We start from the raw sequence: 72089 nt of genomic DNA, 5'->3' as shown, positions 1-72089 counted from the left end.
CCTCAAGGCTAAATGAAACGGTTAAAGATGTATTTATTGATTTCTAAAGAAATATTACCAAGGCACTGGATAATAACTCACCACTCTCATGACTGAAAGGGTCTTGGCTCTCTCTAAAGAGGAGACAGAACTCCAGAATACACAATGATGTTAAAACTATTGCATGTTGTGTTGTGTGTGAAACAATACCCGAATCGGGGAGGGCAGAGAAAAATCATTCGTGCAGACATTTAACTTGAACCGATTCTATTCTTTATCTTTTCTTTTATTGTTGTTCTCTTATTTATTTCTTGTAATGCAAAAATTGTAATTAATTACTTTGAACTCCAGTGTGGGGCTGTAATCACAACCCATCAACTTAGGTTGACATACAATGCATTTACGCACTGAAAGCTTTCTAAAAATACATGCAGGATGGGGATATAGAAACTTGTATACATAGGAAAACCACCACGCCCCCGTTGGGGAATTTGAATTTTTTTCTCAAATAAGAGGAACATGTGCAATGACACATGTTTTTTTCTTTTTAGTTGACAATTGTCTCCCTTTTCTGTAGATCCTAATGGTGAAATAATGGATCCTGCCAACCATTATGAGCTTCAACCCATCTGGGGACCCATAACTTTTATTGTGGTCCATTATCTGGCCATTAGAGGCCACAAGTGTCCTCAGCACAATTGTGTAACATTTTGCTGAGGAAAAGGTGTGGAAACTGTGGAGGCAGCAGGTTTTTCTAGTATCTAAACCATGGAAACTCCAAAACCTCCTATATTGAGACCATTCATTTTCCTTATGCTGAAATTTTTATAGTGTATGCCTCTTGGATAAAGTTTCCTTATCTAGCCCTGCCAGGAAACCAAATATTCCACCCAGTACTGGTGTGAAACATCCTTGCTTTCTTTTCCTAGGAGTGAGCAGTCCTGATTCTAAGACGGTGTGTTATAGCTATTTAGCTTAGAAAACCAATATGCTCTGACCGTAGAGAATATTTACTCCACCTATCATACTATAGGTGAAGAAGTGACAAAGGGGATGCCTGGGGATTCTCAAGAGCGGCACCAACTTCACACGGTCTGCGTAAAATAGTCTGCCTACCGCAATGGTAAGAGGAACACAAGCCACAGGAAGTGAAGCCTCCTGTCTGTGTGAGTTTCCTTACCGAAAGAAAACAAGTACATCATTTTCGCTACTGCTCCCTTTGTTAGCTACTGGCCAGCTCTTTGGTACATCCACTGATCACCAACGTCATCATTACTTTCTATTTGTGTCACCCTTTTGATCACAGACCGCACACTCCGATGAACTTACAAACAAGCGTAGTTCAAGATGTTGCGTGCGTTTGTTGCCAAGTGTGGCCCATCCTTCATCCAGAGGGCAGGGAGGCCAGACGTTGTCTTTCCTGGGCCTAATATAGAGTGTGTGGAGCTCAGGATGGGGCCAGGGCTTCATAAGGAATATAATAAATGCTTCCCACTTGCCTCAGCGGCCACCTCTCGACCCGCTCATGATTTTGAAAAGCTTTATGGCTGGGTATCTCCACCTCCATTCTTACATCAGACTCCACATCTTGCATTAGCAGAAGCATAGGTGGGAAATCTTTAGGTTAGGCCCATCCCCACAGCATCCCGACCTGAGGGCAAAGAGACCATTACTGAGACTACTCTAATGGTTTTCTCCTGATGTCTGTGAGTCTAAAAGTCAGGAACCTTAATTAAGAAAGGCCAACGGATCACTTCACAGTATTCCCCAAAGTGGGTAATTTGTGTGTTTATTGCCAAACACCGTCTAGACAGCAATGGCTGCTCAACAATATTTAATCAACAGTGTTTATTAGGCACTTATTATGTGCTGTACACTGTGTTAAATAAGACGTTTGAAAACTCCTACTCTCAACATGTCTTCTTCTCGTGAAGAAAAGCAGAAAAAAGTACAAATAATCAGACAAGAAAATATCAAACAATCGCTGTGAAGAGACTAGAAATATTGCAGTCATGGACGGCCAACATATATTAGGTGGTTAGGAGATGCTAACATTTATCCTAAGAAGCAAGTTGTCATGAAAGATCTGGGAGTGAACATTTCCTGGAAGGAAGTTGGAGCAAAGAATACAGGACTGCACAAGTTTAGTGCCTCACGGGATGGAGAGAAAAGCAGTGTGAGCAGAAAGGAAGCGACCAGCCACAGAGACTCAGGAGGAGCAAGTAGTGAAGTGAGAAGACTAGCAGGTGGGGTGGTGCCAGAAGAGGTCAGCCAGGAAGGGGGCGGGGGGGGGGGGGCCAAAATGGTTTGTGTTTTTATTACAACTGAGTATAACCCAAAACATTAAAAGTTTTCAAGCAAGGTTGAGATTTTTTTGTAATTATTTGATAAGAAGAGTAGTCGAGCCATCTCATGGGGGATGACTTATGTGGCGGGGTGTGGAGGTAACAGGGGCATGAGGAGGATGAAGAAGATGTGGTATACATATATACAATGGAATATTACTTGGCCATAAAAGAATGGAATCTTGCCATTTGCAACAACTTGGATGGACCTAGAGAGTATTGTGCTAAGTGAGATAAGTTAGTCAGAGAAAGACATATTCCATATGATTTCACTCATATGTGAAATTTAAGAAACAGAACAACAAACAAAGGAAAAAAAGAAACAAAAAAAATCAGACTCTTAAATACAGAGAACAGACTGGTGGTTAGCAGAGGGGAGGTAGGTGGGGGGATGGGGGAAATAAGAGAAGGGGGTTAAGAGTTCACGTATTGTGATGAGCATCGACTAATGTACAGAACTGTTGAATCACTATATTGTAAACATGAACCTAATATAACACCCTATGTTCATTATACTTGAATTAAAAATAATGATCTACAAAAAAAATAAAATGAGTGGCATAAGAAGCCAGTTAGGGGAACATTGCAATATTCCAGACACTACTAAACTCATACTGGTTTGAACTAGGGCAGAAATGATAAAGATGCAAAGAAATGTAGGGATTCAGGACATACTTTAGCTGCAGAACTGAAAGGACTTGACAAAGTTTTAGAAGTGGGTGTGGCAAAAGAAACAATAAATTAAGTATGATGCGTCTCTAACGACTTGGTAAGCAGTTCACTGAATGAGGGGAAGCTTGGGGGTGTAAATCACGTGCTCTTTAGGGCCATGTGAAGTCTGAGTTGCCTCTTAGACATTCTTGTGAATATGTCAAGTAATAATATGGATATATTATATGGATATATATATATATATATATGGAGGGAGAATAGGACTTAAAAAAGATTTGGGTTTTAAAAATATATATACAGAGTGACAGAGAGAGAGAGAGAGAGAGAGAGAGAGAGATTCCAGGGACAAATCCTTGCTCTTTCCAACTTTTAGAGTAGAAAGGACCAGAAAAGGAAGCTTAGAAGGAGGAACTGATGGAGTAGGAAGAGAACTAGGCATGCGTGGTATCATGGTAGATGAGAAACAGGAGGTCTCCACATGGGTTTCAAGCACATTTTTCTTTAATTTTTAAAAAAATTTTTTAATGTTTATTTATTTTTGAGAGAGATAGAGAGCAAGCAGGGGAGGGACAGAGAGGGAGACAGAATCTAAAGCAGGCTCCAGGCTCTGAGACATCATCACAGAGCCCAACGCCAGGCTCGAACCCCCAAATTATGAGATCACGACCTGAGCCAAAGTTGGACGCTTAACCAACTAAGCCACCCAGGCACCCCTAAAGCACATTTGCCTGCAAATAAGACAGATCATTTATGTGCCCTGCTGATCTACGCATAGAATTCTATGATTTTGTATATTATTCCTAGATGCTTTGGTAAACACATTGAAAAATCCATTCATTTTTAAAAATTATTTATATTCAGGATAGTTAGCATAAAATGTAGTCTGGGCTTCAGGAGTAGAACCCAGTGATTCATCTCTTAATGTATGACATCCAGTGCTCATCCCTGAAAGTGCCCTCCTTAATGTCCGTCACCTATATCGCACATCCACCCACCCACCCACCACACTTCCAGCAACTCCCAGTTTGCTCTCTGCATTTAAGGGTCTCTTGGGTCACCTGGGTGGCTCAGTCAGTTCAGCATCTGGCTTCGGCTCAGGTCACGATCTTGCAGTCTGTGAGTTCAAGGACCACATCGGGCTCTGTGCTGAAAACTCAGAGCCTGGAGCCTGCTTTGGATTCTGTGTCTCCCTCTCTCTCTGTCCCTCCCCCGCTCATGCTCTGTCTCTCTCCCTCTCAAAAATAAATAAACATTAAAAAAACATTTTTCAGAGTCTCTTATGGTTTGCCTCCCTCTCTGTTTTTATTTTTCCTTCCCTTCCCCTATGTTCATCTTTTGAGTTTCTCAAATTCCACATATGAGTGAAATCATATATCTTTCGTTTTCTGATTGACTCATTTCTCTTAGCATAATACCCTCCAGTTCCATCCATGTTGTTGCGAATGGCAAGACTTTTTTCTTTTTCCTCACCAAGTAGTATTCCATTGTGTATGTAAACCACATCTTCTTTATCCATTCATCAGTTGATGGACATTTGGACTCTTCCCATAATTTGGCTATTGTTGAAAGTACTGCTATAAACATTGGGGTGCATGTGCTCCTTTGAATCAGCATTTTTGTATCCTTTGGATAAATTCATAATAGTGCAATTGCTGGGTCATAAGATAGTTCTATTTTTAATTTTTGTAAAGGAACCTCCATACAAACTCATTCATTTTAAGTAGCATACACCTGGGCTGGCTACCTTTTCTTCTTCAGTAAATGTTGAATTAAAAAGCCTTTTGGTTTTTTTTGTTTTTTTTTTAATGTTTTTTCAACGTTTTTTTTAATTTATTTTTGGGACAGAGAGAGACAGAGCATGAATGGGGGAGGGGCAGAGAGAGAGGGAGACACAGAATCAGAAACAGGCTCCAGGCTCCGAGCCATCAGCCCAGAGCCTGACGCGGGGCTCGAACTCACGGACCGCGAGATCGTGACCTGGCTGAAGTCGGACACTTAACCGACTGCGCCACCCAGGCGCCCCTTAAAAAGCCTTTTGAATAACAGCCTTCCAAAACGGCATGTTTCCTTTATCACAAGCCATTGAAGTCTGGGGGTAGAGGCACATGTGTTGTAGCTATGAGCCATTTCTTCACTTTGGACTCAGTTGTCCTAACACCAGTCACAAGCCATGCGTTCAAATCTGTTACATAAATGCATGTGCCACCTACTAGAATTCCAACACCATTACAGCAATTATGTTTGGTGAGAGCATTATTAAGAAAAGGAATGCCTTGATGCCTTGGGTTCTATATAACTACACATACAAAAAGTTTTACTCGCATATTTGGTGATCCCTTTCTACGGTTCTCTGCAATTCTTGCCTGTGCTGTATATTATTACCACTTAATGCTAAACGGTACGCTGGAACATCAAGTCCTCTCATATTTTAATGTCATATGTATTAAACTGGATTACTCACAACCACCACGGTGACTTTTCTAAAGCACAAACTCCATTATGATTATGTTCTCATAATTTAAATCTTGGGGCGCCTGGGTGGCGCAGTCGGTTGAGCGTCCGACTTCAGCCAGGTCACGATCTCGCGGTCCGGGAGTTCGAGCCCCGTGTCAGGCTCTGGGCTGATGGCTCAGAGCCTGGAGCCTGTTTCCGATTCTGTGTCTCCCTCTCTCTCTGCCCCTCCCCCGTTCGTGCTCTGTCTCTCTCTGTCCCAAAAATAAATAAACGTTGAAAAAAAAATTAAAAAAAAAAAAATCTCCTCACTGTCTTTTCACGGCCTATGGGACCAAGCCCAACCCTCCTATGTGTTTTATAAAGTCCTTCCCTACTTGGCCTTTGGCTAGTGTTCTAGTCTTTTCTAAGACCAGAAAACCTAATATCCTATGTCCTAGTTCTGAATATCCTATGTTGCTACTTGTGACTACTTAAAGATGCAGGTGCTTCACTTTGTTTCATACCACAATGCCTTTGCTCCACTCCACCCCATCCGCTTGGAATGTCTTTCACTTTCCTGCAGCATCCCCCACCCCAGACAATCCCCAATTTTGTACTTTTTACTCTGTGAGCTATTACTTCTACCTTATTTCTCTCTGTCTTCTCAGAATCTTGAATAGTTTTCTGGCCCATGATACACATTTCAATATATACATGATATTAAATGAACTGAAAGGGCACCTGGCTGGCTCAGTTGGTAGAGCACACGACTTTTGATCTCGGGGTTGTGAGGTTCGAGCCTCACATTGGGTGGAGAGATTACTTAAAAATAAAATGTTTCATGGGTGCCTGGGATGCTCAGCTGGTTAAGTGTCTTACTTCGGCTCAGGTCACGATCTCACCATTGGTGAATCTGAGCCCTGCATCAGGTTCTCTGCACCGATGTTACAGACCCTGCTTGGGATTCTCTCTCTCTCCCCCTCTCTCTCTGCCTCTTCTGTTCTCTCTCTCTCTCACTCAAAATAAATAAACTTAAAATTTTTTTAATTAAAAAATCTTTCAAAAAAAATTTTTTTAATTTATAAAATAAAATAAAATGAACTGAATCTCAAGGTCACGTCCTCCATGAAGCTTTGGCTAAACCTCTTTTCTACTGAAATGAAACCAACCGGCCCATCTCCGTGTCTTTACCACACCCCATTCATTAGCCAGCAGGCTATCTCTAATACTTAATCACACTGCTGTCTTCTCTATCAGTCTATAAATTCTTTTAAGGATTCTGTTTTATGCTGTATCTCCTGTGTCTAGGTTAGTGCCTGGAATAAAGTATCATGACACAAAGTTAGAATCTGGCAGCGGCATTGGTATCAGATGCAAGGATTGCAAAAGAGAACTTTCAGCTGCCCATAACAATATGACTTAAAATATGCCAGCAAGGACCACCTTTATATTATCTTTTCTACTTGGCGTAACAGCATAAAATAAAAAAAAAAAAAGAGGCGATAGCAATAATGTATTCACTCAGCCAAGTTTATTGATCACTTTTTCTGTATAAGATCTGACCTCTGAATCCAAAGAGATTACAGTTCAAAGAGTAGGACGTGTACACAAACCATCACTATACAAGGAATCCTATAAATACTCTATAAGGGCTAGAAAAGTTCAGAAGAAGTAAATAAAAAGGGTTTCGCCCTGGTTGGACCACAGAAAGCTCAGAACAAAGGTGGCTTCTGAGCGTGATTTAGAAAGGACAGTGAAAGTTTTAAAGACGATAACAAAATGTGGAAAGCATTTCAGAAGGAAAAACACAATCACTAGCAATGACGTGGGGGAGGAAATTGGAACTTGAAAAGCAGAAAACAGTCACCAATAGCACTGGCATGGTTTTGAACCAGGGATCAAGCATAAATCACTTACGTTTAAACATAAACCCCAACTCCATGCGTGCAGGTTTTAGGTCAATAAGTCTCGATAGAGCTAATAATACATCTCTTGAGAAGGTTCCCCTGGTGATTCTGAGGCCAATTACTGGCAAAGGGCGTGAAAGTCCAGTAGGGGCTACAATTTTGGAGAGGGAGTGGCCAGTGGGGATAGGAGTCAACTCTTAAAGATTTAGAATTTTAAACTGGGAACCATCATTCCTCCAGAAAGTTAAAATCTAAGTAGATTTAGAGAGATTGGACACTCAAGACAAACATTGGGTTAAGTACCAATGAGACACTTTGGGTTAAGTACCAATGAGAGATACAGACTAGGAATGTTAAAGAATTCAGACACGAACTGATTTCGTTAGGGAAGACCTGACGAGCAGGTCATGACTGAGCCTTGAAACATTAAATCTGGGATGGCACGTGTCCGAGCATGACTGACAGCTCCTTCTCAGCCTATACTGGACATATTTAGGCAGGACAGTCTTTCCCACTGAACCCAGACTGAACCTCAGAATCCTTCTCAACACAGCACTAACCCACTCCTTTTGATCGGAGTGGACCTGCAAGCTGAAATTCTTTGCCATTCCTGATATTAGTCAGCAGGAAAAAAAGTCAAATGCCTTTCAGGCCGCGGTAAAAAACCGTGAGACAGAGTAGAGGCAATCAAGTTCACAGCATGTTTTTAGGCTCGAAAATAGCAATCACATAGGAGAGAAATAAGAGAAAAAAAATAGAATGGTAGACACAGGCCAGATTCTTAAGGGCTCAAATATTTTTATGCTGATTTCTGATTACTAGAGTGCCAGTATCCAATTGCATATTAGTATAATGTTCTATTTGCACACTCATGTCTATTCTTTATTTACTAGACTATACTTGAAGTTGTATGTGAAAAAGAAAAAGAAATGTACTCTCTTCTTTAGCCTTCAGCCTCTTATTTCTGTGTTCTATGTCTTCCTACAATGATGCCACTCACCCATGCAATGTCTCTAGATATTTTTTTCCCTTCCCTGAAGCCCTATTCCCACACGGTTGAAAACTTCTCTGGCCAAAGGTAAGAGCAAACTCTCACTAAAATGTAAATGACTGATATGATTGAAAGCATGAGCATTCTCCCTGTTTCAAGGGCACTGGACTTTTTCAGCAGAGAACCAGAGACTTTAAACAGAGTTTCTCAACCATGGTGCTATTACATTTTGAACCAGGTCAGTCTTTGGAAGTTTGTCCCACACATTGGAGGACATTTATCAGCATCCTTGGCCCCCTCTGCCCATCAGATTTCAGTAGCAACCCTCAATCATGACAATCAAAAATGGCTCCAGGCATTATCAGATATCCCCAGGGGGGACAAAATTATTGCTAGTTGAGAGTGTCTGAGCTAAATAAATAAATCTCGTAATATGAAATTCCTTCCAGATGAATACTCCCGAAAGCTCTTTACTAGGCAACTAATAAAGGTGACCCTGACTAGATAGACCAACAAGTCTTACTGGCTGTCAAACTAGCAATAGCCACGGAAGCTTTAAAAACCCAATGGTTTCTTTTTGAAAGGGTTTCTTGGTATCAATTCAAATAGAAACAAACGTATATCGACATTTATACTGACATCCCATGCATTATCATTGGGTTAACGTCTGGGAAGACAAGTTTTGCAAAACATTTTGGTAAAAGACACTTTGTATAAATAAAGACAAATAGAGGGTTTCAGGCAAAACATGAGGATCTTGTCAGTATCTCCCGTGAGCCATAAGTGGTCTGACATTCTGATCTGACAAAGATGAGGCTAATACCAAATATATTTCAACATGTGTTGGGAAGTATTTCCCATGCTTTTGAACATCAGACAATCAATATATTGGCTGCCTCTCAAGAAGTGCAAATATATATACTAAAAAATTGGTTTTTGTTCTAATTCCTACTATTCTCTTTTTATATTTTTAACATCATAATGCACATTCCCAATGGATAATTAGTAGAGTGAGACATATGTCAGAGAAAATCACAATTTCTCTGGTGGCACTAGGATTGCATGTTGGTGAATGCCAAAACTGCTTTACATCAGACATCTCTGAAAAGTAACAACCTCAACCAGCCTAAAGTAGTTTTTGCCTCTTAGCTACACTTACTTAGCAGTTATCTTAATTCTACCTCATGCTATAATAGAACTATTCAACAGCCTTTGATGAACATATACAAGTCATTTTTTATAAGTTAGTCTATATAATAATGAGTGTTCCATAACATCTCTTGACTAGTGGATATAATGTACCTTAAACTCACAGTTTTCTAATCACACCAAACTAATAAGAATTATAACAGATTTCAACTCTTAAGCTAAGGATTTGGATTTTAAAGTGACAGCCATTGTTCCTCCAGAAGCTTAAAATCTAGTTAAAGATGTCAGACTATCAGAAAAACATTGGCACACTTTGGGGTAAGTACCAAATGAAATACATATAGACTATGTATGCTAAAGAAATTTTAATTATGCCTTAGAAAGGACTAAGTATCATGGGTTAAGTATTCTTAGTAAGGGCTAAGATTATAGATTAGAGAAAAACTTGACTACTATGCAAACTTCATCAACAAACGGCATTCCATAGTGGTTAAAAGTCTTAACTCTACGGCTATAGAGCCTGGGTTCAAACCCTACATCCACCCTTACTAGCTGTGTGATTTGAGGCATATTGCTTAAACTCTCTGGGCCTCCATTTTCTTTCTGGCACAATAAGTATAAAAAGATTTTTTTTTGGAAGGCTTATGGAGAGGATACAAGGGTTAAATAAATCAGTCCATGCAATGTGCTTAGAACAATGGCTGGCACATAGTAAGTACGACGTGAGTGTTTGCTGCTTTCATTAAAAAGAAAACAGTGCAAGGTGCCTGAGAGGCAGACTAGTAGAATGGTTAGGAATGCTCATCTTGGATGTGATCTGAGTCAGAACACTTGCCCGCTGTGCGACTTTGGACAAGTCATATGACCTTCCTGAGCCTCAGTTTCCTCATCTACATAATGGGGATAATGATTGTTCCTCCTTCTTCCGGTTATTTGAGAAATAAACATCCTAGTGCACATTAAGTGCGTGGCCTTCTGCCTGTCACAGTACTGAATAAATGTTACAAATGAGTGTTTGCACGTGTATTAGAAATAGAAGGGGAAGAAAGAGTACAAACATTTGTCACTAGGACAAACAGTTACGTAGTGGTAGTGCCTCCTTTGTGCTAGGCAGTTGCAGATACAAAGGTGAACGAGACATTGTCACTGGCCTCAGGGGGCCTAGGCTCTGATGGGAGCTCCCAAAGTTCTAATCAAGTTGTCTGAAATTTGAGACAGACCATAATTTTCACAAGTGTATTCTGTTAATTTATAAAGAGCTCTATAATATCTAATCTCATGATACTATATAATCTGTCTAGGGTTGTCCTTTGACTTCTGGAGCTTCTTTTCACTCATCTGTTCATTTATTCCTGCGAGTGATATTTATCGAATATCTGCTCTGGGCCAGTGATGGTGCTGGATTGGGACATACAACAGTGACTAGAACAAGCATAGCCTTGAAACAGGGAAATTAAGATACTGGGGAATCATGATGGAATGAATGCATGCAGGCATACTAAGAGAGTATTGGAAGGAAAGGAGAACATTCGCAGTAGGAATGAGTTTGATTCGCATCCATTCACAGTAATATATTAAAGAAGGGAGAATGCGGAAAACACTGTGTACATCCTTGATAACTTTAGAAACAACACAGTCATTGTTGGGATGCTTTGTTAAAGTATGGCAATTCTAGAATGAAGCCACGTAAAGAGCATTCAGTCATGACTGCAAATGTATCATGTGGGAGTCTGAATGGTTGAATTCTTGTCCTCTGATAAGAAAACCAGACCAGGAGTCATGATACCTGACTTCTGATCCCGACTCTACCATTAATTATCTGTGTGACCTCGGACAGGCTCACAGCCTCTGTATATATCTTTGTTTCTGCATTCTTCACATGGGGACAATGACACTGGTACATACTGTTTCACAGGGCTGTAATAAAGGCTCAAGGTAGGGGATATATAGAACTGTCTTTAAAACATAGCACAAATGAAAGGCACCAAGACATTTTAATTAAAAAAAAAAAATCATAATAAGGGATCCGCTAAGAGAAGGCAGAGATATTATTACTTTAAAGACAAATAATTTCTCTAAATTCCGCTAAAAGCCACATGTTGGTTCTTCATGGTCTAAATAATACTTTAGTTGGTGATTGTTCTGTGCACTGTGGGGAGGTCAGCACTGACGAGCACCTTGCAGGCCAGGTAGGGCTTGCGTTCTCTTTAATGCAGACAGCAGCCGTGGAGGTGCGAGGCCGGCTTTCATGGCGCCCGGCAATACGAGCCATCTCCTTTTTCCTCTCTTCTCTGAATGTTGAATGATCTGCGATGAAAAACTAACAAGCGCCTGTCAAATCTGAAGCCTCAGCTTTTCTGACAGAAGGTCCACTGGACTTTCTTATCAAGAGAGCCTTTATAAGGAAACTGGAACTCTCTCTCTCAGAAAGGAAACAGAGCTCATCAGAATCTCTGGACCCTTGACTTAGAGGGCATGCTGTCTCCGATGAAGGTCTTTTGATCATGGGGCTTTTTTATTCAGATTTGACTTCACATTATGGCTAATCAATACCTCGCAACTGTCCAAGCCCCCAGTCAGACGCACGTCTCTCCATCAGGCGGGGAGGCCTCCTAATTGAGGAAAAGTCAGAGACCTAGGTACCAAGCCCTCGGGCCATAGTCCGGAGCCTGCTCTCTCCTTTCATAGCATTCTAGGGATGGTGGAAATAAAACTTAGAGACATGACAGGCACGGCTAAGAAGGATCAATTCCTGTCACTTGCCACCAGTGTTTACTGCTTCCCCAGGTCTTCAGAGGGTGTTTTCCTTTCATAGCTTAGGGGAACTTAACCTTTTAAAAATGGGAAGGTGGTTTCTTCATGAATTTTAAATTATTTTTTCTCATATGTCTACCATTGTCGATTAGATTAAAATGATGATTTGCTTTCTTCCCCCCAAATATCGAATTTTGTTGAGTCATAGTTGGGGGAAATATAAATTGGAGTGCCAGTATTCGCAGTGACGCATTGAAGGGGCCACATTAGTGACAGCTTGGGTAATAACGCATCTAAGACAATTAGCACGTTCTCATGACCCCAGTGTTGAACAGGAAGTGGAGATAAATTTCTATTCTCACATTTGTCACTGATATTAGGCAAGCTCCTTACTTACCTAAAATTTATTAACGGAGGTAAAATACCTTGGTGCAAATGTAAAATATATGGCCATTATCTCCACTTATTTCTTCCTATCTAAATACTATATACATAAATATCTACAGAAGTAAAGATTTTTTTTCATTTCTCAATTGCTCGAGTATCCTTCAAACGTGACCAATTTCTCTGTAATTAAACCATAGGACAATACACTTTTGAGAACATTATAAGACATTTACATAAAAATTCCTAGATCATCAATAAAAAGTCTATGATTTTATTGCATTTGTTCATGACCAGTAAACATGTTTTTTAATACTAAACTTCTTGGTTTATGACAGCCTTAGACATACCTAAAGGTGTCTTCCCTTCAACCCCAAAACTACCACTGCCAAGGAGTGAAACATTTAGTCATTCAGCCAACCAGTATGTGGTAAAGTTTCACCTGACCCGGGTTAGCTATTTCCCATTCCCTCTGCCATAAGCTTGCATCCATATGAAATTGACTAAATTGGGAGGGGGGAGTATTGGGTAGATACGGGTCTCATTCCTTAATATTATCCTGAAAAGAAATTTTTACTCAAACTAACAACTTGCCTTTTAAAAGACAAGTTGAAGTTGAGGCTGAATGAAATTAACTAGAATGTTTAAGGAATTAAATATGTATACTTGGGGGTTCAGTGATTAAATAAAGTTATGCTTCCCCCTCAAGATTTTTACCTATGAGATCTCTCTAAACTATGCCACATATTCTTGCCTTACTTAGGACAGTTTGCTGAATGGACTCTATTTTTCTTTGATGAATGATGAAAGACTTCAAAGTCCTTTGGGCTTGGGAATCATTATTTTTAACCTCAGCTCTTCCTGAACAAAAATGTGCGCATAAAGTTCTGGAAAATCTAGTAGTATGGCTATCAATCCCCAGGACATATTCTGGAAGTTGTTTTGTTGTTTTATTAAACCTCTGTTATTCATTTAATTTCTTTCCACTTGCCTCTTTTCTCCTAGGCTGAATGCAAAAAAAAAAAAAAAAAAAAAAAGTGAGTTGAGTGAAGTCTCTGGTTAACTAGGTACTCATCAATCTAGATTTTTCTTATGCTGTGTCGACATTTTAAACAACATTGGTATGAGCTGAGCAATTTTTATAAGTTGAAAAAATATATAGAACCAAACTAACTTCAAAGAAACCTGACTGTATGTTGAACAAAACACCTTCTGGGGAATGAAAAGCTCAGCAGCATAAGAGAGCTGACCTGTGTGCCCCGGTCCAATGATTCATAGAATATACCCATACTTAATAAAAACCCTTCTTCTTCAAGTCCTGGAATAGGTCATTGCCTTCTCTGGGCTTACAAAAAAATCTGTATATTTTAACTCAGGTACCCATCATTACTCTGTTACAGAACCATCTACGTGTTCCTTCTGAAATTGTTGTATTGCTGAAAAGAGTTCAAGGCTTTTGGTAATGAAGTATTATCTCAATATGGTAATGTGATTTTGATATCTAGTCTGTAGTGTGATTTTGATATTTCGTCTCCCACTTAGCTCTAGAATTTGGAAGACTGCATTGTATTTGGGGGCTCTAATTATACCTGTCTATCTTTCCAATAAGATTCCATTAATTACATTCCATTCTTTCCACTTTGATATCTCATTAAAATCTTATAAATGATCATGCAGTGACCTTGAAGGCTATGCATAATACATGAAAGTAAACCTGCAGTAAAATGTATTCTTTCACTCCTGACTGCCTACATCCCATGCTTCTTTTCTTCTCCCAAGCGACTCCAGTTGGGAGAGTTTTGCTAACTGAGCCAAGGTATGCAGGGATGCGCACATCTCCCAGCTCCAGTATCTTTCTTAGTCATGACAGCTGCAATATGTTAATGGCTTCTGTTTGGATGTGATGGCCCGGTTACTACTTAGGGCACTATGCTAATTAACATAGGATGGCAACAACAGGTGCAAATGTCATTTTACATCAACATCATGCACATGCAAAGCTAGCTAGCAGCCCAGAAGCAAGCCAAGCAAATGTTAACTTGAGTCAGCAGCCTTGCAATCTCTGAACAGATCTTCTTTAATGCCCGTGATTAAAGGATTCACTGTTGCTTTTTTTCCCTGCAAGAATGGTATTTCTGAATATATGAGGATGTCTTTATAAGCTTTTAAAAGTTATGATTCAACAAAACGCACTTCTACAGCAGATCAAGTAAAATGCATAAGGTCTGTATTTATGGCTTCCTTACTGAATAAAAGTTCTACTGAGCCACGTTTATTGCACTAAGCTCCTTACGAAAGGGACACTGTTTTGCATAGAGTAAAATCCTATCATTTGGCATGGGGTGATTTTCCCAGTGGAATGAATGCATTTTGTTTTATTTATTTGTACATTTATTTGGAGATTGGTTCTTTTAGATCGTATTTTTCTTACATTTTAATGTAATGAAATTGAAGAAAAGTAGAAACAGAAATTTCTCTTAGTTAAGGCACTGTAATTTGAGATCTTTTGTAATGTAATTTGTAATGTGAGATCTTTTGTTACCCCACAAAAGGGGAAACTCATAGACACTGACATCTTAAATAAGTAACAAATAATCATTCATTCTCTAAGACATAATTTATCATAATTTATACCAAATGATTAATTTAATTTTAATAAGGATATTTAAGGATCATTAAGTGACTGTACAAATTATCCCCAAAAAGGAGTTTTGCTAGTTTAGTTTTCTTTAACAATTTGAGTTCTGTGAGATTTATATTTATGAAACAATCCAAGAACATTGGAGATAAAAAAAAAAAAGAAAAAAAGGATGAAGAAATCCTGATGAAAACACACACACACCTTATGGATTGAATTCGCTCCTTTGGTCCACTACTCACTAGCTGCTTGGCCACGTCGCTTTCTCTCTGAGCCTCAGTTTCCTTATCTGTAAACTGGGGATGTTAAAGACATTTCAGGTGCTAGGGGATGGCAATTCGGATTCTGAGTTGAATTCAATTCAGAAAAATGTGCATTTTGTTTGCATCCCTGCCATAATGTTACTGAGTATCCTGTAATTATCTTTACATGTCAATGGCACATATGCTTTAGAGCTCTCCAAGGCTGTACCTATGTCAGATTTACCTTTTTATTTCCAATACCTCGCACAGCGCTGGACCATAATAGTTTTCAAAAAATACACGGTGCATGGATTTGTAAATAATCTACCAGTAGTTCTCAAATCTTTTTATCCCAGAACCCAAAGGGCTTTTGTCTATATTGATATTTATAGTATTGGAAATTAAAACTGAGAATTTTTTCAAACATTACTTTATTAAGCCATTTAAAACAATAATAACCCCATTATATGGTAACGTAAGTGAATATTTTTATTTTTAAAGACTGTATTTTCTAAAGCAAAAGAAAAATTATGTGAGAGGGTAGCATTTTAAAATTTTTTCAAATCTTCTTAACATCTGTCTTAATGGAAGAAAGCTAGATTCTCATGTCTGCTTCCTCAGACATATTGCCTTGGTTACATCACAAATATTTGGGGAAATTTATAAAGCAGAACCCAGAAAACTTAGCCATGTACTGGGAATTTATATAAATGTGTTCTTGAGTATCTCAGATGCATTTTGAGGAGCCCAAAAGGACAAATAAAAGCATGTGATATAAATCATGAGCTATATCATAGAGCAGAGAGCATTAAATCCCAGAGCCTTCATGACTCCAAAAATTTCTTATAAAAAATTATCAATTAAAATCTCCAGAAGCACTATTACACAGTACTTGAGAATATGGAGCTTGTCTTTGAATGCAACGGGGTTCAAATCCTTTATTTGTCACTGTGTGACTCAGATAACATCTCTCAGCTTTGTTTCTGTCTTTGGGATAACAGAGAGGGTAATTTCTGCCTCAAAGCATTACCATGGCAATTAAATAAGATCACACAAGTGAAGTATTTAGCACAGCGCCTGGGATAGAGTAGACCTTGATGAATGTTAATGATTGGCAGCTGGAGGAGGAGAAGGTGGGACCAAAGAGGATATCCGTTCATTGATAAACCTTCGGAACACATTATAACCCTGTGAAGCCCCGATCGCTCCTCTGAAAAAGTTCAGTCCAAACACACAAAGAATATCTAAACACACGTGGAGTCCCATTGTTGACTTGTGTCTTTCAAAAGCCGTTGAAGACAATTCCCTTCATAATCACCCAACTAAACTCACAACTCTTATTTTTCCTAGCCAGGTTTTTGCCCTTCAAACCTTTGTAAACCTGTAATATCCCAACTACCACTTTAACACAACGCCGCCACCCACCCAGCCTCGGACTCCCTCACCACTGTTTCTGATCCACTAACTTTTCTCTTCCTCTAGGTTCTTTCCCTCAACCTCCAACCTCTCATATCTGCTCCTTTCCCGCCCATGGTCTGCTTTGGCTTCCAACCTCCAGAAGCCGCTCTGGCCAAGACAGAGCTCTGTGGAAGGGGGCGTGAGGAGAGGGCCAAGAGGGGGAGACAAACAGGGAGTGGGATTGGAATGAATGGAGAAGAGACAATGGATCTGTGAACACTCCTATGTTCATCATTTTACAGTGTCCCAACTTCACTCCACAAATATCTAATGCATGGCCCCTATATGTCCATTGCTCTGTTCAATGCTGGAACAAAATGGACACAGTCCCATTACTCAAGGAACTGAGTGTCGTGGGAGATAAACTGGAAATGTGAGAACCCAGTGAGCCCTCTCTGCCATGGATGTAAATGCTGTTCTGAGCTCTTTGTTTGTTTGCTTTATTTCAAGTTCCTGGATTAAAGAAAAGTTTATGGACACTAATATTTTCAATTATCCCTTTTTTAAAGTTTATTTATTTATTCTGAGAGACAGAGACAGCGTGAATAGGGGAGGGGCACAGAGAGAAAGAGAGAGAGAGAGAGAGAGAGGCAGAGAGAGGATCCCAGGCAGGCTCTGTGTCATCAGCGCAGAGCCAGATGTGGAGCTCAAACCCATGAACCGTGAGATCATGATGGGATCTGCAATCAAGAGTTGGATGCTTAACTGACTGGACCACCCAGGCACCCAATTATCCCTTTATTTGACACCCTGAAGATATTTATACCTTAAGGCACCGCACTCCCTAAGACTTGGGTTGACAGAGAAGTATGTCTTCCTTTCGTTAAGTGGGAGAAGGTTGATGGTGAACAGAGAAGTGAATGAGAACTGGTGTGACCTTGGAGCACAGAGCTAATTCTAACGGGAATAGGTGAGGCGAAGAACCTGGAATCAGGTGAGTTTTATTTTTATAGTAAATGTGGGACTAGCAGACGAGACTGATGAACGGTAAGCAGACTGGAGAATGCCAATGGAGCACACTTGGTGAAGAGTTTATGAATGAATATTTGGCCCAAAACTCAGACTAAATTATCCCTTCACATTGCTACTTTAAACAACACAGGAGAGGGGTGCCCGGGTGGCTCGGTTGGTTACTCGTGGGACTCTTGGTTTCAGCTCAGGTCATGATCTCACAGTTCCATGTGTTCCACCCAGCATGGGAGCCTGCTTAGGGTTCTCTCTCCTTCTCTCTTTGCCCTCCCACACGCACACTGTCTCTGTCTTCTCAAAAATAAATAAATAAACGTAAAAAATAAAATAAAATAAAAGGGGTGCCTGGGTGGCTCAGTCAGTTAAGTGTCTGACTTCAGCTCAGGTCATGATCTCCTGGTTTGTGGGTTCAAGCCCCACATCGGGCTCTGTGCTGACAGCTCAGAGCCTGGAGCCTGTTTCAGATTCTGTGTCTCCCTTTCTCTCTGCCCCTCCCCTGCTCACACTCTGTCTCTGTCTCTCTCAAAAGTAAATAAACATTAAGAAAAAATTTTTTAATGAAGTGAAAACAATAAGGCAAGATAACGTTTTTGAAATACTTTCTGATATTTTTTTCATAGTCTGTCAATCTTGTCTCCTTGTGAGTTCCCACTCACAAGGGTGGCCCTTGTGAAGTGGCCTCTCCCACTTTAGAGGAAACCATCAGTCTAAAATAAAGGAGTGGTCCCTCACTGTCAAGTTTCCAACTAGATTTTTTTCCCCTAAGGCTATAGCCTTAAAAGTCAGATTTTGTTGGGGGGGGGGGGGGGGACGTGGGTTTTCTAAATTCCAACAGCTTTAGCCCTACAAATGTAAAACAAAGCTGGGGAGCTGGAGGCTGGAGCATGGGGCCAAGGTACAGCTTTAGACCCACGTCCGGACTCCCTGTTGGCGGGGACCTCAGCCGGCCCTGTGGGGAGAAGCACCTGCACGTGGCCTCTCCGTGTGGCCCGTGTTCCTTTACGACAACGACAGAGGGAAATCGAAGTTTGACCACATTGGAAGGAAGGGAAAGGAGAAGAGGAGAATAAAACGCTCTTAGATGCTGCCTGCGTCCTCAAGAAGAAACCGAGTCCTAGCGTCACACGGCGCCCCTCCGTCCTCCCCCACTTGCCTCGGTTCCCCCAAGACCGCCCCGTCGCTTCGTGGAGAGGTCAAGAGAGGCTCTGCCCCTCCGAGGCTGTTTCCTCACCTGTGAAGTGCACGAAAAAAACTCACTCAAGTCATGGGGTCATTGTGAGGACTACGTTAGTTGGGCGAAGGGCTTAAAACAGGGCCCGGCCCGTGGTAAACGCTCCACACACGTCAGCTACCGCTGTCATCGGTTCTTGTACCGGCGTGCAGCTGTGGTGTGCCATCAGCCTCCGTTAGAAGGGAGAGAGACTGCATGTGGAGTTGGGACGGACGCTAGCACGTTAGAGGATACCTTCCATTTCTTCCTTCAAGTGCATATTAATTGAGCATCCAGGAGGGCGGGGCCCTGACCAGGTGTATCTTTGGTGACCGCAGAGATCCCGCTGGATCTGCCTCTCGCAGAAGGACGCCCCTGTGGCCCCGGGGAGCAGGGTGGACGGCTCGCAGCGCCCAGTGCCTGCGGGTGTGATCCACCCGGAGTGCTCCAAGCCCCGCCTCCCTCCCCAGCCCCTCCCACGCGGGACGCTGGGCGGCTCAGACTAGAAAGGAAGCTCCTTTCTATGAACATTTTGTTGCTGTGGAGGTGTATTCAGAGAAAATCATGAGTCGGGGGCACCTGGTGGCTCACTGGGTTAAACGCCCAACTTCGGCTCAGATCATGATCTCCCGGTTTGTGAGTTCAAGCCCCCGGTCAGGCTCTGTGCTGACAGCTCAGAGCCTGGAGCCTGCTTCGGATTCTGAGGCTCCCTCTCTCTCTTCCCATCCCCTGCTTGTTCTCTCTCTCTCTCTCTTAAAAATAAATAAACATGAAAGAAAATAGTGAGTCAAGTAGGCACTGAGGATATTGAAGGAAGAAGATAAATTTTAAGCCTTTTTAAAAAAAAGGACTTTACATTACAAGCGGAAATCATCCAAGATTGGTTCTAAAAATTACCATTTGGAAGCAGAAGCTTTAACATACAGAGCTGGATCGGTGCCTTGATACACCTTCTACTGATTCCCCCCTTGTATGATTCTTAAGTCCATGTGCTTGGAAAGTTGCAGTAACTCTTACTACTGTTGCAGTTTTACTGGGTCACATAATTTTACCTAATCCATTTCTCACTTGAGCATCATATAAATAATATGCATAAGGTCTCAGAACCCTGCAGTCATCCCTGTGCTCATTCCTCCTACCCTTTAAGGACCAAGTATGGTGCCAGCCACCCACCAGGGATATCCCCATAAATAAGAGACTCTACCCCACTCCTGCTGTAGTTTCTGATCTTACAGTGGGGGGTGGGGGGACGTTTGGGTCCAAAGCTGTACTCTGGAGCAGGGGCCAATGAAGGGCGGGGTCAGGAAAACTTACAAGAAGTGACATTTTAAGCAGAGACCCTAAAATGGAAAAGACATCAAGTTTTACCTCTCCCCATTTTAAAAAGGAAGAAGTTAGGGTTGTGTCTTACCTAAGATCTCTTGGCTAGTATATCTGGCTAGAATCTTTATGCTCAATTTATTCTGCATTTGACTTTAATTTTTTTTATGGGAGCGTGTATCCTGCCGAGTGACAGAAACATAATCTGAATTCATTCCGATCCTGCCCTTTCTGCTCCCCACCACTGTCCCTCTGCCTCCCACCCCTACCTCCCACCCACACATCGCTCATCCCCCCTTGCTTTCCCCAGAACTGTGTAAGTTCTAAGAAGCTTCAGTATGTCATAATGCTGAGAAGTATGGTGGGGGAACAGGGGAGGAGAGGCTTGTTCTTGTCATCAACTGGTTGTGCTTCTGTCCTGACATGCTTGTCTAGACTTGCAGACAGATCTCCCTTCTGCTTTTACATTGTGCTGTGCGTGAAGGATTCCGGGGCCGTGAAATCTCTTTGCTCTCCAGACATAGGAGCTAAAGTCTCATCTGATCTCAGATTCTCCAAACCTATTCTGGGATTTCCAACACCTCCTGTTTCCCTTAGTGAACTTGCCAGGGACATAGCATGGATAGGAAATGACCCTAGCCTCTGAGCTTTCTGAAGTTCCCCTCTAACTAGCTTACCTGCTGGAGTCCCAAGGGAGTTTTCCTGTTCTCCTCAAACCAAAAACTTATCACTTAACACATATTTCTTGCCTTTTTGTTTTCTGTTCTCCTACCCTTTGACTGTAGGATGCCTACTTGTCTAAATGGGACTAAGCATAGGACTAATTTTCAGGAGGAAAAGTTTATGAATATTTCAAACTACAATAGCCCCTCTACTGATTATCAAATTGAAAGATATATTTCAGGATTTTCTTTCTGTATCATGAAGGTGCAATGTTAATCACAGGAGCAGTGCCAGAGCTCAGAGGAGTTAAGTTTGTGCCCTCCTTCCACCGCAGATATTGCCTCTTAAACAAGAAGAACTGTAGAAACTTAGGACCAGATATCCGGTGACCCATACAGGAGGATGTGTAATTAGATTCGCCAAGTCGGGGATGCTTCTGTAAACAGCAGTGTGGCAATCGTGACAGAAGTGATGCCTTCGATGCAGAATGCAAGATGTGCTTGTAGCAAACAGTCACCTGTGCTCTTGTCTCTGCCGTGTGATCTCTCCCACACTTGCCCAATTTAAAAGCAAAAGGGGGATTTGATTGGAACTAACACAGGCAATAATTCTCTGTTCATATAATAGAAATATATCATGGGCTTTTCTTTTTAGTAGTTATAAAAGTAACTATGGAAATGGTTGTGCAAATTTATTTTTTTGACTATCATTTAGATTGTGAACAATCAAGAAAGGGACTCATTTCAGACCATGTTATCTAGTAACCAAGAATCCACCTGTTCCCAGTACCATTGTCTACAGTGTCCACTCACTTCTACAGCTTTCCCCCCAGAGGTGAAATTCAATGTGTAATATAAAAATTCGTATAGTGCTGAGACAGCACAGAATCTACCTGAGATCCGCTACAAACGTTTCAGTACAAAAGGACGGGCCACATGAGGCCAGAACCTACCATAACTGTCCTGTGTTCAGCCTCCAGGTGAAACAAGCCTCGTGTATACCTATAAACACATTGGAATTAGCAGGAATGGAGGGGCTAATGTTGAGAAATGTTTTCTGAATGCACTTTCTTTCTCTACCTTACACTTTAGTTTTGCACTCCAAACTATTCCTCTTAGAATTTATTTTTTTCCCACTAAATATATGTACAATATCCCGGACAGTTATTACTACATTTTTCTGTTGAGTTTCTCTAGCCGTGGATCATCATTACCATCATTATCATTGGGAGCTGTCACTTCCAAAATAATTTGTGAAGAGATCCTTTTGGCTCTTTGTCACTATGGCTTGTGGGGAGAAATAGAAAGTTGGTGTTTGTTGCACGTAAAAGTAACTTTTCCCATCATCAGGCATGTGCATGATAAGGGGCAAAACGTAAACCACTTCGACTTCACACGATCGTGGACCACGTGACTTCGCATAAGCACACCAGCCCGCCTTGTAAGGGGCTGTGGGCTAGGATGAGAGAAAAGAAGGGGAAGAGAAAGGCAGAGAATGAAAACAGAATGGGGGTGGCACCACCCATGCCCACGTGGACTGACAAAACGTCTTCTGGCCGACTTGGCTCTCTGTGCAACTTATCCCCCGGTGTGATCGATTTACTAATGCTATCATTTCAAAACAGACTTTGGCGTATACTTTTTCTAGCTACAGTTAATTTGTAAACTGAGAGTATTGTCCTTGAAATAATTAACCAGTGACTTTCTCTCTGAAACAGTATTCAGTATCACTGGGTTTTAGAACTAGATAGCCCAACGTCTCAACCCAAATGGACCTTGCAATATCTCAAGTACCTTGTTAATTCTTCTGGGTGCTATTTCTGTTGAATTAACCCTAAGTTCAGGAGCTTAACGCAAGCACTTTATTATGCTAACGGATTCCCTGGGTTAGTAATTTAGACAAGGCACCATGGGAATGGCTTCTCTCTGCTCTTTGAAGACTTGGTTCCCAGCTAGAAGGTTCAAAGGCTGGGGCTGAATCCATAGCGAGGACTGATGTCATATGGAGGTATGTTTATTTGCATGACTGGTGATTGATGCTGGTTGTCAGCTTTGGCCCCATCAGGGGCTGTTGGTGGCAGCACCAACACCTGACCTCTCCTGGTGGCCTAGGCTTCTTCATAGTGTGGAGCTTCAGGGTGTTGGCTGCTACCTGATGGATCAGCGGTCCAAAAGTGAGTGTCCCAGCCAGCAAGGCAGAGTTGTGCTGTCTTTGATTACTGAGCCTCAGAAATCGCAGTGTCGTTTGAACCACATTCTACAGGTTATAAGCAAATCACAAGTTTGCCCAGAGCCGAGAAAGGGAGAATTTGATTCCGTGTTTTGGGGAGGTAAGAGAAAGGTTGTAGAAGAGCATGCAGGACAGGAGGTCATGTTGCAGCTGTGCAGCGGCACACCCCTGCCAAGCCCCAGACACCTGCCTCAACCGCAGCATCCTCAGCTATAGGGAAATCGTGTAGCCCCGGGCGTGCGTGCATATAGCTGGGGCCCCTGCAGCTGCCTGTGGGTCCGGAACTTTGGGAAATGCAGTTTGCCCCATAGATTCAAACAACAACTGACCATGAGGGGGAACTTCATTTGAATTATTATTCATCATGATATATAAGAATTCCAGTTGATCAATCTACTTTTTCACTTCTCAGTTGGTTATTTGGCCTCCCAAAGACCCAGGAAAACATCCCTTTTCCCCTTGGTGCGATGTGAATATTCTTTTTCCTTAAAAAGAATTCACAAGCTGAACAGTGACGAGAGACCATGTAATAAGTAGAAATTCCTAAATGATGCTCCAGAATAACTTGACTAAGAAAATTATGTTGTGGAAATAAAAACTGAAAAAAGTATTTTAGGATTTTGTGTCTGTGTCATGAAAAAGAGAGCTGGACTTGAGAGTCTGTAAACAGGGCAGCTTTAAGAGATTCTAGAATAGTGAGGAGCATCCAAAGTCATCTCTTAAGCCACAGCTGGAAGATTTCAGACTGAAAGAAACCATTAGATTTCTCAAGGTATAGATACAGGTCAGCACATCTATGAGACTTACACATCAGTATATTGCATTAGTAAAATGGTAAATCGATTCCTTAAAATATTAGGATATACAGGTCCTCTGAGAGGTAGCCTGGTTGTGTGTGATTACCAACCTTGCTCGTTTTTGTAATCTTTTGCTTTTCAGACATTATTTGGCAATATAGCCCTGAATGTGTGAGCTCCCCCTCTTGTTTCTCATAATAATACAACCTTTTAAGCAATCGCTTAAAAGAAAATTGAAAGATTTATCCTACAGTTCAAACCCTAACCTATCAGTGAATACGTTCACAGCCAAGAGTTAGCTTCTATCAGATCCTAGTAAAATGTCCTTGGAAGGGTTTTACAACTCCAGACCCTAACTATATGGTTTTGCACGAAGACATATTTAGCTAATGGAATTATAGCCTCAGCTTACGTATTGTGCTTGCTAAGTGAGCTTTCTCAGAAATTCACGCAGCATGTACAGGGCTCTTAACTCCAAAAAGTCAAACCCTGGCTGGCTGGGCCCACGAACACTGAGCGCATATTATTTTCATGCACTTCCATTTGCGTGTGCAAATACCCATATTTGCTCATGGAAATTGCACAGGCAAGCAGATGATAATTTAGAAAAAGGACAACCCTATTCAGCATGCACCAATGCACGAAGGAACACATGCTTTCAGTGTCTGAAGATTGCCCAATCCTTGGGCAGTTCATGAAGAAAAAAAATTAATATTCTTGTATGCATGGCAGGTGAACTGACAAATAATGAGGATGCACTTAAAGGAGACTGCTAGAAGTTAGCATTATTTCACAGTAATTTTATTCTCGCTTTGTTTATATAATCCACTACCATTTTTCAGCCTTGGGAAAAAACAAAAAATGAGGCTGAGTACAAGAAGTAACTGGTCTATTTCCTCCTCTATAATTCCCAGTGTCAGTTTTCACAGTTATCTTTGCTGTTTCTGCCTCCTGTAAATACATGGATGTGAATAGCTCTCTTTTTTGCTCAATTAAAATATATTTTGTAACGTGAAAATCAGCTTATCTCGCTTTGGCTACCTTAATTACCTTTGTTAATTCTCCTGGCTTCCCCCCCCCCCCACCCTCATATTTCACAATCGCCTTCCTGATCAAAATGGCGACCCATTTTCTCATCGTAGCACTCATAATCCTAACTTCTTACAGAGTAGAATGAATGGAAATGGGCTTCGAGACTAAAATATTGAGTCATGGCAATATTATTGCATGCTGCCTTTGAGAGCGTGTGTTTCTTCAGAAGCCACACTTGTAGCACGTAGAGCCAATTTGGAGACATAACCCAAGTATCACTGCTTTCTTCCTCCAGTGGCTCAGACTGCTGCAAAGTCCTCCTCCTCCTCGTATTTCAGGGGGCCAATAGTTGGTTCACACAAGTGTAGTTACCCACCATGCGGTACCTGCTGGCTTGGCCATCATGCGACTGCCTCTATCGTGCGCCGCTCTCCACTTGCCCGGCATCATGCCTCCCGCACACCACCCCTCTCTGGACACGGCTGACCCCACATACCCCACAGCCTCCTACCACTGCTAACGCACCTGATCCTATGAGGACCCAATGTTGTTGGCAGTTAGCTTTTGAAGTGGATGAGAATGTGTCTCTCTCTTTGTGTATCACCGTATGTCAGATGGCTGCAACCAAAACAGTATGCTTGTGCCCCAGGAGTCTTCACATGGCCGAACGGCTCTTTCAGTTTGCACTTACAGACACTGCTCACGGGTCACTGGAAGCCTCAGACACGAGTCCAACTGGGGGAGGGGGGAAGAATGTGCTGGGCTGATAGACACCGCCACCCGAGAAATCCCCAGAATCTCCCTTCCCCTCATAAGTCTGAGGTGTTGTTATTGAATGAAGTGTCTCATGCCTGGCTCCCTCTCTGCCTTGGATGGATTGTCCAGTAATCCCTCCCACAAAACAACTTTCAGTGGGCCTCCCCATCAATCCACCTGATAGGCTCACACATCTTTGGATCTCACAATCGACACAACTTGGGCTAAGACCCCTGCCACATTTCACATTCATTTCTATCTGTTCTTCTGTCTGAATTGATTACTTAGCCCCTTGGTTCTCAGAAAGGTGAGGTCAATATTGGCATGAAAATTCCTGGTGCGAGGGGGTTGTCATTTAGCGAGTCATTAAAGATCACTTTTTAGTCAAAAGGAAAAGAGTGAGGAAGAAAGAAAGGGGGAGCAACAGAGAGAGAGAAAGAAACTGGGGGCCAGAATAAGTGACTATAACAACCGACTGCTAGAGCCAGTGTTACCTGTCATCCCCCTGGGAGGGGAGTTACTGCATCAGATCCACGAGTTACTTCAGAGGAAGGGGCAAAGAGATAACCCGTCTGAACATCAACTGAGCTTGGAAAGGGCTTTAGATTACCCTGTTGTCAAAATATAATTTCGTAATCTGAGTCACTGTTTTTAATCTGATTAGATAAGGCTAAGGGGACATCACTTATTTAAAAGGAAATGGATACGAGAAGGAGGAACATACTTAAAAAGTTGGAGAAAGAAAGGGAGGGAAAGAGAAAGAGCATGATTCCCCTAAGTAAGTTTGTAGATCAAAGAATAGTAGTAAAAAGTGTCATAGTTTTGATTTGTTACCAAGGCACAAAAATTGTACCGTGAATCGGGCAACCATTAGACTGGGCAAATTATCATAGATCATAAGAGAGAATGGAAATAAAAGATGGAGTCCATGAGGTATTTCTGAAACCAACCTAAGTTGCTTCATGCAAATTTTTGCTTTCTTCATGGAGGTAACTCACTTATGTGAAAAATAAATCATAATTTTTACTATGAGAACAACTATAAATCCTAACTTACTAATATGTTAATGAATCCTTTCTTAATTTTTCCTCACGTTTATTTTTTGAGAAAGAGAGAGAGAGAGAGAGCATGAATAGGGGAGGGGCAGAGAGAGAGGGGGACACAGAATCTGAAGTAGGCTCCAGGCTTTCAGCACAGAGCTTGACGCGGGGCTTGAACTCATGGACCCTGAGATCACGACCTGAGCCGCAGTCGGATGCTTAACTGACTGAGCCACCCAGGCGCCCCAATTAATGAGCCATTTCGAAGTGATGTCCAGGTTCTTTCTATTTTTCCAAAATGAAGGTTTATTAAAACAAGGGAGAAGCTGAAGATTACCTCTTTAAAATATGTTTAACTAGTCTATGGATACCTATCTGGGTATCAGCCATTTCAAATTTCTACTAATTGAATCCATGGTTATTTTCATGGCTGAGAGTAATTTGTGTGAATTTGTGTGTGTGTGTGTGTGTGTGTGTGTGTGTGTGTGTGTGTGTGGTTTTATAAAGTCTCTATCTTATTTCTAATATTAAGACTTGAGCTAAAACAAGAAACACATGACTAATGAATATCCATGCGCAACTGGAAAGCTTATTTCATATATAAGAATGTTTTCTAACTAGACTTTCTTTTCTTTTAAAAGTTGCTAATTGGGGGGGGGGGGGGGGGGAGGCTGTATCATTTCCTAATCGTACATCCATCAAATTCATGATAACATAGCATTTTAAATACTTATTATAAATCTTACATCTTAACATACATTACACTTGGGCAATCATAAATGTGGGTGTTCCACTTCTGATAAGAAAATTTTAAAAACTGTCACATTTTTAACCATGCTGGATCATGTTAATATGTTGAAGGATAGTGAATAACTGTTTTCAAATTTCTCACTCTTCACAACTTCGTGTGGCTCCTCACCTTTCAGATTTATCTTGCTCATTCTTTGTTAATTAAAAATGTTAAAAATCAATCGTCAAAGCTGTTCTGTAGTTAATAGGCTACCATATAGCAGCTTAATGTCCAATTACCGTGTGTGAGTAACCCCGGCCTCTGTCAACTAGTAACCATTTACAAATTTAACAGGTTAATTTGTTCATATTACAATATAATCTTTATTTCAATTCACCTGAAGCATGTTCGGCATGGGCCAGAGGTTGACAGTCTAGATGAGCATCAGTGACAAGACTAACTTTGGCCAAGCTGTGGAATCTGAGGTTAGGACTGTGTCCCTTTTGCAGTTTATTTTCCCTACCTGCATAGTGGGGTCGCAGAGAATCACAATCTTGATTCATTATAAAATTGAGTACGATAAGGACCTGTCCCACTTTTAGTTCGCCTTCTAAAAAGCCACAAAACGCTAGACTGTCTGTACTTGAAGCGGGCCACTTCCCGTGCATTGGCCAGAGCAGCCAATAGCCTGTGTTCCTTAACACAGCACTAACATATAACAGCTGCTAACTGAGGGGTGCTTGGGTGGCTCAGTGAGTCAAGCGGTGGACTCTTCATTTCGCCTCATGTCATGATCTCACACTTCTGGGTGGGTGAGGTCAGGCTGTATGTGGACAGCACAGAGCCTGCTTGAGATTCTCTCTCTCTCTCTCTCTCTCTCTCTCTCTCTTTCTTCCTCTCTGCCCCTCCTCTTTCTCTCTTGAGTTCTCTCTCTCTCTCTTTCTCCCGCAAAAATAAATAAACATTTAAAAATAAATAAATAAATAAATAAAATAAGAGATAGCAGCTGCTAATCTAATATTGAATGCGAAAATGAATGAAAGTGTTCTGCACCAAGGCCAAACCACTTATTCATGAAATCTAGTCCAGATTCATCTAATCAACCCCTCCCCCTTCTTTTTCCTGAATGACTTGTTTGTTTTGTTTTTCTGGTGTTTTGTTTTTTGTTTTTTGTGGGTTTTTTTTTTTTGGTTTTTTGTTTTGGAAGGGATCTGGGCACATGCTAATATTGACTCTGAAAATAACATGTTATTACTTTATTACCTTTATTATTTTTCCAGACAGCTTTCTAAAGCAATTTCTTCTCCTCATTATGTTTTTTCCAACAGCCCCCTTTCCAGGGCCCTTGGCTAAGCTGTCAATTCTCGCCGTACTACCTTTAGCCAGAAGACCAAACACTGTGCTATTTCCTCCCACATGCTAACGAAATCCTTCTTCAAAAGGAACATGCTCTGCCTTTCCATGTATCCCCCGAGTTTCATGTGTGTAACAATCTCATGTTCAAAATACTGGTTACTTAAATTCTCTTTGAACAGGGAAATACTTAAAAATATAATTAAATCATTTTAGTAATCCACTTAGCACTCTCTGAACCTTTTCTTGTAATATAAGAAAAATCACATGAAAAACATTTTAAAATTATAAAACATTACATTTAATCTTCTTTACTGATCTATAAGTGTCATCAATCAGAATATTTCATTTTTAATTATTTTTGAATATTTTGTCATGTAAGTTAGATTATCTCTCTTTCAAAGTGAATGTGAAAATAACACACCTTTTTTTTTCTCCCCAAGAATTCTCCAGCAATCATTACAAATCCAGAAGAAAAAGCATGGTTCTGACTAGAAGGGGTTCTTTGCTCCCCATAATATTGCTTGCCTTACAATTACCCAACGCTGCTTAATCAGCTTAGTATCTATTTTAGAGTCAAGAACATCACACCTAGTTCACCAGTCACATTAAAAGAATGATTCTTAACATATCTGCTTTAGCGTAATTTATGCTAAATTATTTTTGAGAAAATATTAATATTCCATAAGCACGAAGAAACTTGTCCTTTTCTCCACCCACTCCCCAAAAGACACACTCTCATATGTACCCCAGACTTGGCCTATAAGCTTATCACACACCCTCTGAAGCTCATCCTTGAACCATAGATTTAAAATTCTTGCTTTAATTCAGAGGGTGATAACACACAAAACAATAGTACAAAACTTGTGACAAGTGAGCTATGATATGGGGATTTCTAGAAACTTCTGTTGCTTGACTGAATTGACTCATGCTTTCAATAAAAACTGACTAAGCCACTCCAATAGACCAGGAATACGTAATACTGAATAGTGAATAGAGCAGGAAATGTAATACTGAGCAAAATAATCCACTACTTTCAAGGAGTTTACACTCTAAGTAAAAAAAGATAAGGAATAAGATACCTGAGACAGAGATACTTAAGTAATTAAAAAAAAAAATTCTAAGAAGCACTGGTGACATGGTTGGCAAATAGACTGAGAAATTTGGTTGGGCAGAGTCGTGGTGCCCTTCCTGGTGAAGGAGCTGAAGTTGAAATGTCTCTGTGGATACTCACTAACAATCCAGCATGTTAGGAAATGGCTTCTTTGATGGAAGAACAGAAGGATATTAAAGAGATGCTGCCTTTACCCAGTTTCCTTCTTTACCCAGTTGGGGCTGAAAACCCCAACTTTACAGCTGGTCCTTAGGACTTAAGAACACCTGGGTGGCTCTGTCAGTTAAGCAATTGACTCTTGATTTCAGCTCAGGTCATGATCTCACAATTCATGGGCTAGAGCCCCATGTCGGGCTCTGCACTGACAGTGTGAGCCTGCTTGGGATTCTCTCTCCTTTTCTCTCTGCCCCTCCCTCCCCCTCAATAAATAAATAAACATTTAAAAAAAGGAACTTAAATATTGTCCCTAAAGCTTTTTTGTAAAAAAAAATAAAGTGGGGGGGAGGGGGTGAAGGGAGGGCTATGTCCTTTTTCTCCCCATAATAACGTAAATGTATTCTTCAATAAAGGACAGTTTGGGGATATGTATCAAAAGCCTTAAAACTGTACTTGCAAGAATTTGTCAAGGTTCATATATGTACAAAAACCCAGATGTATGAGAGTGTTGTTGCTGTATTTGTCTTAACAAAGGAGAGAAAACAGCCTAATTCCATGAACAGAACAATGATCATATCCAATTTGATACATTTATACCATCATTATTATGTGGCCAGCACAAATCATGAGTTGGATCCATGTGTTCTAAACTGGAAGAAGCTCCAAATACATTTTCTTTTGATTATACAAAATAAAGGTACAGAATAAAGCATGTACATCCATTTGTAAAAAGAAAAATATATACTACATGTATATGCTTACACAGACTATTTCCAGAAGGTACCAGAAGAAATGTTTAACGGTAGTTGCCTATGGGAGAACCAAGAGTCTCTGGTAGAAGAAGTTACTTTTCATTATATATGACTCAAAATTTTACAATGGGCATACACTCCTTTTTTTAAATAATAAAGATAAGCTAGCTGAGAAAGTGACCAGGTGTTTCTAATGCACCCATTTGACCTGGAGATTCTAGGTCGAAGATGTTTTCTAAGAACATTATTATTCAGAAATATAGATGATTTACCAGGATTCACAATTTAGTTAATAGAGAAAAAATGCACAGTAGTTGCCTATCCAAGAGCAAGTGCCTATCCAAGAGCAATAAATAGTCATTTATTTTAAAAATAAAATACTTTACAGCCACAGAGAACGATGTCCTGGAAACATATTTACTGACTTGGAAATGCTTTTAGTTAAATATTGTTTAAATGAAAAAGGCAAAAAGTTATATACATGTGTATATGCATGTGCACAAATATGCATATGTTAACGGTAGTTACTGGGTGAAAAGATCCTGAATCTTTTCATTCTCTTAAGCATGATTACTGTGTTCTCTCATTTTTTTACAACAAAACATTTTAATGTCATTTGATTAATGAAAGTAAAACGAGGGCATCATGGTACAATAACATCTCCCATTAGCAGAACTGCATCAATAAACACGTTTGCACAATTTGGTTCTGGAATCAACAAGTAACCTTTAGATGACAGAGGTCAGGATCCCGAGGACCAGGATCCCTTGGTCAGGACCAAAGATAGACAAGGTGTGAGCATTCCTGAAGCCCAAGGTGAGGACCCATGTCGGGTGGTCTTGGACCACAGAGCCATTGTGAGGTGACTGGCAGTCCTGGTGTGAAGAAGAGAGAATGGGGAACCGAGACCGTCAGAAGAAGGACAGCTCTAGAAGGAGTTTTTGTGGCGGTGGCGGTTGTGGTTTGGTTTGATTTGTGTTTTTTCACTGAGTGATGTTTGTATAACATTACACAACATTGTGGAGGTTTAAGATGCCCAACATATTGAGTTAATATATTTGTATTGCAATAGGATTGCAACGGTATTGTTAGCTAATACCTCTATCACTTTACATAATTATCATTTCTTCCAGTGCTGGGAACACTTAAAATCTGGCCTCTTAAAGCAAGTTTAACATTTACAGTACAGGTCTGTTGAAGGGTTTTTCAAGTATTCAATGAGGCTTGCCTTAGCGAGCCTCAAATATCACCCTGTCTGAGCAACATGAAAGGAATCCAGGCTTAGTTTTCTAACCCTCACGTGGAGCTTCATCTGACCCGTGAATTGCCATACCTGGGATTAGATTTCTCATTCAAGGTATTCTACAATCACTAAATAAATGGCCTGTTTTCTTCTCTTTTTCATCTGATATTTTCCAAGAGCAAAAGCTAAGCTACAAACTTGATTTTTGACCTGAGAAAATGCAAAGAACTCCGTTCTTTAAAAAGTTAGCTTGCTTGGCAGACACATATACCTAAGCTCTGGCAAACCTACTTAAACCTGCTATTTGGAGATTCATAAAACTTGAATAAGTCAAATTTGTTCTGTGGGTGTTTTATCCCTCAATCAACTTTCAAGATTGTTTTATTTCTTCTCCTCTTTTAATCTGTTCCAGGGGTTGGGAAGAAATAAGATCCCCTAAGTATACTATTTAGGTCTTTCCCTTCTCTTTTCTAAGAAGCTCATAAATCAAAATAGAAACAAACATTTTCTGGATTTTTCCACACTCATCTCGTCTCGGCAAAATTTATAGAGTACATAACAGCATACATAGCTCACTCTCCCAGATACAATAAGAGAAGTAGTAGAATTATCCCCTTCCACAATGCACGCAAAGAGAGAACAAAAACACGTGTTTCAGGGCTCCTGGGTGGCTCAGTCAGTTAAGCGTCCAACTTTGGCTCAGGTCATGATCTACAGTTCGTGAGTTCGAGCTCCGCATCAGGCTCCGTGCTAACAGTTGAGAGCCTGGAGCCTGCTTCAGATTGTGTCTCCCTCTCTCTCTGCCCCTCCCCTGCTTGCTCTCTGTCTCTCTATCTCTCTCAAAAATAAATAAACATTAAAAAAAATTTTTAATGGAAAAAAAAACCACGTGTTCCACAGCTGTATGCCACAGAAGCCTCTAAAACACTATCAAATGAATTGTACCCTGTGTATGGGTTCATATATTCTCAGTCTAAGACTGTGGAGATTCCTTAACAGAGGACAAGTAGGAGCCCAGGACAAAATCAAGCTTTTGAATGGCATATGTAACCTGAAAAGGTTTCCGAAAAGATTCTCCTACAAAAAATAAGCAGAGAATGAAAAATGAAAGTCAACATAACAACAAAAAAAACCCCAGAATATACCTGGTACCAAACACAAATTGTATCATATGAAAAGTAATGTGATAGGAATGGCATGAGTGTTATCATGTCACTTGGGCTGGGAGGTTTATCTCTTGCTTCATTGAGCTCTAGCTCAATGTATGGTGAAATGCATGGCTCTAACAAGCATATAGCTCAATAGAATTTTCCATGTGTATACACGCATGCAACCAACACCCAGATCAAGATCTAGAACATTCCAGCACTCCAGAAGTCTCCCTCTTATTTCTTCCCAGTCACTGTGCACCTCCACTCCCAAAGTTGGTCACTCTTCTGCCTTCTGTCAGGCAAGGGAGTTTGGTGAAGAAAATACCCTCTAGTGTGTCAAGAAAGAGGGAGAAAGCTTAATTCCAAAAAGGTCTGAAAGAGATTGTAACAAGATGCCAGCTCCAGGGTAGTATTAGTGAAAATCTTTGCACATTGTCTTCCCGCTGCCTGCTCCTTCCATATCAATGCTGGCTATTTCCCTCTCCTTCCAGAGCCAGCTGGGAGGGCCTCTCTAGAAGCCTTTCTATCCCTTCCAGGGCATGTAACTGAACCTACTATGTGCTCCATAGCTCCCTGTGTTGAGATTTATCAGAACCATGATCACGCCATTTGTTTGTAACTGTTTGGCTAGCTGGCTTCAAATCTGTTTCTTAAGACCTGCAATCCTACTTTACGTTTGTACCCCCAACTCTTAGCAGTCACGTGTAAACTAACACATTTATTCAAAATATTTGCTTTCAGAACTGAAGTCATTGAAGGGCCATCAAGCTAGTGATTAAAAGACTTGGTCCTTGTTCTTCTTCCACCACTACTGGAAGACTTCAGAAAGAAAGTACACGTGCCTTTTTTGTTTCTGTGTTTTACTACTCGTTTTCTACAAATTAAATTTTACGATAATGCTCACTGATGTACTTCCAGGGCCCAGATTACTTCTGGCACTTAATAAGCCCTTAATAGATATTTGCTGAATGAATGAATGATGAATGAATGAATGAATGAATGAATAGAGCAAAAGAATGAATAGATGGAAACCTCTCTTTTCATAGGTACTATGAGATCATGCCTCTTTGGTCTCTCAACTCTTGTTTACTTAAGCTGCAGTGGGATATAAATATCTAGATAGTTACACAATATATCAAACATAAAATCAAATGGAACAGGAAGTCTATGTGTTACTTATTTTGAAAAGAAGACATGAGTGTTTTCTTATATCACTCATTGTATCCGTCCATTTTCTAGACTCCCAGATATTATGAGGGAGCAACACTGGATAATTCTCACAGAGCCAAGTCAGGCATCCATAACCGCTTTCAGTTTGGGGAAGAATTTGGATTAACAGAAATATTCACTTATTGTTTAACTCCCTGATTTAGTTCTCTCTCTCTCTCCACACCCCTCCCCCAATTCCCTGTCATATCTTTCCATTCTTCTAAAGGTTTATTACCATTTTCCAACTCGTTTCTGTAAATTTTCTAAGCACAAAGCTAGTTTCTCCCCATGATAGTGGCCAGTTCAGTGTGTATCTTAGTCTGACCTTGTATCTCCTCCCATCCTGTCCCCATCTTGCCACACCATACTTAGGCTCTGATCCAAGCATCTCAGGAATGTTGACTCCTAAATCCTTAGCTGTAAGATCCATCAACATCTTCGGTTTCATTGATATCTGCCCTCCTGATTCTCAGTGTAGCTTTTCCTCCCACACCCATAGTCCCCAGAATTCTGAGTCAGGAAACAGATTCAGAGGTCCCTAGTTACATCTGTTGGTTTATAAAATTGTTCCTCCCTTCTCCACCTCCATGGCACTGGCCCTGTTCTCAAGATTCATACAGTGGCTCTGTCTCCATTCTTGCTTGCCTCCAGTTTGTCCTCCACTTTGCTGCTAGAGTGACCCCAAATCTGACTTCTGGTCAAGATGAAACAATATTCACACTTTGATGCATAGTTCTACTCTGAATACAGAGCAATAACATATGTAAAATGTATTTTATATCCTAAAAGAATATAAAAAAGACTGGGTAAAAGAGAGGGGATGCCTAGGGCACCTGGGTGGCTCAGACAATTAAGCATCTGACTCTTGATTTCAGCTCATGTCATGATCTCATGGTTCATGAGTTTGAGCCCTGCCTCGGGCTCTGCACTGACAGTGTGGAGCCTGCCTGGGATTCTCTCTCTCCCTCTCTCTCTGCCCCTCTCCTGCTCAATCTCTCTCTCTCTCTCTCTCTCTCTCCGCACCCTCTCTCAAAATAAATAAATAAACTTTAAAAAATGTGTACTAAAAACAAAGAGAGGGGGATGTCCCTGTGGTAGGGGCTGTGGAAGAACACAGGGACCCAATGCAGTGGCTGACAAGAAACTATCGAAGTTGCTAGAGCAATGAAAAAGAATTTCATAAGAACGTAACAGACAGAGGTATGAAGGCTGAGATCCATGTATGTCAAGCTCATGTCTCCTGACAGTCATAAATTTATGATGAAAAAAGACTGTACCCCAACATCAGAACAATAAGAGCCATGTTGGCTGACCCAGTTCAGTTGTAGAAAATGAAGCCATCAAAGTTGGTTTTAGAATGTTCCCTTCACATGTTATTAAATGTATTTATTTCACCTGCAAGTTTTGCCAGACTAACAGCTCCATTGAGAATGCCAAATTCCCAATTGCACCTGAAAATTACGCTGAAACTGCAAATGGCCATGAACTTCCTAGGTTGTTAAATAAAATACAACCTAATAAACTGTTAATTTTTTTAGCATTCAATTCTCACAGTTAAAAATTTCTTTACATTTGCTATTGCCTATTACGGATAAGAACTATAAAGTGTGTTGAAAAGCAGGTTACTGTCAGAGTTGAAATTCATTCTCTGCATAAGCCAATTAAAGGCATTTTCACAAACTCTAGAACACATAAATATGTCAATTTGTAGGTGGTTATACCTTATCTTTTCAATGAGACTTTCAAATTACTTTAGTAACCATAAAGTAAATGCCAAGAATTTTTTAAAATTGTTTTAATGTTTATTTATTTTTGAGAGAGAGAGAGAGACAGAGCATGAGCGGGGGGGGGGGGGGGGGGGGGGGGGCGGAGACACAGAATCGGAAGCAGGCTCCAGGCTCTGGGCTGTCAGCACAGAGCCCAACGCGGGGCTCAAACTCATGAACTGTGAGATCATGACCTGAGCCAAGGTCAGACACTCAACCGACTGAGCCACCCAGGTGCCCCTGTAAATGCCAAGAATTAAGTTTAAATATGTAAGTACGTGTAAACACAGGAACTACATATTGATGTGCTTTTGGTATTTTTTTAAAACAGTTGTGAATCTGTTATAGTTATGACTAGCACTTCTCAAGTTATGCAAATATTTAAGAATAAACATGTCTTAACTTAGTCAAACACTGATCCCTGTGACACTCAGATACCCGAGAATCTCCTTCCTAAGCTCCATTTGATGAAAATAAAAAGGCCCGGTCAGGTTCACAAACATGGTAAGAAAGCTATTTTTTCTTTTCAAAATTTTTCTCAATATCTTAAGGAGCAGGGAAAGTAAGTAGATAAATAATCTTGGGAAAGAAGAAATAAAATTGTCATTATTTACCAATAGTATGATTATGTATATAGAAAATTCAAAAGAATATGTAGAAAATTATTATAATTAAATACAAGGTTAGGAGATTGAAAGGCTAATCACAATTGTTGAAGCTGAGTAATGGACACATGGAGGTTTTTGACACGATTCTATTTTTTTGTATGTTTGAAAATTTCCATAATAAATTTTTGAAAAAAAAAAAAGAAGTGAATTTCCTGGATAAAGGTTAATTACAATAATCATTTGAATCTACATACACTGGAGACACAAAAATAAATTTTTTTTAAATATCATTTATACTAATACCAAAATATATCAAATACCTAAAAATAAATATAAGAGGGGGTGCCTGGGTTGCTCAGTCCATTAAGCGTCCCATTCTTGGTTTCGGCTCAGGTCATGATCTCATGGTTCTTAAGATCAAGTCCGCGTCAGGCTCTGCACTGACAGTACAAAGCCTGCTTGGGATTCTCTCTCTCCCTCTCTCTCTCTGCCCTTCCCCACTTGTGCTCTTTCTCTCTCTCTGTCTCTGTCTCTCTCTCTCTCTCTCAAAATAAATAAATAAATTTAAAAAAAAGAAATAAATATAAGAGACTAAAAAATCTCTAAGCAGAAACTATAAAATAACATTGAAAAGAATTTTAAAGATCTAAATGCCCATAGGATAATTCTTGATCAACTGAATAGTCAATATCATAAAGATATCAATTCTCCCTAAAATTATCTATAGACCCAATGTAATTTCAATCTCCGAACAGTTTTGTGGATGTGCGTGTAACTTGACAAGCTGATTTTAAAAGTATTATTAAATTTCGGTGTGCCTGGGTGGCTCAGTCGGTTAAGCGTCCAGCTTCAGCTGGGGTCATGATCTCGCAGTTTGTGGGTTCAAGCCCTGTGTTGGGGCTCTGTGCTGACAGCTCAGAGCCTGGAGCCTGCTTCGGATTCTGTGTCTTCTTCTCTATCTGCCCCTCTCCTGCTTGTGTTCTGTTTCTCTCTCTCTCTCAAAAATAAATAAACATAAAAAAATTAAAGAGAAAAAGTATTATTAAATTTCTATTTGAAAATGCAAAAGGCCAAGAATAACTGAGATAAAGAGGAAATATCATTGGATATCAATGATTATTATAAAGCTATAAAATTAAGATGATATACTGGTAGTACAAAGGGTGGACAAATAGAACTGAAGAAAATAGAGAGCTCAGAAACAGATTGTTGCATGTATAAACACTGATCTATAATAAAGGTGCCACAGCAGAGCAGTGGAAAAAGAAGTCTTTTAATGAATGTTACTGGCATAACTGAATATCCACAGAGAGAAAAATTATCTCTACATGATGTTGTAGACAAAATCTATTCCAAATGGTTTGTAGATATTTATGTGAATGGCTGACAACAACAACAACAATAATAATAATAATAGGCATAGGATATTTTGTGATGTTAGGGAAGGAAAAGATTTCTTAAGCAGGTCAATAAAGAAAAGGATGATGAATTAAACTATATTAAAATTAAGAAGTTCTGTTGATTGAAGAAAGAAAAAGCACTGTCAAGAGTGTTTAAAGGTAAGCCACAGTGTAGAAGAAAATATTTTCAACAATTTAATCAAAGAAAATTTTATACCCGAAATATATATAAACTCATAAAAATCAATTAGGGAAGCATACAAACAATCCAATGAAAAAGACGTAGGACATTTGAACAGGTATTCTTAAAAAAGAATATCCAAAGAATCAATAGATATATATAAAGGTGCCAACCTCACAATGAGGTACCACTTTGGTACAGTTATCAAAATGCTTAAAGCTAAAAACAACTAATACCAAGTGTTAGCAAGGATATGGAGCAATAAGAATTTTCATAAACCGAAATAATATCTAGACAAGTCACAATTCATTGAAAGATGATATTGTGGAAATTACTTTTAATACATCATGGACAAGAAACAGAAACAAAAACCTTCAGGGGTGCCTGGGTGGTTCAGTCGGTTAAGCATCTGACTTCAGCTCAGGTCATGATCTCGCAGTTTGTGAGTTCGAGCCCTGCATTGGGCTCTGTGCTGACAGCTCAGAACCTGGTGCCTGCTTTGGATTCTGTGTCTCCCCCTCTCTCTGCCCCTTCCACGCTCATGCTCCGTCATTCTCTGTCCTTCAATAATAAATAAATGTTTAAAAAATTTTTTAAAGAAAAAAGAAACAAAACCTTCAAAAAGTCATAGAGGATAGAATGAGAGTCTTAAACATATATCTAACTTCAGAAAAATATGTTAGAAACACAATACTTAAAGGGATACGGTCAAGAATTTTCCAAAACTGAAGGAATACCTGGGTCCCAACATAAATAAAATAACTCCATGCCTCATCACATGAGAGAAAGCTGAAGAATATCAAGGATAAGGATAAAATCATAAAAGTTACCAGAGGAAAAAACCAACCTACCAACCAAAGAACAACAATTACACAATATATTTCCCCCTCAGCAAAAACATATGCCAGAATACAATGGCTTTCTTAAATTTTAAGGAGGAAATCAGTAAGCCTGCAGTTTTATACCCACCTAAACTGTCATAACCAGACCTCTTCAGACATCAGAGACTAAAAGAGTTTAACACTCACAGATTCTCACAAAAAAATAACTATTAAAGTATATAGACATTTTCTATGAAAATCAGTCTCCTTTGGACCTTCATTCCCCATTTCCTTTTCCATTATTCCTGAAACACCTTGTTGTTTATCAAGCAAATAATTCTGTCTCCAAAACCCTTGATATATTTACCTTGTTTTTCTTTTCCTGAATTCCTCTGGATAATAATCAGTCTTGTATGAATACGTATTGCTTGTGTCTCTGCTCCTGTGTCCAGAGTACTGGATACTGTCAAAAAAAATAGTAATAATAATGAAAAAAATGAAATATGCTAATTAATCCATGTACGTTACACACAACTGGGGTTTTCAGTCTCTGTAACATTTCATACATGTACTCCAAGCATCTCCACTGTACATTCCTTATATTACTTATTCCAAACTTCTTGTTCTCTCCTCAAGTCCTTCATTTTTATTCTCTTTGCTGTGAGCAAAATTGCTTCTCAGGGTAGAACAAAAAACAAATAAAGAAAAAAGACATTAAACACCTCAACTTATCTATTTCTATGAGGCCCAAATCAAAAGGAATACAATTGAAAGTGCATCTTTCTGTTATTGAAGCTACTAACACTGTTTAATTCCCAAGTAGAGAAGTGTTTATGATTTCATGTGTGCTCTATGCCACTATCATCACATATATAAATAACTCTAGTGATAATACTGTACTTTTATCTAGAAACAAAGAACTCCCACAAATACTCTCACTCTTGGTAGTTTAGGTTTATAATCTCTAATCATCATACAAGCAGTGATTTGCCTAAAATCACATGGTTATTTACATGCAGAACTGAGAGTAGAATCTGTGACTTCCATTTCCAAATCCAGTCCTTTGTTCGGTGCTGCCGCTATATGCCAAAATATGCTAGTATTTTACCCAAATCTTTAAGGACAAAATAACCCTGCAGGTAGTGTATGTAGTTTCCTATTAAAAAAAAAAAAAAAAAAAAAAAAAAAGGTCGCATTAGGGAAACTGGTACATTACTATACTAATCATTTCCCTTAGTAAAAATACCGGTTTGATGCGACGATACCAGTAAAGAGGTATTTATCAGCTGAACTGCATGTTTGTCTATGTACCCCTTTCACCCCAGTAAAACCCTTCCTTCTATTCGATATTTCTTGTCATCTTTGATGCTTACAGCTATGCTTGCTCATTTACAAGACAGCATCAATAGGTCTACTAGTGAAATGAAGAAACTCTTTGCTCCCAAGTTGTTGGTCTGCGTCTATTGTGATAAACAACTGGAAAATTAGAGTAACAAAATACTGAGTTATGAGAATCAGGACTGCACCAAAAGAAAAGAATGTGGCTTTGCCACCATGAAGACCTGGTTACAGGTCCTAGATAGGAAATTACTAGCTACGTGTCCTTATGCCATAATCATAAGTATATAACCATTTCACAGTTATATTCAACATGACAGGCATGGGCTAAACACTTCACCAAAATCTATCAGGAAGTCAAAATACAACTGGAATCAACATTCTGATTGTTGCAGTATGTCTGACACTGGCATTTAAATGCCCTGGACTTGTTAGGTATAAATCAGTACTATTGTTAGCATCATTTGATGGAAACTGAGGCTTAGGGAGGTTATGTTGCCAATCAGAATGTCCAGAATCCAGATTCACAGGTGAGAAGTTTGCCCCAACCCCCGTGGTCTTCACCAAGAGTCTGAAGACATGTGGTACAGGTGCCAGACCTGATCTACAGCACGTTTCATTATGCCTGAACAATGCTTTTAAAATGAAAACATCTCACTGAAAATCTGGATTTCTGGTTTCTGAACAACTGGAAACGCATGCAACAGTGAGTGAGCTGATATTTGAGCCCCCGGTTAGCTGGGGCTGAGTGTCAGCTGCCACTTCGGCCAAACACGTGCTCACAGGTCCCCACCACTCCACAGTGTACACCCACCCCCTTCGTATACCGACATCACCTGCCAGACTCCTGCAGGCATCAGTGGTCAGAGCCCCGTACATTCCCTCCAAGCAAGGAGTGGTGTCTGAGTCTTATTTCACAATCTGATCGAGTGGGAACATCGAGGACTACTGCACACTGCTAGGAGAGAAAAGTTCAACAATGTACATTGATGCATCAGATAATGCTAGCCATTTAATAAATAATAACAATTACTGTCCTTTTTTATTAATAAAAGCATGAAAATAAGTCAACTTTTCAACCAAAGAATCAACATTAGCATCTTGCAGAGACTATTATTTATACCAACAGCAGCCAATTAATTTAAGTTGAAAATATGCTGATCTTTGAAACGTTTTCTAAACTAGCTTGCTTTGAAATAAACAAAACAAACCAAAAATGAGCCAACAAAAAATCCACACATTTATTGGGTATGTTCTATGTGCAAAGCACCCTGTGACATGGCCAGTATCCTCAGAGTTTTTGATCCAGGAAGTAGAAATAGATCAGCAGCTCATTCTAGACAACAGACTATGGATGTGCAAAAAGTACCTCGTATTTATGTACATACTTACATATTTATTTAGACCTAATCTTTTGCCACCAATTATGTCCATAAAGACTATCAGGTGAAAATTAACAGGTAATCAGAGCCAAGAGGATTTAAGAGAGGTCAAGCTGAAAGTGAGTAGAGATCGATACGACCTACAGAGAAGGTGGGCAATTTTGGTTCAGGAAGTGCTCATAGCCAAAACTGAAAGAAAGACACTGTCCATTCCAGGACTCAGAGAGCCCAGAAGATTACAAACTCACCAGTGGCTCAAGAGCAAGCCCAACTTTCTTGATACTAAGATCTGAGAGAAAAATATTCTTGCAATCAGGCTTTTGGTAAGGACTTGCTGTTGGAGAGTTTGCCTTGATGGTTTCTGGAAGAACTCTGCATTGCCGTGTCAGGGATCGGCACACTTTTTCTGCAAAGGACGAAGCAGTGAGTAGTTTAGTCTCTGTGGGTTATCCAACCTCTCTGCAACCACTCAACTCTGTGTTTATAATGTGAAAGCAGTCACGGGCAATATGTAAGCACATGGCCTGGCTGTGTTCCAATAAACCTTTACATGTGAAAAGAAACAACAGAACGGGCTCACTCATAGGCTATAGTTTACCAGCCTGTGCTCTGTGTTTTCAACTAAAAGCAGAGTTATCAACAGCAAAACATGTTTTTTCACAGTCATCTCTGTGAAAAATAAAAGCTATTTTTCCGACTGTTGATTGTTTCACGGAGCTGATCACCTACGCCTCACGGCTTGGAGCAGGATGTAATTAGCATGTCAAAAATCCTATACACATTAAACAGTGGTGCTTGTTGCATTCTGCAGATATGCTGGCTGTTACTTACAACCTTACAAGAAGGAGTGACTGAGATTGGGTTGCTCATGGCTCAGGTGGCCATGCAGAGTGGGACGGGGCAGGGCCTATGCCTACTGCCACTCAGGGAGTCTGGAGGCCCCCAGAGCTCATGGCAAGTGTGATAACATAATGCACCTTCCAAAGAGACCTACAGAGATCATTAATATGTGTCCTCGTGTGGCAGAGGGTCACTGGAAGCGGGGTTCACGATTTTCCCCAAAACTTCTGGGGAAGTCAGAGACCTCGAACAACAAAGATTTTGTTGTATTGTTTTTTTTATCAAATTAGAAGTGACTAAAAATGCCCCTCATATGTATACCCATTCCTTCTTCTGAAGAGTCAAGAGTAATTTCACAATACCGTACTAGTGCATCTCAATCCAAAAGGCTCATGTTCTCTGGTCTCTTCACCAAAAAGAAATTCGAAAAGTGCAGTATGTGAAAGTGATCATTCCAGTGCCAGGCACTTAGTAGTCACTCAGAAAATCTACTGAATGTGAATCTGTATCTTCACAGAGAAGCAAAATTAATTTCCGCTAAACAAAATTACCGTCACATGCAGAGAATGAAGTAACTAATCGAGTTTGGAGATGTCATGGAAGGCTTCACGGAGGTTTCACTTGAACGCCGTCTTCCTGGAATTAAACACGCACCAAATGGGCAGAGAGCAAGGGAGTTAGCAAGGGGCACAGGACGCTACTGGTGGAAGAAACAGCGTGGGCAAAGACATGTGGCATAGGGAAAATGGAAGCTTCTAGAACAGAAAGCACTTTTGTTTTGGTGTGAAGAAGCCACAAGAGACGAACTGGAGAGGCAAGCGGGACACCACTCAGTTAAAAGGAATGTTGAGGCAGAAGACCAACAGTGGGGGCCTCCATCCAAGAGCTAAGATTCTTCAGTAGACTCATCTGAGGAAATGACTCAGTGATCGAGGTGCCTGCTCTTGCTTGGGGCCCCGACCAGAGAAATAGAGAGAACGGATGGGTAGCAGGAGCACAAGACCGGTGGCATAGCTCTGAGAAGAATACATTTTCTAAATCACATGAAAGGAGGCCCTGCGAAGCAAAGAGGGAGAAGAGTCGGTGTTCTTCTAGCACCAAAGATCTGAACACAGCATCTTTCAAGAAGCCATTCAGGTGAAGGTCCTCAGGCTCCCTGTCCTCTTGAACCTTCACCAGGTGTGGGAATGAATCGCAGTAAACTACTTTTCTTTCCTGGAATAAAAAAGTGGTGGGTGGGGGTGGGGGAAATGAGGGAAAAAAAAAAAGTCTCCCTTTGTTTTCTTCACTTCCCCACTGGGCCCTCCATTCATTAGGCATCGGTTCCACTTGCTGGTGCTTCCCTGAAGCGGCTACCGTGGCTTTTGCCGCTGGCCTCTGCTGCAACACAAGCAGCCTGCGGCCCCACTCTGTACTGGCTTTTATAGAAAGGCCTTCTCGCCTTCAGAAAACACACCGTTGCCTGATCCAAATGAGAAGAAGCTGCCTTTTAAATAACGCTAAGACTTCCAGACAATAATCACTCTAGCACTTGGAAGCAATGCTTGTGTTTCGTTGTGATCTCTTCCTAGGTTCCCAGACCTCAAACTCCACAGGGAATGTCACAAATTCGCATGTTATCTCTGAAAAATAGATTCAGCACTTGCAGCTCTGAATTACCTAAAAAGGGGTGTAGGGAGAAAAAAAAAAGAAAAACAACATATTCATGTAGCCAGACAGCTCCCTGTCAGTGACACGTACAGGGAAGCTTAAATTGTAAGTTCCTCTAGAAAAAGGGTGAACGTTTTATATTAACAACTTGCCTTCCAGATCTTTTTTTTTTGTTTTTTTGTTTTCCCTTTTGGCAGAGAGCTGTAGGCTAATCTTTACCTATTCCTTTTTCTACCGTAGAACTTGTCAACTGGCAAAGTAGCACATAAAGAAGAAACATACATGTACAGTAAGCTGTCCTAGACAGTGTGGCACAATGAGACGAGTCAAGAGACGGAGATGGGTTGGAAGACTGCCACTCACTGGCAGGGTGACCTGAATGCATACTTCAAAATCCACGAGGCTCAATTTCTTATAGTCATCAATAGCTCCTAAGTTTGGGGAGACTGAATTAGACAACGTGTCGATACAGGTCCTCCGAGAAGCAGGCGTCAGGGAAGTTCATCAGGGGACACATCTGTGAGGTAAAGTGAGGCGAGAACAGGTGGAGGCTGGGAGAGGCGTCAGACCCAACGGCAGTTCGGCCCCTGTCAAGGAGAGGGTGGAAAGGACAAGTGAGTGGAAGAGTTTTGATGGTAGTTCTAAGAAAGTGCAGCAAAGCCGATGGGGAGAACTCTCTATCTCCCAGCAACAGAGCTTCCTTGGCTGCCCTTCCGTGCCTAGTTGTTGGCTAGGGGCAGCCCTTGAGGAGAGTGGCCTTGTGATACTGTAATTTATAAAAAGAAATATATATTTGCTCTTTGTCCCTGTTTCTGGCACAAAACTCCTAAAACCCTTGGAATTTCCTAAGCAATTCCATAAAGGTGTCTTTTGTTACGTTAATGGAGAGGCTTTTGGAATGTCCCTGGGTCACCTAAGGTTGGGGGCAGGGTCCCAACCAACCCCATGATTAGAAGTTTGGAACTTTCAGTCCCACACCCCCCAGGGAAGAGAAGGTGACTGGAGATTGAGATCAATCACCAATGGCCAATGATCTCATCAATTATGCCTATGAAATGAAACTCCATTAAAACCCCAAAAGGACAGGGTTCAGACAGCTCCTGGGTTGATAAACACTTGGAGACTTGGGGAGAGTGTCCTTCACCGGAGTGTCCTTCAACCATACGTAGCCCTGCATTTCTTCCATCTGTCTGCTCCTGAGTTATTTCCGTTTATAATAAACCAATGACCTAGTAAGTAAAATGTTTCTCTGAGTTCTGTGAGCCCCTCTAACAAATTAATCAAACCCAAAGAGGCAGTCATTGGAACCTCTGATTATAGCCCGTTGGTCAGAAGTGCAGGTAACAACCTGGGCTTATGACTAGTGTCTAGAGTGGGAGATGTGGGGACACTCTTGCCGGACAGAGTCCTTAACCTGTGGGATCTGACACCATCTCCACGTCAGAATTTAGTTGAATTGTAGGATGCCCAGCTGGTGTCTAAGAATTGCTTGGTGATGTGGAGAAACCCTCCCCCACGCATACATTGGAATTAGTGACCAGACCCTCTCGGCCTCTATACAAAACTAGTGACAGATTTCAGACCACAGCAGCTGGGGCCAGACAGTTACACTCCCTGGGAAAGGCGATCAGAGAGATGCACCCTCAACGGCCACCACCAACTGCATACAAAAGCACTTTGCACAGTAACTGGCATACAGAAGACAATCAACAAATACATTTTCCCCCTTAGATGTCAGACATTGTGTTCATAAGCTGAATGAAGGGTATAGTTTTCCCCAGTTCCAATCAAATTTGAGACGTAAGTTGACCTTCACTCGCCAGAATGCAATACACAAACTGGTAACCTCTCATTCAAATTTGGAAAAGGGATGCTTCCATCAGAGACACGGAGGAGAGAGGAGCGTGATGGCTTGCTTAGCACTCTTCCAGTTCTCATCCCCACTTGCCATTAAGAGCAGAGTTCTTGGGATAACAATGCCAGGCCCAGGTTCATAGGTCAGGGCACAAAATGCTTACAGCCAGTTTACACAAGCTTGCAACACGACCAGCAAGCTCTTAAGCGATAAATTCCTGCTCTTGTAGTTTCCACATGTTGCTAAAACATTTCATGCCCTGACACCAGTAAAATCGTCTGCTGCTTCGGGTCCTCAACCTCTCAGCTACTATAGCTTCCAACACAGGAGACCTCAAACTTCGGCCTCTCCTTCTTACTGATGAAAGTTTTCCTGTGAAAATAGGAGTCTACACTTTGTGCCCATACAGCGTTCTACTAATAAAACGCCTTCGTATAGGAATGTACAGGTAATGTGTATCTGCACACAGACTTGGTTTCAGGTATCCAGGAGTCCCATGCCAGGCTCTGTCTAGCTTTTGACCTTGGGGACATAATTAACCTCTGTGAGTCTCAATTTCTTCATATACAAACTTGAAATAATAGTTTCTTATCTTGAAAATCTGTCACAAAGTTCAGAGACGATACACGCAAACCACATAGCTCAGTGTCAAAAACATAATAGGTGCTCAATAAATTATGAGTAATAATATCTTTCCTAGCCTCTAAATCATAGGAAAATATACAGGAAAAGTGTTCTTATATGCACTATACAATGCCATGTAAGTTATTTAAAAATGCAACAGTAAACTTCTTTAATAATTAATACCATTCTAGTTGCTTAGTAAGTATATGATTATGGGTTGATAGCTTAAAAGAGTGAACATAAAATTTTAAATAATGATAAATAAACCTCATAACACTGGAAGTAGGGTTTTTCTCTATTTTGACTCACCCCCATGGCACACACTTACTGAATTCCACATGTAAAATTAGAAGGTAAATGCTACCAAGTATTTGCTAGCATTTGCTTCATAGCATCTTCCAGATCAAAGTACTGCTAATCCTTACACACCAGGAGCAGAGCATCAGCGTTAGATATTTTTCCTACCTCTTCTTTAGTATTTTCTTAGTTTATTTCATACTTTGATTTTGCATGCCTCAGTCCAAGTATACACTCCTTTTCAACCAAATTGACTTATTCCTTCCCCTAGGAAACAGGGCCTTCTCTGAAATGTATGGATCCTCTCCTGCCAAGAAGTGAAAAGTCTTCCTATCTTAATCAGGTCAAGGCCCCTCCTTGCTAGGCCCAGAGGTTACTCAGCAGTAGCTGGTACAGAGAATGATTCCCGCTCTGCAACTGTCTGTTACCATGGAGACATGCTAATTAGTGAATGATGAGAAAGCAGAGGAGTTCAGGGTCTATAAAACCATGAGAAAGAAAGGGAAATGAATGGAAAAATATGGATGAAGAGAAATTAGGGTATTTTATGGGGCAAACTGTAAGTAAAGGAGTCCTGGAATGATAGGATCAGAATAAAGAAGAAGAGGGTTATGAGGAGAGAATATCAATGACAGAGATTCATAGGTTGTAAGTTTGAAGAAATGAGGGGTAGAGACTGTAGCTTAAGAAAAGAAATAGAAAACTGCCACCGTGCCAGGTACAAGTCATAAGATCATAGCATGTTAAAAGACCTGAATTTTACAGGTGTTGAATGACAGGATCGTTTTTTTCTGAAGGGAAGGAAATGTGACATTCAGGGCCATCAAAATAGATTGCAAATCTCTGCAGACATTTCTCTGCTATAACGCGAATTCACATTTGCCGATTCAACATACTTTCAACGGGGTGGTGCGTCAACGTGCCAGTGCATGGGATTTCTGTCCAATTCTCTGAGCCAAATGTGCCCTTGGACTTCTATATCCAGGCCTCCAAGGAACAACAGCATAGAAAAAGAATTTAGCTGAGGGTTTCAGAAACTGGTTTTTAAAAAGATAATACAGAGATAAAACGACAATACTGAAGGGCATATGAGTACTCATACATCTTGGGCATTTTGAAAACTTGACTAAGTGATAATATCTATCTTCTACAGAGATAATTTCAGATTATATTAACATAAATATTTTCTATTTTGTTCATTTTACTATACATTATTTAATACACATTATTGCCATACTACTTTTGATCTGTTAATACATTTTAAAAGAGACATTTTATGCAAATGCAAAGATATTGTTGAAATTCCAATAAACAGAATAAACAATCTACCCATGAAGGCCAAGGTGTTATGACCAGAATTAGCCCAAATATGAAGGAAGAGAATGAACCCATTGTGTTAACTAGAGAAAAGTCATGTAGTTAGTTAGCTGTGTCTCATGTGCAAAGTTAATCTCATATGCCCTTGTACATGAACAAATTCACAACATTTCAGACCTTGGAAATTTCCCCCTTGATACTGGAATTTATAGTAAGAAATATATATTTGGTCTTCGTTGCCCTTTCTGGCACAGAGCTCCTAACACCCAGAATTTCCAAGTGAAGAAAAGAACAAAAGTGTCCTTTGTTATGTTAAAGATGTAACTTTTGGACCTCACCTAAAACTGGGGGGGTTGCCAAAAGAACCAAGCATTTGATAAGAGGGTTGGAGCTTTCCATCGCCCTCCCCTGGCCCCCGGGGAGGAGAAAGGGACTAGAGATTGAGATCCATCACCAATGGCCAATGCAGGTGCTGGGAGAGTTGTGAAATGGAAGAGGGCTTGGAAGCTCCACGTTCTTTCCCCACACCTTGCCCCTGCATTCCTTCCTTCCTTCCTTCCTTCCTTCCTTCCTTCCTTCCTTCCTTCTGTTATGGAAACCATAACAGAAATTATGGTTTCATAATAAACCAGGAATCTGGTGAGTAAATGGGCTTCCTGAGTTCTGTGAACCACTGTAGCAAATGTATCATAGCCCAGGAGGGGGTTGTGGGAACCTCCAATCTGTAGCTGGTTGGTAGATCAAAAGCACAAGTGACAACCTGAACTTGATACCTGCATCTGAAGTGGTGGTGGGGAGGAGGGGGCCGTCCTGTAGGACTGAACTCTTCACCTGTGGGATCTGATGCTGTCTCTAGATAGGTAGGGTTAGGAGTGAGTTGAATTGTAGGATACCTAGCTGGTGTCCAAGAACTGCTTATTGGTGTGGGGAAACCTCCCATCACCACCCACACACAAGCACACACATACTCATCAGAATTAGTAACAAGAACCTATTACCCTCTACCTTGGATTTCTTCACCCTAAATTTTCTACAAGTACGGTCTATCCACATTGTCTTCCATTTTACAGATTTCCTCTCATCCTTCAAATCCAAATCAAATACCATCTTCTCAGGAGAGGCCTGCCAAGACCTTCACAGGTAGTTAGCACTAAGTACCATTCTTATTGGACCTGAAGTGCTTTGTACCTGCCTCTCTTATGGAGTTTCATTCTTGACATTATGTAATTCCTGACATTTTGGCTATTTGTTTCAATAACTCTATCTCAAGCTATAAATTCCTCAAGGATAGAGACTATATTTTATGCACCTTATATTCTCCAGTATTCCCAGCACCAAGCACGGGGCTTAGAATATAGCAGATACTTGCTCAATATTTATTGAATAAGTATTTATAGTAAATTACAACCAATAACTAATTTGTATAGTGATTTAAATTCTACAAAAGGCTTTTGTGACACTAGTGTGTGAGCTCCTTAAATGTCCATGTGTCTTTGGCTCAGCTCTATCTTTAGGACATTAACTAAACAGGTCCTCAATTAAAATGTGTTAAATAGGGGTGCTTGGGTGGCTCAGTTGGTTAAGCGTCTGACTTTGGCTCAGGTCATGATCTCACGGCTGGTGGATTTGAGCCCCGCATTGGGCTCTGTGCTGACAGCTCAGAGCCTGGAGCCTACTTCAGATTCTGTATCTCTCTCTCTCTCTCTCTCTCTCTCTCTCTCTCTCTGCCCCTTTCCCACTCACACTCTGTCTCTCCATCTCTTAAAAATAAACATTAATTTTTTTAAAAATGTGTTAAATAAGTCTCCAGATCCAGAATTATCCAAAGACCGTGACTTCCTTTCAAAATAAATAATTCCTCAGCAACATGATGCCTAAAAATGTCTCTCTTCTATCAATAGAGATCAAATTCGGCCAATACATGTGTATTAAAAGTTAGCTTTTCCTAGGCAATAAATTTTCCCCTAGAGCTGACAAATGCCAGAAGTGAATGTTCTAGAAGCTACAAGAGGCTTCCCCCAAACAACTCAGACTCAAACTCATAATCAGTTGGATGGACACAGTCCGGAGTCAATCTCAGGTCCTAACGCCAGGTGGAGCCAGCATCAAGGTGAGGCCAGGTGGGGTGAAACTCACAAAGTAAGAACATTGACCCTCTGAAGCCTGGTTACTTCCTTCTTTATTACTTGGCTTTCTCTAAGGTCTTTTAACTACACTGTTAAAAATCACCATGTCAGTGATACTGCATTTAAAATGTTTTTGAAAAGCACCATTTGAGGAGGGAGCATCATGAGCTCCAGGAAATCTACTGCCCTTCCTGCTTTACTCCTAGCCATTCTTCTGAGTTAGCCAGATTAAGGAAGTATTTGGATTTATAGGCATGACATACACAAATCCAAATCACTCTCTAGTCCTCAAATATCTCCCCCTCCAATCCTGCAAGATAATCTAAACTCCTATAATAGTAATCACTGTAAGTAAAGAATTTGATGGCTCACATTTTTTTTTGAATCACATTCATTCTCCCCATCAATACCAAAATCATTCTCCCCAACAATACTGAAAATGAAACACATAGGGAAGATGCATTGGGATGGGTCAAAGGTAAAGAGTGGCACACAGGGTTCAGGGAAGAAGGACAGGCCAAGTGGTAATGCCACAGTAGAAGATTCTAAGCAACCAATAAACAGCTTGAGAATACTAAGCACTGAGGACCACAAGTTTCAGCTGATGAAGGGAAGGGAGTCAGAAAAGAAAGATGGAAAAAGCTCAGTACAAATTCACTCATCACACAGTTTTGACAACCGTGGTGAAAATCAAAACTGGGTCATCTTGCTCTGGGCCATCACACACAAAAGCATGGCATGGCCTTTTCAACATTTGCTACTGTGCCATACATCAGACCACCTGCTGTTACCAAAATATATGACATTTATAGATTTGTAAATGTGGTGTGTATGTGTGTGTGTGTGTGTGTGTGTGTGTGTGTGTGTGTGTGTGTGTATACTTTTTTTTAATGTGCCCAATCAGGTGATAAACCCAGGGATCCTCATAAATGAGATGTAAATCAAAAGTCTTCTAATAGAATTTTAAGTGCAAAAGACCCTATATACTTCTAAATTTCATTCCCATGCATTAGGTTTTTTGGGTATAAATACACTCTCCCAAATAAGAGAACATAAGTAGATCAGGATAAATCCATTACCTGAAAGCCTAAACTCTAGATTATCTTTATCCCAACAGTATCATCTCCACATATATCAGGCAGCACACTCAGTCTTTGGTTATGAAGGGACCAGTTTATGAAAATACCTCAGTGTTGCATAACTATTACTTACAACCTCACACAAAATATTTTTTTGCAAATTTTCAAAAAATTCTACTTCTCAGATTAACAGAGCATTTATATTTAAGAGGTAGCATGTAGTTTTTCCAGATAAATTAAAGAAATATCATAAATATCATTTAGTCTCAATATTGCAAGTGGACTTTCTTGGTGAATATATTCTACACAGTCCTACATCCGGGCCTTAAGTTAGAACTGAATTCGTAATCACAGAAATTATAAATTTAGAAAGTTTCTGACAATATAAGGGGCAAGGGAACCAGTGAACCCCCCAGTTAGTTAATCTGCCTTTAATCCGTCTACCATAAGCATTCAGAAACCCAAGTTCTTCCATCACCAAGAGAACCTCCACTTTTGCTCACGCTTGCAGACTCCCCGCGGACAGGCTGGCCTTCATTGCTGCTGCAATGGTACGGCTTCCTCCTCACCACCTTCAGCGTCTTCAGTGGTTTCTGGCACTCTTCCAGCCCTTTTAATTCCTATATTGCGTTTGTGAATAACAGAAAGATTACACTGCAAAATTATGAAAATTCTGCCAACCCATCAATTCCTTCTGTCTTAGTCCATTGGATTGGTATAACAAAATACCGCAGATTGGGTCGCTTAGAAACAACAAAAATTTACTTCTTACAGTTCTGGAGGCTGGAGGTCCAAAGTCAAAGTGTCAGTATCGTCGAGTGAGAGCTTTCTTCTGAGTTGCACACTTTTTGCTGCGTCCTCATCTGACAGAAGGGGCTAGAAAGCCCTGTGAGGGCGTCTCTTTTATAAGGTCACTTATCCTCTTCAGGAGGGCCCTCCACAACCTAATCACCCCCAAAACGGCCTACCTGCTAACACCATCACATTGGGCATTAGGAGTCCAACATGTGAACTTGGGGGAGACACAAACATTCAGATCATAGCACTTTCCAACACACCAAAGGCTATGATCCCCCTTCCGAGTGACCCTGTTGAGTGAAGAAGCGGAGAGAAACTAATACAGAGTTTCAGAATGCAAAAAATACAAGCTGGAAAGTAAATGACTAAATATGAGCAGGGATCAAATGATCAGAAGCTCACAGTGAGTAATAAACTAGCAGTGAGTTAATAACGGGAGGCCCTGATGTTTACAAAACAATTCAAATATTAGAATGTACAAAGGCAATCACTTTCTCCATATGAATCAGTGCTAGTCAAGACCTTATCAAGACGCACTGCCCTCCATCAGGGCCTGAAATGGAGAATTTTGAGAAGATTCCGCCAAATAGCGCCACCGAGAGGATGCAAGTGCGGGAGAAAGCTCTGGGGAGGTTTAATTATTGTCTTTGGGTGTGTGAGGCTCCCACACAGAGTACAGAGTCACGGAAGAATGGAATCGAAGCCATGTGTAAGGCCAAAAGCACTGGATTCATAAGGCAACAGCAGAAGGCATTGGATTCAGACATTTTCTGGCTTTGAGTGTTATTGAATAATTGATTCAAACAACAAGCTGGATTGAGGACTCGTTCTCAGAGATCTTTCAGAGCCAGTTTTTCATCTCTCTGCACCTAAGAAAGGAACGGGTAAGATGGAATCTCTGGTTCTCTAGTTCAGTCAATTCTTGATTATCTGTGATTCTGTACTGATTTATCAATTATTCAAACAATTTAGAGAAAAGCTATTTTTCTCCTGTAAAGCTGATATTTAAGTATCAGATGCTCAATGCCCTATCCTAGCTTTGGGAGCTCTCAGTTGAAAGACACCACAATATTGAACTTTTATTATCAACAATTCTAAAATGAATTTTTAATTTGTGACGCTCAGTAACAAGTCAAAGTTTGTCCTGAACTAGGGAAATATACATATGTTTAAAGAAAGTCAGACTTTCTATGTTCTGATTCTAATGACTTGTTTTTCTCTCCCAGCTCTGCCGAGTCAATTTAAACCAGTGAAATGGAGTAATTTCATAATGGCACAAACAGGGCACAGCTAAAAAAAAAAAAAAAAAAAAAAAAAAAAAAAAAAAAAAAAAATGTTTTTCTACTGTCAAAGACAAAGACCTCAAGGAGATAAACTCTTGTTACCTTGTTATTCCCTCACCAGCATCTGACAGGCATTTCTACTATGGGATTTTTTTTTTTTTTTTGCCTCAAAAGAAGCAAAAACAGAATGCATATAGTTCATCAGGATATCTGTAAAAGAGACTATTTTTTTCTTTTCAATATGACAAGAAATTAATATTTGAGCTTTCCGAATTTCTTAAAACTTATACTTGTTAACAAAATTATGATGTGAAAATGTTTTAAAAGAACAAAAATGACAAAGAAAATCTAATTCTATAAAAATAAACTCTTGTTCCTGGAGGATGGAAATCAGATTACCTTTAGGATCTCTGAGAAAAACATCCAAGGAAAGACCAAACAAATGAGAGAGAACTTAGAAATAGTACAAAAAGAAAAAAAAAAAAAAGAGAGAGACTTTTCAACGTTGTTGCAAATAGTGGGCTTGGTCATTTTTCCCATTTGATCCCCATTGGATCAGTAATGAGGAAGTACATGAAATATTTTACAAGAAAATCTGAGGCTATTGAGCGTAAACCTTGAAAGTTTTGTAGTAATTCCTAATAAATAGCACTCTTAAAAGTGTTTTATTTTTAATCTGGCTGTTAAGCATTCTCTGGAGTTAACTGTCTTATATTCTTCTAATGTTTTAGACGTTTTCCACCAATGTCAAATAGAAGTTTACTTTTCTCAGTGCTAATATACTAAACATACCAAGTAACTCATAACGTTTCTCTCTTTACAAACCTCAAGTGTATAAAGGTTACAAGTGGTAGAATTCAAATAAATGTATAATATTTTATCAAAGGGAAACTTCACTTTCATGGTGATACACATGCCCTGGGACATTTTTCCCAGGTAAAAACATCTATCTACAGCTGTGTGTATAAAGACAAAATAACATAGTGTGGAATGGCATTTAACTAAATTATATAAGCTACTGAATTACTCTTGCAATTGTTATTTTTTTTTCTTAAGTGAGTATTTACATGTTTTTATGGGTTTAGCCTAGACACTTCTACGTAGTTAGTGTTCAGTAAATATCAGTGATTTATTTGGGAAGAGGGAAGTGTCTTAATCTGCACAATCTCTCCAGTCTGCTTGCTTACTAAATTCAGACAGGATCGAAAAATTAGAAACTTTCGCTCTTCGAAAGACACTATTTACAAAATGATGATACAAACCCCAAACTGGGAAAAAGTATTTGCAAAATATATATTGGATGAAGAACGTGCATTCAAAACAAGTTTAAAAACGCTCATGGCTTGACAAGAAAAAGACATACAGCTAAATTATTTTCAATGAAAAAACATTTGAACAAACTTCCCAAAACTTCACAGATGGTAACTAAAGACATGAAACAATGTTCGATATCATTGAGTCATTAGCGAAATACAAATTAAACTGAGTTAGATATCACTACAAACCAAGCAGAGTGGCAAAAGTGTTTAAACCAACAGTGCCAAGTGTTGGTGAGGATACGGAACAACTGGAATTCTCATCTGTTGTTCCTGGAATGTAAAATGTTCCAACCGCTTTGGAAAATAGTTTGGCAGTCTTATGATGCATTCTCCATTTGGTCTACCAATCCTATTTCTAGGTATTTGCCCACGAGAAATGGAAAGGCATGTCCACACCAAGACCTGTGAGGTTAATTTTTATAGTAGCCTTATTCATAATTGTTAATAACTGGAAACAACCCAAATGTCCACAAATTAATGAGTGCACATATAAATTGTAACACAAGCATACGATGGAATATTACTCAGAAAATGAAAAAGAACAGACTAATGCTACCTGCAACAGCGTGGATGAATCTTAAAAACAGTATGCTAAGTGAAAGGAGTCAGGCACGAGAAAACTCCATGAGTCGATTTGTATGATATTCTAAAAAAGGCAAAATTATAAGGACAGACCAGATCTGGTGGGTGCTGCGGGCTGGGAGTGAGAAAGGAGAATGATTACCCAGGCACATGGAAGAGGCTTTGGGGGTGATGGAAAGATTCTGTTTCTAAATTGTGATGGAGGTTACCTATTTACTTTTTCCAAAACTTAGGAGGTAAGATATTTTAAAAGGGTAATTTTTACTTTATGAAAATTATACCTTCAACAGACCTTTCACTAAAAGGAGACGTGTGTGAGTGGGTTTACACACCCATAGGTAAAGTGATGGCCAAGCAGCCTGCCTGCCGATGATGAGGACTGATCAGAGGGATTAGGTCATGCACCACGATTCCATTTAATTTCACTAGTTGACTCTATGCTCATAGGGCGTTTTATAAAGAACTGCCATCACCCCCAAACGCCATGAACCAGCACTGCCCCAACTCCCCCCAGTCAAATAAACCAAGCTTTTCACATTTTATTTGGTTTGGGTTTTGCACTCTTTCCCTTTAAGTGTTAAATTGTCAAGTTGGTGGCCCGACCACCCCCATCTATCCTAAGATGTTTCGTTTGCCCCTTTTATAGGATCTTAAACTTAACCCGAGTCATTTTCTAAAGAGCGATAATGGAAGTGTTACGGGCAGATTGCGATGCACAAGTGCAGAGTAAAGCTTTTACTTAAATGGAACCTACCCACAAAAGGAAGAACCCCAACGTCACCGCAGCAGGGCCATGGCGGTGACGGCGGTGAAAACACTATTATCAGGAGGATTCATTTCCACCTTACTTTAGACCTTTTGCTGTAATTCCTTATATAAAAATCTCTTTCTTTCCTTGACCATTAATACTGATAATTATATCTGTATTTCTTAAGAATATTATGAGTTGCCATTTCTGCATAGTAGCAGATTGAATTTATTCACCTTACGGATATATTATTATCACAGATAATAACTGCAGCATGATAATTATCATTAATTATTCATTTGGATTAAAAGGCAAATAGGCTTGTATTCAAGGGTCTTCCAGAGCACCGTTCATTGTTCCCGAGCCCTGTGTGCCAGTGTGACTAATTCATACTCTTTTCTGAGCCACTGTTGACATCTGACGGGTCCCATATGTATTTATTTGAAAATATAATAAAAGGAATAAGTACACCGTTTCGGGATGGAGTCACTAAAATAGACATATGGTTTCTTCTTTGCCCTTTAAGTGAGGGTGTGCAATTGTCTGTTAAAACCAGGCCGCCGTGAGCATTGCTTCGGTAGATGTGTATGTATTTCCTTTCTTTGCATCCTTGCCTCGGACTATTTAAGCTCATATAAGCCTGTATATTTACATAATAGCTTTTTGCAAAAATAATAATGTGGTGAGTCATATAGTTTATCCTTCATTGAACAAAATGTTTTTAGCAGGGTTGTTTGTGCTTGTGTTTGAAGCTGACTTCAGTTTAATATGCAAAAAGAACCTCTGCAAAGTTTGGAAAATCCGTAGAGAAATCAGAAAGAGAGAGGAGACAGAGAAAGAGAGGATGATACGTCTTACAAATGTGACTGCTTTTTGGTGGTTTGTTAGTAGCATACCCCAAAATTGAGACATGTATATATTCGCAGAGTCTCTTTTATTTCTTCTCTTGGTCTTAGTCCTGATTTTTTTTTGTAACCTGCCATTCATATTTATACGTTTAAAGTAGATATCAAATGATGGTTTGAAGACTATGCCAGGAGAGCTAATATTAACATAGTCTTGAGTGTCCTTGACGTAGTTGGAACTACCTTTTGAAATGACAGTGGAGTTTTTTTCTTTGTCTCCATTGGTGATGCAAGAAAGGAGCTGATATACTGCACTGGATGTTGCTTTTGAAAGAGACTTGTGCTTGTATTTGTCAAGATACTTTCGCGCCGCCCTTCATTTTCTCCTCGTGACATTCCTCTGGGATACTGTAGGGCACTAGCATTATTCCCATCTATAGATCGGGAAATTGGGGGACCAGAAGAGCAAGTGGTGTTTAATTAGGGGTACACGGTGGTGGGACTAAATCAGGAACCCACGTCTCCAGACTCATCACCCCTCTTTCTGTGCCCCTCAGAGCACTGCTGTGAATCCTCTTACCCGGAAGATGAAGAAACAGGGAAGAACTTTGAAAACTCTGCCAGATGGAACTGCTGCAGATTTCAGAGCAGGAAGGGACCCCAGGAGCGGCGGCTGTGAGGCTTTGCAGCCCCTATCAGTGCTGACAGTGGGGCCCCTCCTATTTTCCAGCCGGTCCATTTAGGTGCAGTCACTCACGTCTGACAAAGGGGCGACGGTCAGAGACAGCTCTGTGAGCAGTAGACTCACGCTGTTGTAACGCAGGCTGTATTCCTGAATAGAAATCTCATTTTTAATCTATCATACTTAGAATAATAATAATAAGGACTCAAAACACCATATGCCAATAACTGCATTAAGCGAATTTCAGGCACTCTGCAAAGAAAATGGGTGCCCAGGCAGCTTTCCATCACTAAAGAGTTGTTTAGGAAGAAGTCCCAATCTATGAGACATTTCTCTCTTTGACAATTAACAAAGTAGAAGAGGGGCACCTGGGTGGCTCAGGCGGTTAAGCCTCTGACTCAAGTTCAGCTCAGGTCATGATCTGACTACTCGTGAGTTCGAGACCCACGTCAGGGTCTGTGCTGACAGAGCAGAGACTGCTTGGGATTCGTTCTCTCCTCTCTATCTCTCTGCCCCTCTCCTGCTCATGTTCTCTCTCTCTCTCTCTCTCTCTCTCTCTCTCTCTCTCAAATAAATAAACTTAAAAAACAAGAAAGAAATAGAGCTTGTAAACATTTCTTCTTGGGGATTTGGACTTTAACTTTACCATCCATCTACTCATCTTACAAGGATTTATTGACTACCTAGGATATCAAGCTCTATTCTAGGTACCGGGGATATAACTCTGAATAACACAAAGCCCCTGTGTCTTAGTTCATCCAGGCCCCTGTAACAGTGTATCACAGACCAGTGGCCTATAAATAATGGAAATTTATTGTTCACGGTTCTGGAAGCCGGGCAAGTCCAAGATCAAGGTGCTGGCAGATTTGGTGTCTGGTGAGAACCCACCTCCTGGTTCATCGACAGCCATCTTCTTACCGTGTCCTCACATGATAGAGGAGATGAGGAGGCCTTCTGGGGTCCCCTTTTATAAAGGCACTAATCCCATTCTTGGCAGTGTCACTGTCGTGACCAAATCACCTCCCAAAGCCCCGCCCCAAATGCCATCTTACTGGGGGTTTGATTTCAACATATGAATTTGGAAGGAACATAAGCATTCAGTCTATAATAACCTGCCGTTGGACAGGATGCATTTGAGTGGGGCAGAAAGACGATGCACAAATATTGCATATTTCATAGTAGTGACAAGTGATATGAGGAAGAAGAATGTAGAAAAAGGCAGTAAAACGGACAGGTGTTGATTGGGGGCAACACAAGATGGGGCAGAGAGAAGGCACAACCAAGGGATGTGAAATGAGAGATGAGCAAAGATGTTGTTGCGTGTAGACTCCGGGGTCATCCCAGGGGGAAGGCCAGCAAATGCAAAGGGATTCACGTGAGTGCAGGTGTTCAAAAGAAGAATCAGAACCCACAAAGCATCGTGCGCCAGATAAAAATGTTCTTGCCGGTGATATTTAATTTGTTGTCAGCCTCTTTAATTTCCCTCTGAACATTTTTCTCTCTTCCTCTGAATAGGATTCTCTTCTGGCTGAGTCTCTTTGATCTGATTGTTTATGTATTTCTTTTTGGCCATGTTATGTTGACATTTCTGTCAACTCCCTGAAATCCGGTTCTAAAAATGGAAAATTCTTCTAATAGTCATGATCACTTGAATATAAAATAACCTGGCACATGAGAAAACAGAGCCATGAATTACAACTGCTTTACAATTGAATTATGTTAAGTTTTGATGGATTGGAGGAAGAGGCCAAATTACATGAATTGTCGCTCCTGATGCTTTCCTTTTTTCTGAAAGGAATGCTGACTTTAAATCAATCAGGCTTATTTAAAAAAGACTAGCTAAGAGCTAGCGTTTCCTGAAAGCTCACATTACATAAGAGGCTCCACTGAGCACTCGGCATGTTATTTCTAACCTGCACATAATCCGATGCAGTGCACATCATTACCCCCATTTTCAGGTGAGAAAGCTGAGGTTCAAGTAGAATCACTATGGCAAAGTTGTCTAGCCAAGTTTCCATTGTTCCAAAGCTGTGCACTTAACCATCATCTCTTCATTACAGTGGGGAAATAACAAGCCTTCTTCAGCACGGGGATGACATAGATTTCTGTTTCAAACAGAGAATTCCGGCAGCAACGGAAAGGATGGATCAGGGAGGGATGACTGTGGGGTTAAGACAAGTGGGAGATAATTTCAGTTCAAGAGACAGACCTTAAACGAGCAGCATTGTCAATAGTGGTTCCGGTAACAATCAGCCAGCCTCTAGAGGACACGTATGGACTCTGCTATCCAAAATCAGGTGAATCTGGGTAAAAATGCCTATTCAAATGAGCTACAGAATAATAACTTGACCATGTTTTATATAATCTTCCTGTAGCAGAAGAACACTGCCCTCTATTGCTTTTTGTCTCTTGGCTCTCAGTGGCCCAACCTGTACCAGGAAAAGAGGTGCCATCAGTCAGTGGGCAAATTGGTTGAAGAGTTTGAAATGTGCCCCTGGATGATCAGTAAAAGGTCCTCATCTAAACGGTCAGCTCACCACAGGTGCTCAGGAGTCTCACCCAGTTCTTCTAGAACGCATACAGGCTTTAGCTCCCTGCCCCGACAAAAGTGATAAAGAGGCTCTGATATGTTTGTACAATTGCACAATTTTCAAACTTTATTGAAAATGTTAGTAACTGTAATTCAGTTCCCTAATCTAAAAAGCCATACAGAATGTGTTGAATATACTTATTTTGCCTTGCTCTGGAAAAGATGGAATAATTATGAATACAAATGGTTGCTGCTTCTTTCATGTAAAAAAAAAAGACATTATATACATATAAGTCAAATAGAGTATAAGAGAGAAATAGATGCAGTGTAATAATGATGAGAAACCATAATATCTGCTTGGAGGTAGATGCGAAATTGCCACTCATTACTCGAATGGCAAGAAAGTTAGTAGGCAATTAGCAACAGCAAATGCCAAGTGGAAGGATAATTTGTAAGACAACAATAAACACAGTCTATACCAATGAGTCAGAAAGAGGGAGGAAGCAGAAGAGCCAATAAAACAAGCAGAGCAGGCACGGGAAAGATTGCATTCGCACCGTGAGAAAATAAAACAAATCTTCTCCACTCCTCGTCATGACTTCCAGCATTTTCAGTTTGCGGCTTGTTCGGGACTAGCAGTGGCAAGAGCCAAGCTTAGAAAATTATAGTAATAATAAGCCACACTGTTTGAAAAAGCGTGCTTTCCGCCAACTAAACATCACCAGGACCTATTCACAGGGCAAGGCAAGCCCTTTTAGAGAAAGGGAAGCTATGAAAATAGAAAGCAATGATTCAGCCCTTGAAAATCAAAGAACAAATAATTATATAATCAGTGAAGAAGGACCTGAGAGGTGTAAATCAGTTGGCTCGGCTACATCCACACACACAGGAAGTAATTACAGTGAAGAATTTTTAAAATTAAGAAACGCAGCGATTGGAAGGATGATCCCTGCACATCTGACATGTCCACTGATTCCCGGCGCTCACCTGACCTGACACGTTCTGGACCAATCAAAACGTGTCTTAGTCTCAGTGATCTTCATAATCTTCCCCCATAATCTATGCCTTATGCAGAGAAGCTTTTCATACATGTGTAGATAGGACCATGTGTGTGGATCATATGTACAGTGAATGAAGTCTGCAGGTGGTAATACATATAAACATCTCTTAAGCAATGTAAGTTATCTAAGAAATGCTTAAGTGCATCCTTTGCTACTCACTTCGTATGTGCTATCTCATTTAATCCTTACAGTCCTATAAGCTGGGTGCTATTATTTCATACCATATATATGAGGACACACCCTAAAATTTTAATTTCTTGCTCAAGGTGAAGCTGGATCTTAAAGTCAGATCTGTCAGATGACTAAATGTGAATGCATAACAATAGAGAAGGACAATATACATTATAGTTGAGAAGAGCATTCTAGAACCCAGTGTCAGACAGACTGAACTAGAATCCTGGCTCTGTTCATGCCCTGCTTCTATTTAAAATCATTCAGCAGCTTAGTTCACTTAATCCTCACAGCTGCCCTGTAAGGGAAGAATGATGATGGTGATGACGCAGATGAGGACGGTGATGATTAAGGTGACGATGACAAGGATGTGACAGAGACAGGGGGTGGTGATGATGATGACGGTGATGATAATGATGATGGTAGGGAGGATGGTGATGATAATGATAATGCCCATTTTCCAGAATAGGCAAACTGAGAGGTTAACTAACCTGTTCAGAGGCAGCTGGCTAAATAAGAAGCTAAGTTAACGTTGACCAGAAAGCCTGTGATTTTACACATACTACTAAAATCCTGGAGCATTCCCCATCTAAGGGCCATCAGTCACGTCTCAGCTGTACTGGCTTCCTAACGCCGCATAACAAATTTAGCTGCCTCAACACACGTGCATCATCTCACACTTTCCATGAGTCAGGAGTTTGAGTGCAGCCCAGCACTTAGGGTCCACAGCTTAGGATGTCACCTGGCTGCGGTCTGGGTGTCAGCTGAGCCACATTCCTTTCCGGAGCACAAGGTCCTCTTCCAAGCTCACGTGGTTGTTGACAGAATTTAATTCCTTGTGGTTGTAGGACTGAGGTTCCTGCTTTCTTGCTGGCTATCAGCCAGGCACCTCTCTCAGCTTCCCGAGACCCCCACAATTCTTCACCATTTGGCCCACTCCCAGACCCTCTAGAAACATGGCAGCTACTGATTCAAAGCCAAGAGGCAAATCTTCCTGACTTCTGGTCTTTTGTAAAGAGCTTGGCTGATAAGGTCAGCCCACCCAAAATAATCTCCCTCTGGGTTAACCTGAAGTCAGTTGATTAGGAGCCTGATTTACCTATGCAAATTCCTTCCACCTTTGTCATACAATGTAGCAAAATCATGGGAGTAACATCCTATCAACTTTGCTATATTCTATGGAGGGAAGTAATTGACAGGTCTCGCCCTCAAGGGAGGGGCATTACATAAAGACGCGGTTCACAGGGGATCTTCTTGAAGTTATGCCGACCACAGCAACTTTGACATTACTTTCTTTAGGAGTTATCTGCTGTTCTCTGCAGTGGAGTTACTCTCTAATTACCATGTGCCTTCCCGTACTTTCCAGTCATAGAATTTATCCAAGAGTAATGTCATGGCTTACTCCCCACTAGACGTCAAGCCCTTTCTGTCAGAGATTTTATCTTGCTCACCGTGGTATTCTCAGCACGGTTCTCAATGCATGTGATGAACAGGAACAATGATTATCCAAACAGCATTTCTTCAGACATATTAGTCCCTGCCAATGAACAAGGTTCAAAGGTCATGTTATCTTCTTGGATTTTTATCCAGTTCTCCTATTCAGCCAGTATTTTCACAGACATATCTAATAATTCAAAGGTCTACATTACACTAACAAATAAGAAGCATAACAAACACATGATAGTTTTCACATCATCACTAACAGCGGATTTCTGAGTCATTTATTTTCTCGCTGTTTTCTAGGTGAAATATGCCCACGTTTGCAATATGAACAATACTTTCCAGTTTCACAATGCCTTATTAAAAAAGAAGTCTTCAAAGTAAATCCTTCCGTGTTATATAAATGGATTAAAAACATAGATTTGCCTCATTAAAGGCCGGAAAAGTAGTCCTTGAATTCAGGGTTAAAATGAAAAAAGTGCAAGCCATGGAAAGATGATATTACCACAATGCTATAAAACACCTACAGGCAAGGAAGTCTGTGAGGAAAACACAATAGAATTTTTGGTAACAAAGTAGAGGGCAGAGTTGAGGTGATAGAAAACAGATCCGTAAGGGAAGAACGTTTTCAAGTCCCAAGCCATGATTCTACCACGTCTTGAGATAAACAATTCAACAGTACAGGGAACCTGTGAACTGACATTTATCATTCACTTAAAAACCCACAGTGCTATGTGTTTGCATTCAGGGGTAACTTGAATCACATACTGTTGCCCTTAAAAATATATTGGAAATTGATCTTAGCTTTTTCACAAGTGGAGGCACAGAATCATTTGAATATTTTTTCAGGTTATAGCTAAAACTCCCTCAAGTTTGACTATTTTATTTTAGTCTTCATGTGTGGAAGGAACCACCATGTGGACACTATTAGTAAGAGTCCTTTGCTCTATTTCTAGGTGAGTCTATCACTGGGATAATCACAAAAGCGCGCCAGCTCTATAATTATTTAAGACTAAAAAAGATACGTCCAGGATTTGGACGACATTCAAACTATTGCCTACAGCAACCTTTTTAAAAAGTTCTAAGGAGACTCCATAACCAGTTTATTGCTCCATTAAATAAAAGTATATCTTTTCCCTGACATGACTTCGGGATTCTCTCTTAGTGACCTAGCATCAAGATTCCCAAAGAGAAGGCTTGTAAATCATGCATGAAAATAAATGTAAGTCCAAATGCTCTGGGCTGCTCAGAGGGGGGACAGGAGCAAAGGATGGAGAAGAAGTCTGTTGGGTCCTTTAAAACGTCTGACAATAAATAAATGAAAATAAGAAATGGGGCCTATAATACCAGAGTTTATGTCTTACTTTGTGTCCTATCTTTGTTCGCAGGCAGAGCCAGAATATGCTCTGTACCCAGCCATTTGTGTTTAGTTGAGCGAGAGGGAAAGGAAGAAACTCAAGGGCCAACAAAGCTTTTGCGGGCAGAAGAGAAATTGGCCGTATAATGATATCTCAGATCTATATTTGTCAGCCTATTACAGTAAACTCTGCTCTCTACTGTCTATTAATAGTTGGCACTTCTGCAAAACTGTAGTTCAAAGATAGCCAATGTCCATAATGATGACCCGAGGGCTGCAGGAGCCCAGAGGGCTTCCTGCCCCATCCAAAGAGGTCACAGGCCCCTTGTGTCCTGAGCTCCAGCCATTCCAGACAGGTTTGCCCTCTCCGGCAACACATCCTGGGAGGGAGCTCTATGCCTTCCTTGCCATCCATTCTAGCAGCTGAGAATTCCTTCCCCTGTTAGCACAGCACTATGCCCAGAGTCAGGGGCTCCATCAAAACGTGCTGAATTAATGAATGGAAGTCAATGCTATAGGAATTTTTATCCACTGAAGCTTATTTTAACTCCTCGGACTACAGTGGAAGGCACTTGCCTACCACCCGTATCATTGGTGATTTTCTTCCGAATGCTTGAGAATTTCAGCCTTTCCTGCCTACAATGTACTAGCATGTTGCTGTACTCTGTCCAAAGGCCCGTCATAAGTTACCTCGTACATCCCGTCCTTTATACTCTCAGTGTCTACAGTTGTACCTGGCACGTGACAGGTGCTCAGTAAACAGATACTGGACAAATGGATCAAGAAGTGAATGAATGAATTGCCTCTACCACAATGTCTTTCCTGGATTGCTGCGAGAGATCCTTCAACGGACCCACTACTTACATACTTTACTCTAAATTGCATTAGTCATTATTTCCCAGACATACCTAGATTTTTCCCTATTTTTCCTCCTTCTTCAGGGTCCTCAAGTTTGACTCTATTCTTTTCATTCTCCAAGGCCTAGTTCAAACCTCCCTTCCTCCAGGAAGCCTTCACTGATAACCTTGGCTATAGTCTCCCCTACTCCAAACTCTGCTACTGCTGAGGCTGATCCTTTACTCCATTAATTCTCCTTACAAAGAAACCTGAAAATTACATGTAATGAGTAAAACTTTATTTTGGGTATTCTAGTGTTTTATGTTTCAGATGAAAACAAATTTACATTTAATCACAGAAATTTGGGATGTTTGGGATAATGCTGCTTATTTTCTAATAAAAGCAGAAGAATGAGAAAATGAGTATATTAACTTTACCCCAAAGTCTGACATTCACTCTCAGCGTTACATAATCAATTTAATTTTATTTCTTCAAAGCATGAAAACAATTACTGATGTAAAAATTTGAAGGCACTTTGTTAATCGGCTGAATTTTAATTTTTAAAATAGATAGCTTTCCCAAAAGCCTGATAGGCAAAAGTCTCACCTTTGGATTTTTGAACAAATATCACGGCATTTCATGTATTTAAACGTGTACAGTTGATTCGATCAGTGAATGTTTCTTACAAGGTTTGTAAATGGCATGTGCAACAAAAGTTGTTTTTTTTTTTTTCCCCCAAGATAACCCAGTTAGGCTTGACAGCTTGTTTACAATAGTACCCTGAAGACACATTCTACGGTGCTCAACTATATAAATATACATTTGAGATATACACTCTGGCTCGTAACATTTGTTAAACATCTGAAACATGAAGTCAATCCGGTTAGTGTGTTCTTTGTACCTCTTTAAATAGTATGAAGGAAATGGATCTCTAGACCTCACAAGTGCATCTATATACTCCTACTTCAATTGACATATACCACTGTGAAAATCAGAAAATAATTCAAAGACCTCAATAAAGAGAAAAAGATGGGGGATCCAAAGACACATTCTGGAGATACATGGCAAGCAGAGATAGAACACCGGTTATGAGAAATATGAGGGAGGGGCAGGGGTGCCTGGGTGGCTCAGTCGGTTGGGTGCCCGACTTTGGCTCAGGTCATGATCTCATGTCGTGGGCTTGAGCCCTGCATCGAGTTCTGTGCTGACAGCTTGGAGCCCAGAGCCTGCTTCAGATTCTATGTCTCCCTCTCTCTCTGCACCCCTCCCCACTCGTGCTCTGCCTTTCTCTGTCTCTCAAAAGTGAATAAACATTAAAATTTTTCAAAAAAAATATGAGGGAGGGGCATAAGGCAAAGGTCCTCTGTTAAATCATACTCTTAGACCATTAAAGCCAAAATTTCCACCATTAAGAATTCATTCCTTTGGATCAAAACATCCCATAGGAATGCTCTGTTAAAATGTGAACATTACACAGACTATTAATACATATTGGCTATTAGTATCATAGGCTCACCACACCAGTCAAGAATATCTCTGTAAGACCAAGAATGGGTTTCACTGAAGACTTGTAACAAGAGTGAAAAAAATAGAATGTTCATGGCTCTGCTCCCATCGCTTTCTTAAGAACCCCAGCTCTCCCGAGATTCCTTCAGAGCAGACCTGGGAATTCTGAAAAGGGGCTTTCAACCACATTCCAGGAATCCCTCTTCCTGGTTATCATTTTGGTCATCTTGTAGCTGCAGATAACCAAAGGAACAAGTGTGCTATGAAGGCACCAAGGCTCTGTGATGAAGGTCTCAGCCACCCAAAGATGACAGCTTTGCTGCCCGTCCTTTGATGCTGTGGCTGCTGATGCCTGACGCTGAAGGAATTCACGTCTTTTCTAGAAAGTCATCTTTCCTCTCAGCCAAAGCTCTAGCCAACCATTTCTTCTTTTATCTTGAATCTTAATATATCAGCATTTTACAATTTTGTTCACTATTTTATTATAACTCCTGTGTCCCCGTGCTCTCGGTTGAATTATTTGATTTTCATGGATGACTCAATGGTCAAAATACAAGAAACTTCAATAAGCTTGCATATCATTCTATTGGGTTTGGGGAATTAAACTTATTTAAATTCCCGAAGCATTAACTCACTATCTCGTCTCATGTTTTGGTCTTCAACCACCTTTCAGCGATTTTTATGTTCTTTTTTTCCATTTTAAAACCATTCTCCTTGATGAAGAAAATAGAAACAAACTGGATTAAAGAGTAGGTTGGCTCTTTCTTTGATATGTGTTAACATCATAACATCTTTGAACAGCAGACACATCCACATTTTTCTTAGCCATTTTTAGCGATCTTGAACGTTAATAAACTTTTATCTTGTACTGATCTACAACCATCGTGACTCAGATCTTAAAGGTTTGTGCCTATCTTCTATATTTTTTTCTTAGTCATGAGTTCTTTCTGTCTTATTTGGTATATTACAAAATCTGAACTCATGAAGGAGCTAATTTTATAACTATTTTAGGTGCTTTAACCTTCAATCTCCTTTCCTTCTCACTTAAGTTAGTCCCACTTGCAGAGTCAGAATTACATATTTATTTAAACTTCCCATTCCCTTTAAAATCATATTCTCTTAAAGAGTCTGTCCATGAGGTTTCTCTAGTTTGGGGAAGCTGTTTTCATGGGAGACAAAATGGTACAAGGAAAAGGACACAAACTCTGGAGTCTGAAAATCTATGGCCATCTTCTAGCCTGGCTAGTGCAGAAGAGATGATGCATAAATATCAAATAAGTGAATGAATGAATGAGTGAATGAATGAATGGTGATCTCAAACAAGTTAATCCCATTGAGCCTCAGTTTTCATATCTGTAAAATGGTAACACAAGTATCTATTTTAGAGGCCCATTGTCATAAGTAAATGAGCCATATTATCTCTAGGAGCATTTCTAATGACAGCATTTTTCTTTTTAGCTTTGCAGAACTTCCAAGCTCACCCTGGGATTTAGGTATGCTCATAGGGCTGGCTGTCTTGACATCCTTGTAGAGTTGGTTGGCTCTCTTAACATTTTTAATCTTTCATTTTTATTAAATTTAGGTATGCACATACTTTAAAGATTCACCCAGGTCTATAAATTTTGTTAATAAGCAGCTGTTGTTAGCATCTTCCCTCCAGCACCCTCAACTTCCCTTTCTTCAGAGGTAACCACTTTTAACATTTGTAGCTGATTGTGTTGGTATTTACCTGTGTATTCTAAATGACACGCTTACATTGCTTGTACTTGATATTTCCAGCTCTGGATATTGACTCCCCACGTGGAAGGTTAGCACGTTACACTCTTCCCTTCCTAGTCTCCACCATACGTAGATGCCTACCTCTCACACCCCCAGCCTCTCAATATAGTTATTTTATTTTATTTTATTTTATTTTAAATTTTTTTTTCAACGTTTATTTATTTTTGGGACAGAGAGAGACAGAGCATGAACGGGGGAGGGGCAGAGAGAGAGGGAGACACAGAATCAGAAACAGGCTCCAGGCTCTGAGCCATCAGCCCAGAGCCTGACGCGGGGCTCGAACTCACGGACCGTGAGATCGTGACCTGGCTGAAGTCGGACGCTTAACCGACTGCGCCACCCAGGCGCCCCACAATATAGTTATTTTAAATGTTTGATCACATTAACATTCAGCATGGACATTATTTTGGGTCTGTACCATTCAGGGCTAAGCCGTGGGATCAGTGGTAATTACCTTTACTTTCCTGCATATTTTAAATTGTTTCTGGCAATTAAAATTGCCTTATCTATTTTCTTAGCTTTCTGTGTTCTTGTCACAGATTCATTTCAAACTTACCACATCCCAGATGAACACTCTGGACATCCACTCCCCTCCCCAAATGATTCTTCTCCCAGTCCCCCCATCTCTGTGAACGGCCCTGGCTCTAATCGCTGAAATCACCCTTACACTTCCTTTCCCTTCACCCCTTACATTTGACCTGCATGCAGGACACATTCAGAACAGATCTTGAATCTATCTTCCCATCTCTCTGCCACCCACCAGCGCAAGCCCTTTCTTGCTTCCCTTAGCCTTTGTCATAGAGTTCTACCATTGGTATTCCCCCCTTTCACTTTCCTCCATCCCCCGTGCGATCATCATACAGCAAAAGGCCCTTCAAAAACTGCAAACAACACCATTCTGCATCCACTAGATGAACTTCTCAGTGGCTTCCCGTTGTATTCCAAGTGAAACCCATACAAGGCCCACTCTGCTCCAGTCACACTGGCCCTCTGTCAGCTCCGCGGAGCACGCATATCCCATTCTAGCAGCTGGGCTGTAGCTGTTCCTTGGGCTTAGATGCTCTTGTTCCTTCTCACCCTGCAGTCACTCCCCAAGGCCCTGCCTGCTCTGTACTAAAGCAGGTTCTGCCCAGCACTATCTTATCAGTCTGCTTACTCCCTTCGTAACACCGATCACAATTAACCTATTTAAATTAAGTCCATAACTGCAATTATTTTATTTGTTTATTTAGTTGCTCACCATGTAAACTCCATGAAAACAGGGGCCTTGTCCCCTTTGATCCTCATTGTACTCATGGCGCCATATAATGCATATTTGAATTCTTAATGACTAGATGTTAGAATATAAGGAATGGCTACGTTTTGAGTGTTTTTATTTGAGAAGGACAAATAGCAAATTTGAAGTTTGGTGCTTGTGGTTTCCACATAGATGTGACGGCTGTGGTGGTAGAATTCACCAGAGTCAGAGCTAGGGGGAAGAGGAGGCCAGTGCATTGATGAGTGTCAGGATGTATCCTGTTCAATACCTTCGACACTAACCTGTAGGAAGAGTAGACCACACGCTCTTCAGGTCTGCGTGCGGCATAGGACCGGGTGGTGTGGCTGGAGTTCTGGAAGACAAGGAGAACTTGCGGTGATCTCAGGTGGCCAGAGTGGCATCAGCAGTGGAGCTGGAAAGATGCTGTTTGACCTGAAAAGGGGAGACAGAGACCTGCTGGAGTCCAGGGAGCCATCTGACTGCAAAGGGGAAGGGGAAATGCTTTCTTAGCAGTGCTTTGTGAAGTGTGGCTGCTGTTGTTAAAAAGCACTCGGACAACCTTATTCATTTACTCTTCTGCCTGCTGTGACTGAGGCCAGTTCCTGTCCATAAGAAATTCACAGCCTTACTTTTAGCTGTGGCAGCTGGGATACAGGCTCCAGACATAGGCAGGTGACAGTAACACACTACCCTGTGATCCCGTGGACCCCGTACGGCTTAGGGTGTCCTAAGCCTTCTTCTGGTGTCATATCTTGGGAAATGTGTTGTTAGGCCATAGGATTTTCAGAGGGGAGACAACTCGGATGTCAAGAATTCTAAAAGTTACAACATATGATAAAGAACGGCAAAGGGAAACGGAGCTGTTTAACCCAGGAAGAGATATGAGTTGAAAAGAACCAAGAGGCCCTTCACACGGTGTGAAAGTGCTCTGTAACAAGGACGGTGGTCCCTTTGGGACCGTTCTGAGCACTGGGACCAGCGTGCACAAGGGGCAGTGCGGAAGCGAGATGCCGCCCCAAGGAGAGGTATGTTGCGACAAAGATGTGCCACTTCTCCACGGTCGAACAATGGCTCGAGCACCCTGGCAAAGGCGTGAGCCACTGTTACCGGGGTTTGCAAGCATCCCCAGCACGACCTTCCGCCATTCACAGGTGTGCCGTGGGTGGCTGGCGTTCCTAGGGTGGCTGCTGGCTCTGAAGACAGCGATGCTAAGCCAGGGGAAAGCCCACAGAGGCCCAGGCAGGATAAGCCTCTATTCAAAGACAGTTAGAGAGAGCATAAGTTAAGCCGCTTTTCTGTTTGTTCGAAGATTTACTTCTGTACATTTATTCTCTATGGAAACAGGGGAGCTGGCACGTGCGACGTTCCTCATAAAGCTCTCCTATTATCATTGATCAAGCTACCTGGCTGGTGGTCATAAATGAATAAACAGATATAAATCCCCAAATAAGCAGACACTCCGTTCTGTTTTTATATACCACTAAATGCTTTTTTTTTTTTTTTTTTTTTTTTTTTTTGGCCACATCCTGTAATAGCGGAGGAAGTCTTAGATGATTTGATAATACAAACAATTAAGTCGGGAACCTTTTCCTAATGAAAGGAAATTATAGATATGTGCTTTTCTGGCAGCCTTTAGTACTTCACACTACCAGCCTCCTCTCCCCTCCACCAAACACACACACACACACACACACCCCGCATGGTTTCCCTTGTAGGAGTCAGTTGAATTTGGCTCAAGTGCATTCACTGATGTCTTCATCCCAGCACTCACACTCAACTTGCCCTGATAAAAATGTTTTCATTAATAACCTAAAAATTTAATGAGAGCCCTGTCTTTAAAAAAATATCCAGTGCTCCTTTTACACTAAATTTATAATGAGCCTTTGGGAAATTTCTGAAGTTCTTACACACGTATTAATTCCCATTAATTAAC

The 72089-nt window shown here is 40.6% G+C and overlaps 1 long non-coding RNA gene across 2 annotated transcripts; it reads right to left on the bottom strand.

Moving 5' to 3' along the window:
• Positions 1-42165: 42165 nt before the first annotated feature.
• LOC147584686 (uncharacterized) lies at positions 42166-71222 on the bottom strand. Of its 2 annotated transcripts, none has more exons than XR_015252391.1 (4): positions 70438-71222; positions 63431-63516; positions 58116-58367; positions 42166-45249 (listed from the first exon to the last, which is right to left on the bottom strand). It is a non-coding gene; the product is annotated as an uncharacterized LOC147584686 (long non-coding RNA). The 2 variants fall into 2 exon arrangements; XR_015252390.1 differs by lacking the exon at positions 42166-45249 and adding an exon at positions 52035-53048 and having other exon boundaries at positions 70438-71221.
• Between the last annotated feature and the right edge of the window lie 867 nt (positions 71223-72089).

The sequence above is a fragment of the Puma concolor genome, chromosome A1 (assembly GCF_028749965.1).
Source record: "Puma concolor isolate L17-30 chromosome A1, mPumCon1.1.hap2, whole genome shotgun sequence".
NCBI classification, from domain to species: Eukaryota; Metazoa; Chordata; class Mammalia; order Carnivora; family Felidae; genus Puma; species Puma concolor.
The sequence above is the reverse complement of the archived record's forward strand: the minus strand, read 5'-3'. Positions and strand labels throughout refer to the sequence as shown.